This window comes from Adiantum capillus-veneris, chromosome 14, assembly GCF_014529385.1.
Source record: "Adiantum capillus-veneris isolate H3 chromosome 14, ASM1452938v2, whole genome shotgun sequence".
NCBI lineage: Eukaryota > Viridiplantae > Streptophyta > Polypodiopsida > Polypodiales > Pteridaceae > Adiantum > Adiantum capillus-veneris.
Genome location: NC_140944.1, coordinates 69,584,646 through 69,656,734, shown reverse-complemented (window position 1 = coordinate 69,656,734; position 72,089 = coordinate 69,584,646). Strand labels below are relative to the sequence as shown.

At 43.7% G+C, this 72,089-nt stretch overlaps 1 protein-coding gene across 1 annotated transcript; it reads left to right on the top strand.

Annotated features, from left to right (window-relative positions):
• Positions 1-16,666: 16,666 nt before the first annotated feature.
• Positions 16,667-69,329, top strand: LOC147442579 (uncharacterized). Its single transcript, XM_086528720.1, has 4 exons — positions 16,667-16,982; positions 17,146-17,433; positions 67,329-68,145; positions 69,003-69,329. The coding sequence occupies exons 1-4, from the start codon at positions 16,832-16,834 to the stop codon at positions 69,166-69,168; spliced, it is 1,422 nt and encodes a 473-aa protein (XP_086384846.1). The 5' UTR covers positions 16,667-16,831; the 3' UTR covers positions 69,169-69,329.
• Positions 69,330-72,089: the final 2,760 nt, after the last annotated feature.

The following is a 72,089-nucleotide window of genomic DNA, read 5'->3' as shown; positions in this document are numbered from 1 at the left end:
GCGAAAGACTCCTCATATGTGAAATAATTGTCGAATAAACCGGGATGTAAGCCCCTTAAAACCTTTGAAGTTCTATAGTATTGTTGCGCCCTTTATCACTGCAGTACAACATGTTGCTAAGTTGCTGAAAACCCGCGAAGATGAGGACTGCAGTGAAGGCGGGGAAATGTCGAGATGCCGATGCTACGAAGGGGGTTGGCCCATGGGCAGCCTCCCTTAATTAACTTTAATTGCCCAAGGCCAAAGGCATTAGGGCGTCTGTGTATGAAAACGAGCTCCAAAACGTCTGTGTAGTGTTGCCGAGTGCTACAGAGGAAGGCGAGAAATCGGGCGCCCTCAGATCCTTCCCAAAAGCCTGATACACACAAAGAAGAACGATCCTAAGGGGTGGGCGCTGCTCTCAAGCCAAGCCACGCTCCAATTCATGCATCAGAGAGCTCGTTGTCCGATTTGGAAAACTCCGCCTGCTACTTTTGGAAAAGTACCAAAAAAACCACGATTCACACTATTTTGAGAGCGTCTTGCCCACTGAGGCAAGCTTTCCATGAAAGCTTCAAAGCTACACATAATCCACCTTCCATGCTCGTTTATCTTCTTCCTCCTCTTGCCGATAGCGCTTCTTCCTTCCTTGCATGCACTCGAAGCTTTCCATAAAAGCTCGCTCCTTCTTCATCCAGGCCTGAGAGAGAGAAAACTCGCATGAGAGAAGAGAGGCCTTGCTCTCGCATGAGAGAAAGAGAGAAGCTATGCAAATCTCCTTCCCCTCCTCTCCATGGCTGCTCTCCCCTATGCTCTGATACCAGTGAAAGGACAAGGGAACTGGAACATGCTCATCACCACCCAGCCATGCCCTATATAGGCCCTTGGCCTTCTAAATATAGGGACCCCCTTGACTGCATGTCCGTCCTGGCCCTTGGCCGTGCCCGGTCCTACCCTTGGCATGACACAACAACTCTCACTTCATGCACGTTGTCCTATGCTATCTGCTAGCTGCTATAACTTTGCCCGTTTGTTTATTTCTACCAAGTACCACCCGCAATCCCACATATGTGCTATTGTGCAATAGGTCAATAGCCTCCATATCGTGCTCTCAATGTTGATCCTACCATATAACTCTTGCAACCTTTATTATTGTTGATGCCTGCTCACCCACGTTGTTCAAGCCTTGCCATCATCCTCTATCCATGCCAACGCCCGCCTGATTTCCCTAACCCACATGTTGAGACACATATGGAGCTAACCTATTCTCCCACTCAACGCTCTTGCTTTTGGCTTGAGTATAGCAATTATATTTACAAGAGGTCATTCCTATTGCCACACACAAGAGGCCATTCCCACGATGACAATAAAGCTCCCACATGCTACTTCTAGTGGCACGTGGGAGCGTTACACTACAATGGTAACTTCCTCTCGATTTTCAAGGTAGCTTTTGTTACCTTATATATGTAATAGTAGAAGTGGAGGTTTCCACTACAATGGTAACTTCCTCTCAATTTTCAAGGTAGCTTTTGTTACCATATATATGTGATAGTAATGTGTGTGAATATACTTAGGACCGTCAGGGCATTTTTTTCGTCACTAGGAGCTTTCCTCCCCCGTGCATTGTATATACCCATCACTCTAGGGCTAACTTATCATTCCAATGTGCACTAAGAAATATACTCTCTGTTGTGTGCCTTGAGCTTCCTCATCTTCTCCAACCTGTGTGTGTTTCCCTCCTGCAACCCTATTTCCATCAGAGCAGGTTGCATCCTCTCGGGCATAGTTTTCTGTGTCATCAACACCTGCTCGCTCACTTTCTCCGATTTGGGTGAGCTTTCGTGAGCATCAACAGGTCAACAAATCTTTCAGGAGATCTCAAAGAGCTCAATCTACTCAAAATTTTCATTCGGGCTAGTTTCGACCTCTGTTTCCATTATAAATAGTACTATGGAAGCAATTTCATCCTTTTGTGCAAAATTTTTGTGAATGCAATTTTTTACCAAAATAGGTTCCTTAAAACCTTCTTTGAGTTGTTCTATATAGCACGTGTTTTCCTACTTTGTTTTACCTCTTTCCAAACAGTTTTCACATTAAGTGCAGTCACTCGCCATGGCTGACAACAACACATATGTTTTCAAGATGTTTGTTGTTGAGCATAAATTGGATGGGAACAGCTACCCAATATGGGTTTAAATGATACAACACGTTCTTGGGAGTTTGGATTGTTGTGCAGGGCATTGATGCATGTTCGCCTTCTGTGGATACTGGCTCTGTTGAGGATGTTGCAAGTTTTGGTGGCAGGACTATTGTTGCTAGAGATGTTTTGCCTAAGGCTGAGCAATCTTATTGGGATGTTAGAGATACACAAGCTCATGCATTAATTGCATTATCTATGAAGTTCACTATTACTCCTCACATTCGCTCAACTAAGTTAGCAAAACAAGCTTGGGATATTCTGGCTGGTCTTTATGCAAGTCACAATAAGGCTAAAATTGTATTGCTATGTAAAGAGATAGAGTCAAATATTATGCATGAAGAAGATGACATGGACACTTTCCTTGCTTGTATCGAGGATATGTGCAGACTATTCTTGATGCATTGCCAGATTCTTACCAGACTTTTGATAGTACTTGGAGACTTATGACCCAATGAAAGTCATGATGTTGTCAAGTTTGATGCATTATGAAACTTCTTGTTGCAAGAGTCACTTTCAAGAAAGAACATGGCTAAACAACATGCAATTGAATAGGCTTTTGTTGATGTTCAAAGAAAAGGTGGTAACAACAATGTAGCCACTTCTCATGGTTCTTCACCGAGTGGCAAATCACCCTAATGCTTCTATTGACAACACCTCATCTGGGAATTCTGATGAAAAAGGCAAAAAGAAGATGTGTTGCCATTATTGCAAGTCTAACGATCACCTGATAAAGCAATGTCCTAAATTGAAGGCAAAAGAGGCCAAGAAGAAAGAGGTTGGCTCCACTACAAGTGCAACTATTGTAGAATCTTCTGTGAAAGGAGATTGTGATGTTGATGTAGATGCAGAGTGGGCATTTAGTGCAAAATGCACTTAGGGTCCTTTTGTCCATGATGCATGTATGCCATTTATTGCAGATTCACATGTGTGGTACTTTTGATAGTGGTGCTACAAAGCAATTACCTCACATCATGACTAGTTTACATCTCTCGAGTTTGTCCCTCATGGGAATATGGTCACTTGAGTCAACAATGCCTCTGATCCGATCAAGAGAGTTGGGAAGATTGTGATACCTGTTGTGAATGGAAATTCTTTCACACTTATTGATGTGCTTTATGTACCTGGGATAAAAAAGAACCTTTTTTATATATCTACACTTGCTAGACTTGGGCTTGTTGTGATATTTATGGGTGACAGATGTACACTTGATGATCTCAATTTTGGTGATAAAATTGTTGCATCTAGCATTTCGTGCCATGGGATGTATTAGCTCATTTTGTATGACAAGTGTGGGCAGAATTTTGCAAATGCAGTTGTGGATTCAAAGGTTGTGTTCGATGCAAAAAATTGGCACGCATGTTTTGAGCATCTGAATTTTTTCAGTTTGCGGCATTTGTAGAATTCTGATATAGTTGCATCTTTGTCACCTCTTGAAGGACCTTCGAAGCATGTTTGTGAAGACTGTAGTTTGGTAAGATGCAACATTCAAAGTTTTGAAAGGATTGTTTAGTAAGGGCTACATGTAGATTGCAACTTGCTTAGCCATGTTTGTGGGCCTATGCAAACTCTGTCCTTAGGAAATTACCTATACTTCGTGACTTTCATTGATGATTACTCGAGGCATGCACGGGAGTATCTACTTAAAGCTAAGTCTGAAGTGTTCATGTGCTTCAAGAAATTGCTGGCTATGACTGAAAATGTCTCTAAATGTACTATGGACACCCTCCGTTTAGATCAAGGGGGGGAGTATCTGTCTCATGAGTTTAATTCATTTCAGGCTGATCGTGGGATAAACACCAATGTAAAGTGTCGTATGTACCTCAACAAAATGGTGTTACTGAAAGAAAAAACAGGTCACTTATGGAGATGGCACAATGTATGGTCAAGAGCCAAGCTTTGCCACATTTGTTTTGGCTTAAGTCTATCATGTGTGCTACTTATATACTTAACAGGTGTCCTACAAAAGCTTTGATTTCTATGACTCCTTATGAAGCATGGCATGATAAGAAGCCATCTATTGATCACATGTGCATTTTTGGTTGTTTAGCTTATGCTTTGGTGCCACAAACATAGTGCAAAAAATTGGATGATAAGGTTGGTGAATGCAATTTTGTTGGTTACAATGCTGAAAGCAAAGGTTACAAGTTATACCATCAGCAAACAAAATGTATCTTAGTTTCACGAGATATTGTGTTTGAGGAAGATTTTGTTCCACCTTGGTTATCATGTACCAGAGACAGCAATGTGAGCTCACATGACATTTATGACACTTTGTTGCCTCTTTTTAATGGTGAAAACTTGAACGTAAATGCCAATGAGGCAAATGTAGAGAATATGGGGGTTTCAAAAAATGCTACGGATCAACCTATTACTGATGCAAATGTACATGATGTAGAAAGGGATGAGAATGAGGAGGATAGAGGTATGCTAAACTGGATGGTGCATACTTTGTGTGACAATAGATTGGATGCACCTATGTCTAGTCATACTCGTTCAGGTTCTCAAATGTATCTTATGCGTCAGATTGTTATGGTTTGGCTATTTCTAGTTTATGTGATGTGGAGGAACCTCTTTCTTTTGATGAAGCACACAATTTTCGAAATTGAATGGTTGCCATGCAATCAAAATATGATGCACTTATAGAAAATGATACATGGACTCTATGTGATTTTCCTCCTTACAAAAAGGCCATTGGTACGAAGTGGGTTTACAAGTTGAAAGGTAAGCCAGATGGTGAGATTGATCACTACAAGGCTCGACTTGTTGCAAAAGGTTGTGCACAACAAAATGGCATAGAGTATGAAGAGAGTTTTGCTCCCACTTGTCATACGACTACTATTTGTTTCTATGTGCATTGGCAGCTCATTTTGGGTGGGACGTATACCAATCAGAAATTGTTATTGCTTTCTTGAATGGTGATATATTTGAGGAAGTTTATGTAACGCAGCCTCGCGGTTTTGTCGAGAAAGGATAAGAAAATAAAGTGTGCAAATGTAAGAAAGATTTGTATGGATTAAAGTAGCCTTCTCGTGCTTGGTATGAGAAAGCTGACACTCATTTGGTTAAAAGAAAATTTTTGTAACAATCCAATAGAAAGCACTTTGTATGTAAAGCATGAGGGTGATGTATTTCTCATCATTGTTCTATATATAGATCATTTGCTGATTATTGATCCAAATGAGACACACATTGCTGAATTCAAGGCTGATTTGAATGCTACTTTCAAGATGAAAGATTTGGGGCTATTGCATCATTACTTGGGCATGTAGTTTAAGTAGTGTGATGGTGGTATTGCCTTGTGTCAAACAAGCTACATAGAGACATTACTATGTAAGTTTGAACTTGAGGATTGCAACCCTATTGCAACTTTCATCGAAACAGGTTTGAAATTCAGTCTTTATGATGCTGGTGATCCTGTTGATGTCACTCTTATTTATGTATGCAATACAAGGCCGGATATTCAATTTGCACTCTCATAGGTTAGCAAATTTATGTGTAGCCTAGGGTCTAAGCATTAATAGGCTGTCAAGAGGATTTTCAATACTTGAGTGGAACTTTATATCTTGGCTTGTTTTATCCCTGGGGGGGATCCTTGCTGCCAGATTTACATGCTTTTTTGGACTCAGTTTAGGCTGGTTGTTATGGCACGTGAGTGTCCAAAAGTGGTTTTTGTTTCACGCTCGATAGTTCATGCATATCATGGTTGAGCAAGAAGCAACCTATTGTGGCCACCTGCAGTTGTGAGGCTGAGTGCAGGGTAGTCTTCACATCTATAGTTGAGTGTGTATGGCTCAGACACCTTATGGCTGATTTTGGTGTTGGACATGATACTGCCAACATCATCTACACTGACAGTCAGAGTGCATTGGCAATTGCAAGGAACCTAATTTTTCATGCTCGCACAAAGCACATTGAGGTCCATTATCACTATGTCAAAGAGAGACTCTCGATAGGAGAGATCAGCTTGGCCTGTGTGCCAACATAGGACAACCTTGAAAATCTTTTCACGAAGGCATTGCCACATTAGAAATTCGAAGCTTTCCGCAAAGCTTTTGGCTTACTCTCCTTTGTGAATTGATCATGTCCTCAGGGAATGGCACTTCTCTATACACTATGTGCTAGCTCTTGTTCATCGCATCACTCCCAAGGGGAATTTGTTATCGTATATATGTGGTAGTGATGTGTGTGAACACACTTAGGATTGTTGGGGCATTTTTCCCCTCAGGAGGAGGTTTTGCCCCCCATGCATTGTATATACACCCATCACTCTAGTGATAACTTATCTTTCCACTGTGCACTAGCATTATACTCTCTATTGTGTGCCTTGAGCTTCTTCATCTTCTCCAAGTTGTGTGCGTTTCCCTGCAACCCTATTTCCGACATCTTTGCATCATTTTCCAAAGGATTGTGAGCTTCTTACAACTTTGGACTACATAGTTTCAAACATGATCTACAACCATTTTGTGGGCGCACTAGTGCGACCATGTTTGAGCATTTGGCTCACCCCTTGTAGAGGATTAGACATCGCTCTCCGAGTAATACTTTCCTCATCCTATCCATGTTACCATATACATGTGGTAGTGATGTGTGTGAACACATTAGGACCGCCAGGGCATTTTTTCCCTCTTTAGGAGGTTTTTCCCCCCGTGCATTGTATATACGCCCATCACTCTAGGGCTATCCATCTTTCCATTGCACACTAAGTAACACACTCTCTATTGTGTGCCTTGAGCTTCCTTCGTCTTCTCCAAGCTGTGTGTGTTTCTCTGCAACCCTAATTCCAACAATTGGTATCAGAGCAGGTCACGTCCTCCCGGGCTTAGTCGCCAACTGCTCCAGCACACACCTACTCACTTTCTCCAATTTCAGTGAGCTTTGGCAAGCGTTCGCAGGTCGAAAAATATTTTGGAATTTTGATTTGGGCTCATTTCGGCCTCCGTTTCCACTACAGGCAATACTGCACAGGCTATTTCGTCATTTTGTGCAGGATTTTTGTTGGTGTCGTTTTCTGCATAACAGGTGCCTTATAGTCTTCTACGGTTTGTGCTATATAGCACAGGTTGTTCCCGCTCCATTTCTTGTATTTTCGGGCAGTTTTCACATCAGGTGCAGCATTTACCCATGGCTGACAACAACAACACAGATGTCTTCAAGATGTTTGCTGCGGAGGACGGGTTGGATGGAGACAACTACCCTATGTGGGCTTATATGATGCAACATGTTCTTGTGTCAAAGGGCGTCTGGAATATTGTGCAGGGCATTGATGTACGTCCTGGTTCTAAGGATGTAGGCGATGTTGAGGATGTTGCAGGTCTTGCTGCAAGGATTGCAGTTGTTAGAGTTGTTTTGCCTACGGCAGAACAAGCTCGTTGGGATGTTAAGGATGCGCAGGTTCCTACATTGATTGCGTTTTCTGTGAAGCGCACCATTGTTCCTCACATCCGTTCAGCAAAATCTGCAAAACAGGCTTGGGATATTCTGGCAGGTCTTTATGCAAGCCGCAATGAGGCTAAAATTGCTTTGCTCCGTAAAGAGTTGGAGTCGAAGATTATGCATGAGGAAGATGATATGGACACTTTCCTTGCTAGTGTCAAAGATATCAATGAGCAAATTATTTCTGCAGGTGAAGTTATTTCAGACAGTTCCCTTGTGCAGACTGTTCTTGATGCCTTACCAGATTCTTACCAGACTTTTGCTAGTACTTGGAGACTTATGACCCAAGGAAATCCAGAAGTTGTCAAGCTTGATGTATTATGCACATTGCTGGTGCAAGAGTCACTTTCCAGAAAAAACAGGACTAGACAGCGTGCAGTTGAACAGGCTTTTATTGCTTCTCAAAGAAAGGGTGGTAACAACAATGCAACCACTTCTTATGCTTCTGCTGCAAGTGGCAAAAATTATGTTCCTAATGCTTCTGCTGGCAGAAATTCGTCTGGAAATTCTGATGATAAGGGCAAAAAGAAGATGCGTTGCCATTATTGTAAAGCCAATGATCACTTGATCAAGTCGTGTCCTAAGTTGAAGGCCAAAGAGGCTAAGAAGAAAGAGGGTGGTTCCACTGCAAATGCTGGTTCCACTACAAATGCAGCCATTGTTGAGTCTTCTGTGAAAGGAGACTGTAATGCTGATGTTGATGCAGAATGGGCTTTTAGTGCAGAGTGCACTTACAATCCTGCTGTCCATGATGCATGCTTGTCAGTTGCTGCAGATTCACATGTGTGGTATTTTGACAGTGGTGCTACAAAGCACATTACCTCACATCGTGAATTGTTTACCTCTCTCGACTTTGTCCCTGATGGGAATTCAGTCACTTGTGCCAACAATGCCTCTTATCCAGTTCAGGGAGTTGGAAAGATTGTGCTCACTGCTGCTAATGGCAGCTCCTTCACCCTCGTTGATGCACTTTATATACCTGGGATCAAGAAGAATCTCTTGTCTGTATCCGCACTTGCTAGACTTGGACTTGTAGTCAAATTTGTGGATGACAGATGTACAGTTCATGATCTCAGTTTTGGTGATGAAATTGTTGCATTTGGGCTTTTGTGCCGTGGGCTGTATAAGCTCACTTTGTATGACAAGTGTGGACAAAATTTTGCAAATGCTATTGCAGATTCAAGGGCTATTTCAGATGCAAAACTTTGGCATGCACGTTTTGGTCATCTGAATTTTTCCAGTTGGCTGTGTTTGCAGAAATCTGATATGGTTGCTTCTCTGCCGCCTCTTGAAGCACCTGTCAAACATGTTTGTGAAGGCTGTATTTTGGGTAAAATGCAGTGTTCTAAATTTCCAAAGGATGGTTCAGTTCGGGCCACATGTAGGTTGCAGCTTGTGCATAGTGATGTTTGTGGGCCCATGCAAACTCCGTCCTTGGGGCAATTACCTGTACTTCGTGACTTTCATTAATGATTACTCCAGGCATGCATGGGTATTTCCGCTTAAAGCGAAGTCCGAAGTTTTTATGTGCTTCAAACAATTTCTGGCTATGGCTGAAAATTTCTCGAAATGTACTATGGGCACCCTCCATTCCGATCGAGGGGGGGAGTATATGTCTCATGAATTTAATGCATTTCTGGCTAGTCGTGGGATAAAACACCAATGTACAGTGCCTTATACACCTCAGCAAAATGGTGTTGCTGAGAGGAAAAACAGGTCACTGACGGAAATGGCACGATGTATGGTCCAAAGTCAAGCTTTGCCGCATTCTTTTTGGCTTGAGGCCATCATGTGTGCCACTTATGTACTTAACAGGTGTCCTACGAAAGCTTTGCAGTCTATTACTCCATATGAAGCATGGCTTGATAGAAAGCCTTCTATTGAGCACATGCGTGTTTTTGGCTGTTTGGCATATGCTTTGGTGCCACAAGTGCAGCGTAGAAAATTGGATGATAAGGCTGTCAAATGTATTTTTGTTGGTTATAGTGCTGAAATCAAAGGTTACAGGTTGTATCATCCGCAAACAAAACGTATTTTGGTTTCACGGGATGTAGTGTTTGTGGAAGATTCTGTTCAGCCCTTGCTGTCATGTACTAGAGACAATAATGTAAGCTCACAGGACATTTATGACACTTTGTTGCCTCTTTTCAGTGGTGGAAATACGAATGTAAGTTCCAATGAGGCAAATGTACAGCCTATGGGGGTTTCTAAAAATGTTTTCGATCAGCCTATTATTGATGCAGATGTACATGATGTACTTGATGAGGAAAGGGTTGAAAATGAGCAGGCTAGAGGTATGCCAAAATGGCTGGTGCACACTTTGCGTGACAGCAAATTGGATGCACCTTTGTCTAGTCATACTCGTTCATGCTCTCGCCATGCATCTTATGCATCAGATTGTTATGTTTTGGCTGTGTCTAGCTTACATGATGTTGAGGAGCCTCTGTCTTTTGATGAAGCACATAATTCAAAAAATTGGATGGCTGCCATGCAATCAGAATATGATGCACTTATAGAAAATGACACATGGACTTTATGTGATTTGCCTCCCGACAAAAAGGCCATTGGAACGAAGTGGGTTACAAGTTGAAACGCAAGCCGGATGGTGAGATCGATCGCCATAAGGCTCGACTTGTTGCAAAAGGTTATGCACATCAAAAAAGGCATAGATTATGAAGAGACTTTTGCTCCCACTTGTGGTATGACTACTGTACGTTTTCTATGTGCATTGGCATCTCATTTTGGTTGGGATGTACATCAATCAGACATTGTTACTGCTTTCTTGAATGGTGACATATTTGAGGAAGTTTATGTAACGCAGCCTCGCGGTTTTGTCATAAAAGGACAAGAGGACAAAGTGTGCAGATGTAAGAAGGCTTTGTATGGGTTGAAGCAATCTCGTCGTGCTTGGTATGAGAAAGCTGACACTCATTTGGTTAAACGAGGCTTTCATAACAGTCCAACAGAAAGCACATTGTATGTAAAGCGTGAGGGTGATGTACTTCTCATTGTGGTTCTTTATGTTGATGATTTGCTGATCACTGGACCAAATGAGAGACAGATTGCTGAATTTAAGGCTGATTTGAATGCTACTTTCAAGATGAAAGATTTGGGGCTGTTGCATCATTACTTGGGTATACAGTTTAAGCAGTGTGATGGTGGTATTGCCTTGTGTCAGAAAAGTTACATAGAGACATTGCTATGTAAGTTTGGACTTGAGGATTGCAAACCTATTGCCACTCCCATGGAAACAGGTTTGAAGTTGAGTCTACATGATGCTGGCAATCCTGCTGATGTCACTCTTTATCAAACTGCTGTTGGCTGCCTCATTTATGTATGCAACACGAGGCCGGATATTCAGTTTGCAGTCTCACAGGTCACCAGATTTATGCATAGCCCAGGGTCTAAGCATTGGCAGGCTGTCAAGAGGATTTTCCACTACCTTAGTGGCACTTTACATCTTGGTTTGTTTTATCCCAAGGGGGGATCATTGCCGCCAGACTTACATGCTTTTTCGGACTCAGATTAGGCTGGTTGTTTTGACACGCGAGTGTCCATAAGTGGTTTTTGTTTCATGCTTGGCAGTTCATGTATATCATGGTTGAGCAAGAAGCAACCTAATGTGGCCACTTCAAGTTGTGAGGCTGAGTACAGGGCAGTCTTCACAGCTACGGTTGAGTGTGTATGGCCCAGACGCCTTATGGTTGATTTGGGTGTTGGACAGGACACTGCCAACACTATCTACACTGACAGTCAGAGCGCATTGGCAGTTGCGAGGAACCCAGATTTTCATGCTCGCACAAAGCACATTGAGGTGCATTACCATTATGTCAGGGAGAGGCTCTCAGCAGGAGAGATCAGCTTGGCTTATGTGCCAACAAAGGACAACCTTGCTGATCTTTTCACAAAGGCATTGTCTCATGAGAAGCTTGAAGCTTTCCGCAAAGCTTTGGGCTTACTCCCCTTTGTGGACTGATCATGTCCTCACGGCATGGCAATTCCCTTTACTCATGTGCTAGCTCTCGTTCACCGCATCACTCCAGGGGGGATTTGTTACCATATACATGTGGTAGTGATGTGTGTGAACACATTAGGACCGCCGGGGCATTTTTTCCCTCTTTAGGAGGTTTTTTCCCCCGTGCATTGTATATACGCCCATCACTCTAGGGCTATCCATCTTTCCATTGCACACTAAGTAACACACTCTCTATTGTGTGCCTTGAGCTTCCTTCGTCTTCTCCAAGCTGTGTGTGTTTCTCTGCAACCCTAATTCCAACAATCCACACGCTATGGTGAACTCAAGCACAACACCCAATGAAGGGTCAATCGCATCAATGGCAAAATCTCTCGCAAGGAGATATTATTATCGGAATGATATGAGAAAGAAATCGAAAAAAATGCTACTATGGGATCCAAGAAAGCCCCGTGCATCTTCTTCTATTGGGATACCTTGGAACCACATGCCCAAGTATAATCATATAGCAAGAGAACTTGGTCTTTTTGATAAAGAAGATTTGATGGCCTCCTACCTTTGAACCAATGCCAAGATCAATTGGAGAAAACTAAAAAAGAACTTTAGTCTTGTGTTCCTCACCCCTTTGTGTTGTAGGGAAGGATTTTTGTGTATCCCACCTTGTGTCATGGGGATTTTGTGCATTCTTTCCCTATTTTGTGGTCAAGGGAAGGATTGTGTCCTATGTACCTACCCCTTGTGTGTTTTGAGGGGACGTAGTGTGAGTGATTTAGTGTGACAAAATCCACAAGGGGCAGGTTATTAAGGTGCGGGTTTTGTAGCACCTAGTATGTGTGAGCACCCTTTTATAAGTGAATGCCTAGTCAACACATGACATGTGATAGACCATGTGATCTAGTGTATGTGGAACCTAGTGTGAAGCCTAATTGGAAAAATCACTTATGTGTCCAGAATTGCCTAGCTCCATGATATAAATTGAGCATATATCTAGTCTTTTCATATAATCCAATAATCATTGTGTGCCTGTGCTATGTCCTTGTGTGTTTTCATTATCTAAGCGTGTTTCACATCCTTATCCTCTTAATTATGTTATTATAGCATGAATGCTACATTGGATTATCCCACCATAGTCCAACATGTTGCATACCATATTGAAGATTGTGAGATTTTTTTTTTAAAGGTTGGAAAAAGTCAACCTTATCCTGTTAGGAAAAAAGTTTGTATTTGGATTCAAGATAGTGTTGATTGTGGGGCATATGTGTGGTCCTTGTGGAAGAAGGCCTTGTCCAACAAAAGTGGATACAATTGAAAACATGAAAGAAACATGAACAACTATAATTGAAGTTCATAGAGGTGCATGTGTCTTCTATCTTATTTGAATACCAATGCACATGTAGTAGATCCTCCTTATTAATCATTGAGAAAAAGTTACAATGGGAAGAAGAGCATACAAAAAGCCATGAAAAATTAAAGAAGCTAATTCTTTCATCACCAACCTTGAGGAATGTAGACTATGCTTGTGTAAGACCAATAATTATTACAATGAATACAAATCCTACAGGGGGTGGATGGACAATAAGGAAAAATGATGAAAAAGGAAACAAGTATGAAGTGAGATTTGGTACTAAGATTTTGAGTTCTTTATAGCAAGACTATGCACAGGTAAAGAGGGAATTATGGGGAGTTGTCAAAGCATTGAAGTGTGACAAGGAGTACTTGATACGAGCATCCACCATTTGTGGATGCTGGTTGTTAACCTCTTCTTGGATTGATCACAAAATTTCCAACTCTTGACATTGTTATGTTGCGATGTATTGCCTACATTAACTCTTTGAATCAATATTCTAAGCATATTTCAAGGAAGGACAATCTAGTAGGATATATTGTATCAAAAGTTTTACACTAATGCTCTTGCTAAGGGTGATCAAATATTTTAAGCATATTTCAAAGAAGGACAATCAATAACATATATGGTGTCAAAAGTTTTACACTAATGGTCATGCTAAGGGTGATCAAATGTGTTTGGCTAATTCAATTGAGCCATTCAAAGAAGAATTTAGGAAGGTGACTAGTTGATCATTGGGTGCTACTTCAGTAATTTAGAAAGACAAGAATTTTATACATGAATTCAAGAGGATTAGAAGGAAGGCATATGGGTACCTTTTGAAGTATGGGTTTCTGTGAAAGTATCCATAACAAAGAGCAGGATTTCCGCAAAGGGCAGTATGCAATAAGGACACTCAAATGAAAGCTTAAAAAGGAGTTTCATGAGAGTGCGTGGGCTGGTCATCGGGTGTGAGAGTGACAAACGTTAGTGTTGAGTTGTTTTTGACCTTGTGTGTGCCTGGAGCTTCAATGACTAAATTGAAGGTTTTTTTTCTTGTTTTTCTCTCTTGAATAATTGGTGTTTGTGATTGATTAAGCCATGAGATCTCACAATTAGAGGCATGGTGCCTTCTCAGCTTTACCTTGAACATCTCAACACTAGGATATCATAGGAAAATCACATAACTTCCGACAATGCAAAATGCACAATAAATATATGCAATGCTTGCACAATGTTTGGGTGGCACACAAACCACCTTTGCAAGTGATAGATTTGTTGTATTGTTCAAACAAACTATTACATTTTATGTTTGGCATCTTCATGTTTAACTTCCACCAACTCACCGCTTTGACTAGGTCTTTAACTTTCCTGCAACAACACCTTGAAAATAGGTCCAACAAGTCTTCAATTGATGCATTTAGACTTCACATTGCCAAATTAGGCCATGATATTCCACTTTTATGATCCCTATCCCCATTTACCATGGTTTTGACCGAGGTTGATCGAACACCAATTGGCACGTCTGCCCTTTTAAACACACAGATTCATAGTAATAGCTATCAAAGATAACATATGCATGCTTCGTGCATGCTCAAAAGCATCATATATGATATACGAGACATCACATTCCTTACAGAGTATTCGTTGTAGTGCTCATAAAAACACACCACAACATTTCATTTACTATGTAAAAGGGAAGTCTTTGTGTTTGAACTTGAGTAGCTCTGAAATAAGAATACACACTTCATTTGTTATGTAGATTTACCTTTGGCTTACCTCATCTCTGGTTAGGATTGTTATGGGAGGTTGCTCTCCCATGAGCTAGTAAGGGACGATCAATACATTTAGTTTCTACTTTGGTTCATACCATTTTTTCACACAAGGTTATACATTAAGGTGCTTGGAGACACAATTACTTGGGCCTATTGGTTGTCGATAGAGGGTCATTATCCACCCTTCCACAAAGAAGCATGGCCTTCCACCTACCTAGTCCCATGAAGAGAGCAGATCGTTAAAGCTAGTATAGCAAGGGTTGAGATTTAGTTTACATTAGGCATAGGGTGTGTAGTCCATTTTGTCATGGAGGGTGTTCAAGTTAGCCACATGGGGTGAAAAGGGGGGGGGGGGGGGGGGATAGGGTAAAGACATATCAACTTCTCACATTGGAGCTCATGTCCACAACATGGCCATATGAATTCGAACCTTCCAGACACGAAACCATGAGGACATTTAGCTCCTACCATCCTTATCCTACTAGACTGCTATCATGCTTTTGAACATACTCTAGGTACAAATGCCCCCAAGGTAGGATAGGGCTATCCTGTTCTGTGATACAAGAGAGTAAGAAAGGGTTTCACTACATATGCTGCACTCATTGCATATACTCACACACTCACCCATACTGGTAACTGTCGTTATTTTACTATAGCGAATCTCGCAAGATGGGCCATCACCAAGGTTTGGAAGCGCATCTGCAAAAGTCGAGATGTAGGCACCAACAGGAATCGAGCTCGGCAGGGCACGCTCAAAATGTGTCGCCCACCTACATCACTTCGCTCAGCGAGATGAAGTGACCACCGCTGGAGACCTTATACAGAAAAAAAATTGCGTCTGGCCTTCCGGACTTGACATCTGCTCCCTCACTATTCTCGGCCTTGCTCATGCTACCTGATCTAAGTTGCCTCGTGCTCCTGCCTGCAGTTTGCCCCGTCTTCTGCTCGTGTCGCCTCCACGGCCACAAGGCGAACTGAGCATGCGCTTCTATTTCCCTTTTACTTAGGGTGGGTTCAGTAGGCGACGGAAGAAAAATGCAAAGGGGCGTCGATCCTCCATGGCAAAATTTGATTGGTTGGAGTTGAGGCACTCTTCCGCCGGGCCCTCCATTTTTCTTCCGACCCCCCGCCCCCCGGGAGAGTTGATGGCCTCTCTCAGCCCCCTTCACTTTTTCACTTTTCGTCCTCCACATTGTTCACACTAGGCGGCGGCAGATTTGCGAAGGCTTGTTTCTTCCGCCGATTCAGTCTGAACCCAGCCTTAATTATCAGAGATTCGTATTAATGGACATTTTTTTAAGTTGCTTTAGATTTACAATTGACATACTGGGTCTAACTTCACTTTCATTAATTAATTAACGAAGAAGACTCTCAGCTCGTCGCCTTCAGGGAAGCAAAAGTGGCTCCGTCCACTGTTCCCACGCCATGTCCGCCGACTGCATCAGCACAGCGCAAGGCAGACCCTTCCCCATCTGCTGTGTACCCTCCATCTCCTGCTATTGCCATGAATTTGGTTTCGCAGCCTCCTGCCCGCCCCAAGCCTAGATCTTTCTCTCAGTTTGCTAGCGATGGTGATAACTTGCTTGTCCTGTGCTACGACTTGAGCTCAAGCCATCCATCTACCTGCTCCTTGCGTTTCTGTGTCACCCCCTTCGCCCTCACCCATGGCCTCCCCTGCAGATCACGAACCAGAGAGAAATGTCTTCTCTATCACCCCCTTTGCCCTCACTCATAGCCTCCTCGGGCAGATCACGAACGAGAGAGAGAGAGAGAGAGAGAGAGAGAGAGATGGAGAGAGGCACAAAAATATCGTAGGTCGCTCTCTCTCAACACCTAGTGACACTCGCCCTCTCTCCCCCTCTCTTTCTCCACGTCACTCCACTTTCCTTTTACTTATCTTTTTGGAGGGTATCTATAGTTTGACCTGCTTACAAAAGATTAGAGGCACATCGGAGGCGCATACTCATGGATCATATACGATCCATTCCGGATAAATGGGCCAATGCTGATTCCTGGGTCAATTTTTGTTAGCAAAATGCTAGACGTCCTCTTGCAGCAGGAACGCGCGTGCTGAGAACGGAGTGATCGCGGGAGCCTGGTCGCTGCCTGGAGAGAGAGAGAGAGAGAGAGAGAGAGAGAGAAAACAGATGTACCGAAGGTTTGGGCTCACCCTTGCACGATCGCGCTGGAGGCCATGTGTGCGCACCCTCGGCATATTATCAAGCTCGAGCTCCTCCCCCGATTTCATACCCATTTTCGCCAGTTCCCGCATGCAATATGCTTCTCGTGGTAGAGGAGGTCAGTACCTTCTTCATCCCTACCAGCCCCTTCTAAAAGGCGCTGCTTTGGAGCTTTTGTTCTCTGTCTTCTTCGCTAACAGTCCCTTTGTAAACCCTAGACTGTTGTGCATCTTACCCCCTGTAATATATTCATTCATTCTAATGCTCCGATTTTACCCCAGGCAGTCGAGGTCGAGGTCGAGGTCGAGGTGGCGCTTCCAAAAGAGATGACAGTGAGGATGACGATGACGATGACGATTCTGAGGACGATGACGATGAGGATGAGGAGTTTCAGGAGGAACCGGACACTCCTGGTTATGAATTTGATTATGAAACATGGAACTTGCTTCATCAGGGGAAAAAAGAGGGACAAATAAGCAGAAAAGAGCCTCTCCCAATGTATAAGGCTCGTGAGATGGTGGATTATCACATGATGAAAAAACGCATTGATGGTCTTAAAGTAATTACAGGTATGCCCATATAATAGTTGCAGCTTTGATGAGCCAAGGGAAAGGTCAGAGAAACCATTTTAAATCTTCATTATTGAGTGTTGGATTCATTAACAACTTGCCAAACATTTGAGCTGAAACATAGAATGTGCATAAACAAGTGGATAGTGCTATTCTAAATTTGTTATGTTTACGATTGACTTTGACTGTCTAGCTGTTGCATTAGCTTCTTTGGATGCAGCTGATAGTGGAGACAATTTTGGCAGGATTGAAGGATTTAGCCAAGGGACCTCAGTAGTTAAAGAAGACGCTTTCCCAAGTGAGGGGTTTGCGCGCGCGAGAGAGAGAGAGAGAGAGAGAGAGAGAGAGAGAGAGAGAGAGAGAGAGAGATAGATAGATTTTATTATCGTCCTCGAAGGTCAAATATGACCTATGGGACCAAAGTTACATGTGATGTAGTATGTGTATGGCTGATGAGTGACTCGATGCTCCAAAATTGTAGTGATGAGAGTCGCAATGGAGAGCCCACACTTTGGCTGGGAGAGGAAAGTGTGTAGGTCTAAGTTATGGCTGAAAATGTGAGAGAAGCAAGTTCGGATGTGATCAAAAGCTGAGCACTCTAGTAGTGTGTGGTACTCAGATTCTCAAACTTGCAGTGAGCATAATGTGCACAATCGATTTGACTCTTCTCCATTGCCCCAACGCCCTATCTCGCATCGAAGGAAATGGGAGCTAAGCCGAATTGTTGCGATAGTGCGTATCGCGGACAAGGGAATAGGCTCAAGCATGTAAGTGTGAGTACGGTTTCCTCTCTCAGCGAAGAACATGGTTTTGTAGTTGGGGGCAATATAGGTGGTGTAATGTATGAAGCGTGACCCACCGGATTTCTCCCAAGCCGTAATACATTGGCGTTGTAGAAAAGCTTCATTCACTTGAGAGTCAATTGAAGCATCATGTAGCAAGTGTAATGCATCCCATCTCCCAAACCACTTCTTTATGTCTTGCATCCATCCCGTGCTCAAGATCTTGCTTTTATGCGTCTTTTGAACTTTTTTGCTTGCTTCCCATGCAATTGTAGGAAGTCGATGTGAGGGGTTTTAACGCATCTTTATCATGTACTCCACAACCCTTTCCATGCCCATAACCTCAATTGGAAGAGATCCCGACTCAAGAAGTAAGAGCATATATGGTGTTTGTGTCTTAACTTGGAGAAAGTTTGTAAGAAAACGCTTTTGGACATTCTCAAACTCTTTCCAAGTAGACTTTGAGATGCTCCCGCCCCACACTTCAACTCCATAAAGAAGAACCGGTGTCACCAATGCATCAAAAAGATACTTCTTGAGAACCCAACACTTGATGTTTCCCGCATTACACATGTTCTCAAATGCATAATATGCTCTCTTTCCCGCTTCCAAACGACGCATAGCACATTCATGCCACTTGTGATTGGATGGAACCTCAAGGCCAAGGTACTTAAAGCTCTCAACAACTTCAAGTGTCTCGTTGTTGTACACAATGCATGGCTTCTCCTTATGGTTGGTTTTCACAAGCATAACCTTTGTTTTGGATTCATTTACAATCAGCCCACTATGCAAGCAAAAGTTCTCAAGGACAACCATAAGCTTTTGTGCATCTTCTAAAGTGTGTGCTAAAGCACTACATCATCCACATACAACAAAAGCATGATTACCGCATTGCAAATAGTGACCTCTTCAATGCCTTCTTCTTGCATAAAGTCAAGTACCATTTGTTCCAATTGATCGATGCATAGACCAAAGAGAGTTGGTGACAATGGACATCCTTGTTTAACCCCAATAGTGCTTACAAAATTTTTTGAAATTTCTCTTCCCATGTGCAATTGACAAATCACCTTCTCATAGATTCGAGAAACCGCAAGCATAAACTCACGTGGCACTTGGAGTTCTTCCATCCTTCTCCACAAATTGTTACGTGGAATCATATCAAAGGCTTTCTTAAAGTCCACAAAACAACAATACAATCGCTTGCCTTTCAACCGACTTTAAGAAGGACAAGGACAAGCTCTGCGGGGAAATCCGCTAAACAAGAGAATACAAGGCTCTGCACAAGTATAATGCAAAAATGGGGTGTCCTCCCTTTCCCTATAGAAGGAAGTAACTAAAATATTCGATCCCCACATATCAATAATCCATGTCAAATAAACAGGAATATGAATAGTCAAAATACATAAAATAGGGTGTCCACCATAAAGGCCACAATTGACACACTGAGCAAAGTCTGGGACCCCCCCCCCCCCTTTTCCAATGATACTTAGACTCTAGAAAAGCCTCGCAAGGCCAGGCACAACCATAAAGTAGCCCTCACTTGCAAGATCTAGATGGAAACACCAAGGAAATGACCTTAAAAACTCTTAACACCCCCTCTCAGATCCCGGGTATACAACAAGACCAGGAATCTGGGGCTCCAAGAGTGAAGAAGGAATTTTTAAGTCTAGTCCACCATTGCATCAAGTACACCTCTCTATAGAATACCATAGGGCTCAAGATAGGTGATTCTATTCTCCAATGGCAATAAGTCCACGCACAATTGCTATCATAATCCGCTAGGCTGTGGAAACCTATGTTCGCCATACAAGCTATGTATGGCTAGAGCTCCATTGTTTGTACACCATGCTGTGTGTACATAGTCATCAATAGCTATAGTTTACAGGAAAATTCGGAGATTGGGCGTGGCTCCTTTGGGAACTAGTCTAGCCATCTTGTTTCAAAGTCTGGCTAACAATGCTAGAAGCCAACATACAACTGTTCTATGCTCGAGTGTCACAAAGATTTATAACCTGACTTGTCTGCCACGACATCCTTCAAAGATTGAATAGGTCCTATAGGCTGCCATTGCTTGAGCCTGGTGCTAAGAAAGAAATTCGACAAGAGTGCTATCCATCTGCAAGTCTTTGTGAGTCCCTGCTAAAGATGAAGGTAGGTGAATTAGGAATAGGTGCAACAAGAGGGACCTCATTAGACTTCGAATCTGAACCCGACTTCTTTGAACAATTCCTCTGAATATGCCCCAATTCTCCACACCTATGACATATCACCTCCTTGGATCTCTCACTAGTATTAGGAGTATCATCCTTCCTGTGTCTTTTGGTTCGGCTTCTGCATCTAGACGTGCAAGAGGTACCACCCCTTGTCTCTAAAGCTCGCATCACGAAGTAGTAGCAATATTCCTATCCAAATGTTTTATACAAGCATAGGTAACACAATGACCTTCCTTTCTAAACAAGAATTCAGGACCACCATCCAAGGGTAAACAAGGGGATATGTAGAAAACTGGGGCTAGATGACAAGCTCCTCCAAGATCCATCACACATCACCACCTTTGGCGAAGAGAAACTCCACCTAACACCAAGAGGCCACATATGGCAGGATAGAACATAAATCATCATCTTCCCACGAGAATAGACCACATCCAACACTCTCCAACAACACATCGGCCTAAGAAGACTAGGCTAGGTTGAAGAAAACGAAGCATTACTTACTCTCATCACTTACTCTAGGATTAAGTTTTTAAGATGTCTTATCCTTTTTTGCTTAAAGTTGAGTACTTATTTTAAGCCAAGTAAGTCGCGTCAACTTATTTTACACATGCCTTTTCTAAAAATGTTTTGTTTTATCTAGTTTTGTTTCGTAGCAAACAAAGTGATTTTGTTTGTTTGTTCGTTCGTTTTTGTTTTTCTTTCTTTTCTTGTGTCCCTTGCTTTTATAGTTTTATGAGTGCTTTAGTCCCTCTTATAATTCGCGAGTTCAGACTATTCTGAACTTATGAAGGTATATATATTCTTTGTTAAGCTGATAATCTACTAGATTATTTGGACCTTACTAAGATAGAGCGTACAATCAACTGCATCATGTTGTTTTTGCTACCCGCGAGTACTAGTTGTGCAAGCATGCAATCCAATGTACCAAGGTGCTCTTGAGTCTTAACAGCCTCACTGTCACGGGAGACGGGCACCACGTGCCAACGGAAAAGAAACAGACTGAACAATTTAAGCACTTCAAATAACAACTGAACTGAAAGAGATGCACGACACGAGACGGGGAGTGGCGGAGTTCCACCCCAAGCGAGCACTGGCCCCCAACCTTGGCGTCCCTTTCAGTATTTCTTTATATTACTTGAACTCTGTACAACGCCGATGCTCCATCCTCTGCACCTTATGTGGAGCATGCCAGAGAACGAGCCCTTGGCTCATATTTAAAGGCCCTTGGCCATGAAAAGCAGTTACGTGAAAAGCATCAAACTCAAAAGCATCTGGCCTCAAAAGCTGCCGTCCAAAGCTGCTCAACGTAAATCACGGAAATCCGTATAGTTGCTACGTCATCATGTCAACGCAAATTTGAGAATCCATATAATTGCCACGTCATCAGTTCTCTGCGTGTTTGTGTGTTGGCTTGCTTTATTTAAATGCCTTTATGTCACTTGGGTCCCATCGGATGGGGTCCCATAAGTTGGTGGGAACTCTTCTTTAAAAATAGGCCACTCGGCAAGACTTGTAAGTCGGTAAAACTTCTTCTACTGCTTCGGCTTCTTTTGCTTCTTTTTCTTAGGGTTTGGGCCCCTTGGCCGGGATCTGCAGGTTGGCTCCGTTCTTCAGTGGCTTGACACGTCAGCAATTTGTGACACACAGCGCTCCTTGCAAGTGCTGCCCTATTAGAGTCCTACACTACTGGGTCTTGCAGTGGTGTACCGGCTCCATCTTATGTGGGATTACAACAAAGGCTTTGTTACTCCTAGCACACGAGAGAGAGAGAGAGAGAGAGAGAGAGAGAGAGAGAGAGAGAGAGAGAGAGAGAGAGAGAGAGATGAACTGAAATCAAATGATATATTAACGTCTTCAAAAGGCCAAGTGACCTATGAGACAAAAGAGTTTACAAATGGTGAATTTGATACAATGTCTGTGTAAAAGAGTGAAAACTGAAGCTGAACTGACTAAAGTGAAATGAAATGGAATGAATGAAAGGGTGAAATGCTGGAATCAGGATTTTATCCTATGGTATCCAGCATTGGTCGCTGGCAAAGCTCATCAATGTCCTCCTCAGTGAGTACTGTGACTGGGCGTCTCCCATGTCGTGCTAGAACAGTCTGGACCCTCTGATGCAGCCTCCATTGATGTCTCGATGACCCTCGCAGTCGTGGGCGTCTGGATCTCCCAAACTCAGTGGCCCTCTCAGTCAGTGCACCCGTGGTACAGGTGGACTCTGAAGTCTGCTGTGATGCCTGCTCATCTGAATGTCACGTATGTAGTCTGAAGAAATCAGTGATCTCCCTCTGTGAGTGTCTCCTGCTGTCTGGTCTCCTCAAGAGGCTCTCCTTATGTCTGCGCAACTCCAATAAAAATAGCCCAAGGCATCTTGGATCCTGATGTCTCTCCAAAACCCTCTTTGAATAGGCAGTGGAAACAGCCTTGTATCTCATAGTAGACTGGGCAGTCACATGTGATGTAACTCTATTTCTGGCTCTATATGGCATAACTGACAAATCCTGGCCTTGTTGGTACGCTGGTACTCCTCTAAATTTGCCAGCCTCAATCTCTAACTGATGTGATGATGTGCGCATCTGTCCAATAACACATGGTCATCCATGGGATAGATGAGTATCGATGTAGGCGGGTTTGGTCACAAAACCATCCTCTGTAAGCTCAAGGAGATGCTTTCTGTAGAAAGCCATCTTCGATTCTTCGTGCCAAGCACACGCATAGGCTGTATCCATGTCCTCCTAGTGTCTAACTGAATCAAGTCGTGTCTCCCATTGTTGTTTTGTCTCGTACCGCGGAGTCTCTCTCTATGGCATGCACGATTTGGACATCTATGCTATCAGCAGCTCCATCAGGTTGCTAGGACCTCTCTCGTTTAGGGTTTACTTGCGATACGCTCTTCACTAGGCGTGTGCGAGGCTTGCCAGTTGGGCAAGCAACATATTGCTGCCTTTCCGAAGCAAGCATCCAACAGAGCTTCGACACCACTCGCACTTATTCACATTGATCTATGTGGCTCGATGAGCACTTCTTCATTTTCTGGCTCAGTATATTCTTGTGCTTGTGGATGATTGTAGTAGGTACACTTGGGCTTTGTTCTTAAAGCTCAAGTCGGAGGCTTTCAATTTCATTCGGAATTGGAAGATGATGGTCGAAAAGGAGGACTTGCACGTCAAATGTTTTCTCTCCAACAGAGGGGGTGAGTTCACTTTAAAGGACTTTGCAGAATGGTGCAAGTCAGAGGGCATCCAGGGCCAGCTGACTACTCCTTACACTCCTTCCCAGAATGGAGTTGTTAAGTGGAAGAATTGGACTATTATGGAGATGGCTAGTGCGATGCTAGCACATGCTTCTTTACCTCGAATTTACTGGGCAGAGGCATGTAACACGGCGGTTTACATCCAGAAGGGTTCTCCTACTCATGCTTTGCAGGACACAACTCCCTATCAGGCTTACTACGGGCGCAAGCCCTCGGTCTCACTTTCGAGTTTTTGGGTGTCTTGCCTGTGTGTGCCAAAGGAGAAGTGATAGGAGTTGGGACTTTAAGTCGAAGAAGCTGATCTTGGGCTTCTTCACTATTTTCTTGGATCCAAGATCTATCAGACACCAAATGACATCTTCTTTTCTCAGTGGAAGTATGCGAAGGCTATCGTGGAGAGATTCCAGTTGACAAGCTGCAGACCTATCGACACTCCTCTTGAGTCCGGCGAGAACATATCGCTTCACGATCCTTCCCCATGGATTGACCTAGAGCAGTATCGTAATGTTGTTGGCTGCCTCGTATCGCTGATTTATTCCAGACCAGACATCTGTTACATAGTATCTGTCCTCAGTTCTTTCAACACTTGACCTCGTCAGCGACATTGGCAGTGTGCCCAGCGTACTTTGTGATACATCAGCGGCACTTTGGACCATGTTGTGTTCTGCGGTCGCTCCGAGGGTTGCACCCTACTTGGTTGGTGTGATTCAGATTGAGCAGGAAATCTAGACACTTGGCGCTCTACTATAGAAGTAGTTTTCACACTCGGCTCGAGACCCATTTCATGGAGCAGTAAGCGGCAACCCATCGTTGCGCTATCTTCTACAGAGGCGGAGTACAGAGCAGCTTGCTATGCTGCTTGTGAGGCCATATGGCTACGAAGATTACTGGGAGAGTTGTGTTTTCCCCAGACTGCTACGACACGTCTTTTGTGCGACAATCAGAGTTGCATAGCTATTGCCAAGAACCCTATCTTCCATGCTCGGACAAAGCACATTGAGGTGCAATATCACTATGTTCTTTTGGTTGGAGATCTTCATTTGGAGTATGTCCCTACAACAGATAATGCAACAGACATCTTCACGAAGGCTGTACCTCAGCGGACCTTGGCTTCTCACCTTCGACTCATTTGTGTTGTCTCAGCATCCAGTGCTGAGAGGTAGTGTTAGAGCTACACCACCGTTGCTTCGTCATTTTGTACAACTAGTGATTTTCCCGGGCTGGCCACCCATTGCACATCACGTAGGTTGCACGGACGAGCACTTTAGCACGTCTCTGGCTTGTCATTTTTGAGCTTGGCTGGGTGCACACATTTTTAGCCATTTATGATTTTTGGGCTTTTATGTTTTTTGCACCAGTTATACAATTTTGCCCTACCTTAACCCAACATCCTATAAAAGGAGTGCTTGGGGTTTTGTATTTAAGCATTGTGTATTGAGAGCATTGTTTGCAGAGATCTGTGCCTCTCTCTCTCTCTCTCTCTCTCTCTCTCTCTCTCCAGCGTTTCCGGCTCGCGTGGCTCTCACCCTCTCTGTTGCTCACTCTCACAAGAATAAATAAAGTTGGATCTACACACACTCACGGATAGCGTAAAAGCTGATGACGTGGCAATTGTACGGACATTACAAAATTCACGTTGCATTGTTGACGTAGTAGTCTGTACGAAATTCCGCAATTTGCGTTGACTCTACTGACGTGGCATATTGTACGGATTTTCGCGTTTTGCGTTGCATGCTGACGTGGCAGGTGTACGGATTTCCTAAAATTGCGTTGGCTGATTTTCAGCATGTGCTTTTGGGCCAAATGCTTTTGAGTTTAAAAGCTTTTCATGTAACTGTCACAAACCGATGACGTGCCAGTGTCCAAACACACACACACACACGTTGATTGGTTGCTGTACGAAAGCCTGTGATTCGCGCTGATTGGCTGACGTGGCAGCTGTACGAAATCCTGCAATATGCGTTGACGGTTGACGTGGTTGTACGGATTTCCGCAGATCGTGCTGACAGTGCTGACATGGCAATGCGTACGGATTTCCTGCTTTTACGTTGACGACAGTTGTACGGAATTCCACTTTTAGCGCTGACAGCTTTTGGGACAGTTTGCTTTTGATTTTAATGCTTTTGGGGCTCTGCTTTTAGCAACTCTTGTAATGTTTATAAGGACCCAAGGGGGGGGGGGGGGGGGCTCACTCTGCAGAGCATATGGACGTAGAGTCTGAGAGCGAGCACCTGTGGGTCGATTGTACTTTGCTCAAAGATTAATAAAAAAGAAATATCGAAAGGGGCGCCGGTCTTTGGGGCTAGTATCTCTTGGCACGGAACTACGCCGAGTTGAGTCGACTCTTTTGATCTGTGAAGTATTTTGAAGTGAATCTTTGCTGTGTCGCGGTAGAATCTTGACTTGGGGTGTCCAAGTTTGTTACAGTGGTATCAGAGCACGACCGATTTCTCTTCTACCGGGAAATCCGATCCCTTTTCTCGCAACACTGACGGATTTCGACAAGAATCATTTGACCTCTTCTGCAACCCTTGAGGTGGGCGGAGACAACACAGAAGATTTAAACGATTAACAAAAGATGAGCATGAGCCACCTCAGCCTATAAGTACGGACTCCAAGAGATGCAACCTTGACAATAGGTTGACGAGTGCACAAAGCAGATGCTTCAGTTTGCTAAAGATCGTCAGTTTGCAAAAATTTTGTCTCAGCAATCCATGGCTAAAGTGCACACTCAGTGGCAGAAAGCCACCAAACCACTAATCAAACCGGCGATCAAGAAACCTCCTGCTCCAAGGATGTTTACAGAACAAGAACTTCAAGAGGTGGTTCAGTGTCACGTGACATATCCCAACCCTATGTGTCCGTGGACAAGCTACACCACTGCAGGGTTCATTCAGTCCAGTCAGGTTAGATTAGCAGTGATCTGGCACTTTTGTGAGTCTATTCGTAGACCGTGCATGCCCAGTCACTTAGCATAGATGCATATCCTCCGGTTGCACACAGCATGATCATCGGAATTCCCATCAGAATCCATTTGCATCAGTTAGGGGAATTTTCCAGTGCATTTAGCCTATTTTCCTATTTATTGGGATTTTCACTTACTATTTTTAAGTGACTTTCCTACAAAAGTAGGTAGGGCAATTTTGCTAAGTTAATATATAAGCAAACCCAAGTTAGCACTTTCTGGCAGAAGAGGCAGCAGGAGCACCTTGCTCAATAGGCAACTTCTCAGCAAGACCAATCCCCGCGACTACTTTGGCGTTTTCTCCACAGAAGACCTAGCGTTTTTGCATCAGATCAGCCCTGACGTTTTGTGCACAGCAGATCAGCCCCGGCGTCATCACGACACAGTAGATCAGCCTAGCGTTTTTGCATTTGCAGAACCCCGGCGACAGAAGGACCAATTTCAGCCCCTGGCGTTTTTGGATTTCAGCAGCAAATTAAGACCGGCATCATTCACCTAAAGTGTAGCAGATTCAGCCCGTAAAGACCATCAGTTTTCAGCCCTAAGAAACCTCATTTTTCAGCCAAGAAAACGCAACCAAAGCAGTCATTTTCAGCCACCGAAACAGTCCCGAAATTCTGCGATTCGAAGATCTCAGATTTCAGCCATCGTCGTCGTCATCGTCATCGGCATAGACCAAGTTGCATAGTCCATTGCATACGCATTGTACACCTTGTGCAATCAAAGAATAGACCACTCTCGCCGACGAGAGTGGGGCCTTCTCTCTCCTTCTCTCAGTCTCACTCACTTGCACGCACAATCCACTCACTTTGTTCGTGACCACAACACTCTACAAGACGGAAAGCTCTCTCTTTCCCTAAAGAACTAAAAAGGAACCTTGAGCAGTAAAGATCACTAATCTTGAGAAAATACAACATTCATTCTGCTGCACCTAACATTAGTATCAGAGCTTTGGAAGTGTTCTGCGGAAAGAACCACAAGAACCACAAGAATTTTTTTTGCTTGTTGCAATCGCACGAACGCAAGTTCGCTTGGGCGTGGCGATTCCTAATCGTGTTTTGTTGAAGAGTGACAGGAATCCCAAGAAAGAAGGGCTCGTCCAGCCTCCCCTTGTGTCACTTTTCACTCATTGAGAGCGGACCGTGCACTTAGCGGCCGGCCAATCGACGTGAGGTGGGAAAAAGCAACCTTGGTGTGAGCGCAAGGCCGCCAAGGGGTGCGCCCGCAGAATGGAGTAGAACTCGGGTGAAGAGAAGATCCTTCTCCAACGCGATTTGCAAGCGAAAGAAAACCTCAAGAACCCAAGGTTCTCATGAGTCAAGGACCTCAAGAACCCAAGTTCCTCGTGAACTTAAGAACCCAAGTCCCCCAAGAACCCAAGTTTCTCGTGAACTTAAGAACCCAAGACCCGCAAGAACCCAAGTCCCTCGTGGACTTCAGAACACAAGAACCCACAAGAACCCACGATTGCAGAATGATCATCACTCGAAGCGGATTGGATACTTCGCTTGGAAGTGATGAGCATGAGAGAGGCGAAGAAGAATTTTCCTCACCAGGAGGTTTTTCCGACCCTTCCCCATCTATGACAAAGATTGCACTAACTCCTATGGAGGAGTTCGACCAAGAAAGAGAAGCAGAAAGAAAAGCTTACGAAGAAGTGGCAGCCATTGAGCTTAAGTACCATGAAAGAAGGGCAGCCATAGAAGCAGATTTTTATCGCGAGAACAAAGCACAAATGCAAGAGTTATTGCGACTCTTTTCTCAAGTGTCGACACCGATGCAAGAAATTCGGGAAAAGGAGACTCTCTCAGTCTCTTCTTCTCCAAAGCATGATACACAGGATTTGCATGATTGTGTGAAGCATGATGATGATTTGATTGACAATGACTTGCATGATGATTTGAAGCACAATGATAAGCATGATGATTTGGATGCCAAGGATTTGCATGATCAAGATGTGATTTCTCACAAGCATGATGAGTTGCATGAAGATGATGTGATTGTTCACAAGGATGATGTGTTAATTGATGCTGTTCCTAGCGAAGCTAACCTCGTTGTAGATTCGATCAATCACCAAGAATCGATCTTGGCTTTCGAGTCGAGGTCAACAGACCCCCCACAAGAAGATTCGATAGATCCCGAAGAAGAGATCTTGGCTCTCGAGCCTAGGTCCACAGAACCCCTTCAGGAAGAACCGACTTGGCTCTCGAGCCTTGGTCCAAAGAACCCTCACAGGAAGATTGTGTGTTCGCATGATTCATACGCACGCATTGTTCGAGTGTTTCATTCGTGAAGGTTTCTTGTATTTTAGTCAGCATCGTTATGTGATCCCTTTTACTAGGCATGACATATTGTATGTTGAGCACGTTTCTCTCATGGATGAGCACGAATGTATGCGGATTGTTCATGAAAAGTTGAAAAGTTTGTATGTAAGGAAGTTGCATTCTATGTCTCTTCCTTGGCACGACACAGTTGTAGAAAGAGCACATGACAGTATAAGCACCAAGCATGGGCATGTCCATTGTGATTTGCCACAATTGATTGTTTTCGATCAAACAAAAAAGATTCGATCGCATTGTTTGCATGTGTTTGATGAACGGGTTGTCACTCCGTTTCTATGTTCATCTACATTGCATACACAGTCTTTAGAGCCGACACGATTTTTTTCCTTCACTTTACATGAAATGGGTATGTTCATGGTTTTGTGTTGGAGATGGTTTCAGGAATTTTCAGCCATGGAGATTCTTGAAGACGAAAGAAGCACGACTCTAGACGAAGTTGAAGCAAGAAAGGAGATTCAGAAGACTTTGAGTCGCTCTCGGCGCGGCCCAAAGTCTCAAGCGTTGCAGACCTTTATGAAGTTCAAGTACCCGTGCCGATCCACACATCAAAGTGGGCCGGCAAAGAGTCCCTTCCAGGATTCCGGATGCTGTTGGCGATCTCCCTCGACGCCATATAGTTCGGTACCTGTACCTCACTTTGAAAAGGAGGGGATGTCACGTGACACATCCCAACCAACCCTATGTGTCCGTGGACAAGCTACACCACAGCATGGTCCAGTCAGTCCAGTCAAGTTAGATTAGCAGTGATCTGGCACTTTTGTGAGTCTATACGTAGACTGTGCATGCCCAGTTACTTAGCATAGATGCATATCCTCCGGTTGCACACAACATGATCATCGGAATTCCCACCAGAATCCATTCGCATCAGTTAGGGGAATTTTCCAGTGCATTTAGCCTATTTTCCTATTTATTGGGATTTTCACTTACTATTTTTAAGTGACTTTTCTACAAAAGTAGGTAGGGCAATTTTGTTAAGTTAATATATAAGCAAACCCAAGTTAGCGCTTTCTGGCAGAAGAGGCAGCAGGAGCACCTTGCTCAACAGGCAACTTCTCATCAAGACCCACCCCCGCGACTACTTTGGCGTTTTCTCCACAGAAGACCTAGCGTTTTTGCATCAGATCAGCCCTGGCGTTTTGTGCACAGCAGATCAGCCCCGGCGTCATCACGACACAGCAGATCAGCCCTGGCGTTTTTGCATTTGCAGAACCCCGGTGACAGAAGGACCAATTTCAGCCCCTGGCGTTTTTGGATTTCAGCAGCAAATTAAGATCGGCATCATTCACCTAAAGTGTAGCAGATTCAGCCCGTAAAGACCATCATTTTTCAGCCCTAAGAAACCTCATTTTTCAGCCAAGAAAACACAGCCAAAACAGTCATTTTCAGCCTCCGAAACAGTCCCGAAATTCAGCGATTAGAAGATCTCAGATTTCAGCCATCGTCGTCACTGTTGTCGTCGTCGTCGTCGTCATCGTCATCGGCATAGACCAAGTTGCATAGTCCATTGCATACGCATTGTACACCTTGTGCAATCAAAGAATAGACCACTCTCGCCGACGAGAGTGGGGCCTTCGGAGGAGGGTTTTACAACCTCTCGGGTGTCGTATCTCTTCTCTCTCCTTCTCTCAGTCTCATTCACTTGCACGCACAATCCACTCACTTTGTTCGTGACCACAACACTCTACAAGACGGAAAGCTCTCTCTTTCCCTAAAGAACTAGAAAGGAACCTTGAGCAGTAAAGATCACTAATCTTGAGAAAATACAACATTCATTCCGCTGCACCTAACATTCAAACTCAGATCAGTCAGCTTTTGGACACGAAGAATCAATCCAAAAAGCAATTGAAGAAGCGCAAGAAGGGGACTGACTACCCTGGTTACTTAGGCCGTCAATCTTCTTTTGCATCTGCAAGAAAGCAGAAGAAGTGTGTACGCTTTGAAGGACTACCCAGTTCTTCTTCTGACAATTCTTCTAGCTCTTCCGACTCATGTGAGGAGGACAGAAAGGGCAAAAAGCGAATCAAAATTCAGAGCTTTGGAAAGAGCAAGAAAAAGGCAAAGAAACTCAGATTTCGACCAGTTTCTGATAGCTCTACGGAGGAGTCATCCTCTGACAGTTCGGACTCCAATGACCACATGTTTTATGCGAAGAAAAAGCACCTCTACAGAGCCAACCAATATGACTTTCTCGAAGACAAGAGCAAGAAAACAAAGGAATTTAAAGAAGGTGGACAATCGATAAAATTTGAATCCTTTTCTGGATTCCGAGATGCTCCGAGGGCTTTGGCCTTCATCCAGCAGTTTGACATAGCCTTCTCTGGAGGGCATCACTCAGAACACTCCAAGATCAGGAGGGGTGCATCTTTTCTAAAAGGAAATGCTCGAACATGTTGGTCCACTCTCTTCTGGGGAAAGAAGCTCGAGTCAAGTGGTTGAAATTCAAACGGCTGTTTATTTCTGCTTGGCTGTCCCGGGAGTACGAACGGGATGTAAGAACCGCTTGGAACCCTCTTCAGATGGCCAAGAGAGATTCTTTGGACGCTTATTGCGAGAGGTTTTGGAACTCTTTTCTACCAACCTCTTCATTTAAGAAGGTCACCTTTAAGGAACAGATTGAGCGGTTTTGCCGCGGACTCCCAAGATTATTGCCTTGAACAAAAGTAAAATTCTATCCAAGAATTAATGGGTCATGCGAAACGGGGTTTCTCTATTCATTTGGGGAATTTGACTTACCCCACTGATGAGATCTTGACTCAGAGGACCAGACAGACCTCCAACAATGAAAGTAGAAAGAAAAAAAGTTCCCAAGAAAAGGATACACGCCTGTGATTGACTCTTCGAGAAAGGGCTAACTATCTCAAAGAGGGGAAGTGTTTTAGCTGCGGAGAACAAGGGCACATCTCCGCAAAGTGCCCTAAAAAGGCACAACAAGGACATATTGAAGACAGGCCAGAGAGTTCTAGAGCAACCAAGGAACGTGGCAGAAAAGGCAAGATGAAAGCAAGACTTGTACTAGATTGCATGGGTAATGACCCAAGCCAGATAGACGAAAGTACAGAACTTTGCCGAGCTTGGGGCAAAGTGAAAGATCAAGAAGCCCTTATCTTTTTTGATGGAGGAGCCAAGGCCAACTTCATTTCAATTGAATTGGTGGTGCGGCTCGAGATTACACTCGATAGGATGGGATATAACCATTACGCTTGTCATTGGCAAACTTCGTTTGCATTGTCAGGGGCACAAGGACGTTTACATCATGCCTTTGGAAGGGTGTGACGCCCTCCTAGAAGTCCCTTGATAACATAAGAACAACGCTGATGTCGACTATCGGGCCAAGAAAGCAACCTTGACAAATGAAAAGGGCAGAAAAATTGTACTTGATGTAAAACTGAAGGGTGAGTCCGTCCCTATTGTATTGGCCATTTCCATATTAATGAAATCCAGTCTTTTTGTTTACTCGATCTATTTGAAAGAGTTGAATGATGAAAACAGAACGATCATGTCTGAACTTGACAAAGAATGCCAAGATTTTCTCAACACACATGTTGATTGTTTCTCTGAAGGCCTGCCAGGCGAGTTACCCCCATCTCGTCCTAAGGATCACGCTATTGATCTGATTCCTGGAAGCACACCATCGAATCGGCCATCTTACCGTGTTAGCCGAGCCCAGAATGAAGAGATCATGAACCCAAATAAGACATTGAAAAGGGTCTTATCCAACCGAGTACTTCACCAAAGCCAAAAAGCTGCCAACGTAATTTACAGAAACCCGTACAGCCTGCCACGTCATCAACTAGTGCAAAACGTGAAAATCCGTACAGCCTGCCACGTCATCATGCCAACGCAATTTTCAGAAATCTGCAAGCTTTTTCCTCTGTGTGTGGGTCTTGCTTTATTTCAATTCTTTATGTCACTCGAGGCCCCATCGGACGGGGTCCCCATAAGTTGGTAGGACTTCTTTTTCTGTTACTTGTTCTTCATAGGGTTTAGGCCCCTCGGCCCACATCTGCAAGTTGGCTCCATTCTTTAGGCTTTGACACGTCAGCAGTTTGTTATAGTAGGTAATGGAATGGTCTGACGCATAGCCTAGTCATTACTCCCTTGACCATTTACAAATGGTTCCTGTCTAGGTAAAGCAATTTGCCTTGGATCAATGGACACCGCTTGTTGCTCAACCACATGGTCTTTCCCTCGAGCATCACGAGTCCTCTGTGCATTGGAAATCTCCTTTTCTTGCAACGGCTCAGTCATGCCCTGTGTTGGAGCCTGAAACCTTGTGTCGGAGCCTGTAAATCTTGTGTAGGAGCCTGCAAAAACTTCTGCATCCTTGGGTTGTTAGCCAACTGCTGAAACATTTCCATGCAACTACACAATTGAGCTCTGAACAACCTGTCCTCTTCTTGAAGAGTTGAAGGAACTATCTCTGTGCCATGAGAGGAAGATCCCTCTTCAGGAACTTGATTTCTCTTTTCTGCCATAACGACAAGCTTTGTGTTGCTTTCACCCACAACACTCCACGCTGCACTTTTTGAAAAAAAAAGTGAATATCCCGTCGATTGAACCATATAACCGGCCTGTACACCGTAGAGGGTAGTACTAAATCAATTACCTGTTAACTTTACACAGAGCACTGTGAAGAAAAGAGAGCACAGATGCGTCCAACGACTAGGATGTCAATGTGCACACGAGACCAAACCTGTAGAACCCAAAGACTGGCGCCCCTTTCGGTATTTCTTTATTCAATTGGAAGTAGACGATCCAAACACTTAGATCAAACTCTCACAAAGATGTTCGAACCTGGCGAAGACTGAAAACTCAGGTTTCCGACCTGATTTCGGCAACATAACGGCGCCAGAACCCCTATAGGTCAAAAATACTTGTCTAGGACGGATTCCCTCGCAATTTTAGAAGCTTTCTGGTGCTGTAATAAAAATTCAGTGTGCTGTAATTCCCTGTTTTGCCATTGCTAGGTGCCCAAACCCCTGTCTAAGCATGCCAAGGCCTTCCCGAGGCTCCCCTGGTCTTCCTTTGCAGTTTAGGTGCGAACCCTAAACCTACAGAAAAACACAGCAGGCTGTAATTCTCTGTTTTGGATCGTTTTTAGCGGAGCGAACACTTCTACGCGTGTCCTAAGGGCTCCCGCACGCAATGGGACAGTTTCCTGTAAGTTGTACGAGTTTTCACGCTAGAAAACTCTCCAAATTCGCAATCTTTCGCGATGGAATTGTATGTACCTGTGGGGGATTAGCAATTAGCTCATCCGGTTCTTGTTCAGAAGGCTCTTGCCTCGGCAAACGCGCATAAAACCCTCAGGACTGTACATTATCATCTGAGTAGCCCAACTAGTGGGGCATTACTATATGTGCAAAGGGGAGAGAGAGATGTGCAAGAGCAGATCATCGCGCTACATGAGACAAAGGAGAAGGCAAGCTTTCCATTAAAGAGGTGAACGTGCACCCACCACTCACACACACACACACACACACACTGTAGGTCACAATGAAGTTCAAATCACCCTCAACCCTCATTTGGGCCCCCTCTTGCTGATGTGTCCTGTAGGTTGCTCTCCTTCTGCCAAGTGTCTAGTTAGCCCCTTTGGTTTAATTCCCTAGTTCCCACCAACTTATAAAGTTGTAAGTGACTTGTCGAGTGGCTGAGATTTCATTTGGCGCGCACAGGCTTCCATACTCATCAGAATTCAGCGCTAACTGGTTGGAGCAGTCCTAGACTGACCGCTCTACACTCCCGATGTGAGAAACCTGTTCGGCCGCAGTCGTTCACAGTGGCCATGCAATGTCCACTTCCACCTTTTCAAGGGTTTCGGGGAAAACAAGTAAAAAAAATAAAAATAAAAATGTAGTACATATTTAAAGAAGGCAACAAGAAAAATACACCTCCTGGTGACACCCCTCTCTTGAAAGAATTGTAATCGCCCTCGATTACTTTTGCGAAATCAGACATAAGCCATAAACCAGTTCAATAGACACTGACTCTAAGTACCGACGCACTAGACGACACAAATCTAGCACTTGCACAAAGACGACAATCAGTGCACATTCACATCACATTCAAATCAGATCACATAAAATCCATCCAGATCTAGGACCATGATTCCTGGCAACCTGTTTAGCAATCGCATCTAGATCCACACTGGACCTCATTGATGTCGGATTAACTACTTCTTATTGTGATCATGTCCATAGAATCTCTGGACCGAAATGCTGCAGTCATTTCGTCTTCAATTCTGCACTCAAACACAACACATGAGTGAGCACACAAAAATCAGTTTATTTTTGGGAATTCTCATTTCCAAAGTTCTTCGTTTATAAAGTCATATGGCAGAATATTGTCAGCACATTAGTATCCCTAAAATCCAAAAGGAAATTAGTGACTGTATTCCATCTGGGTAATCTGTGACGAAGGAGCGGAGTAACTCCCTCTTGTGTAGTTCCGTCTGTACCAGATTTAACCCTACCGATGTGCGTCATCTCTCGGAATGGACCCAGCTAGACCGAAAGCCTCAAGGTAAAGCTCCAATATTTGAGGAGTATCTGCTAGGTTCTCCTCCATCCACTTCGCATCCAATGTCGGATAGTTCTTGAATTTCACTAAGAACCATCGTATCACTTTACCTTTCACTTTCCTTTCTTTGTGATCCAGTATCTATTTTGGAACAAGTATCTTCTTGCTTTCTTCCACTTCAGGTTGCTCATCAGGCTCCCTGTCGACTGGCACCTCACCCTTGAAAGGTTTCAAGAGACTCACATGAAAAGCATTGTGAATCTTCCAAGTGTGTGGCAACTTCAATCTGAAGGATACATCAGTTATCTTCTCTTGAATCTGGAAAGGGCCATAATATCTCATACTGAGCTTTGGAAAAAGCAACACCTTTTCCTTTCTTTTCCTGAGGTGTGCCTTCTCAAATCGTAAGAGCACCCAATCATCTTCCTTCAACTGCAAGTCGCGTCGATGTTTATTAGCTGCCTTCTTATGCCGTGCTTCATTTAGTTCTTTCAAGAAGATCGAGTAAATAAAAAGACTGGATTCATTAATTTAGAAATGTTTGAAGCCGATACAAGTGGGACAGACTCGCCCTTCAGCTTACATCGAGTACAATTTCTCTACCCTTCTCATTCTTCAAAGTCGCTTTCCTGGCCCTATAATCGACCTCGGCATTGTTCTTGTGGAACCAAGGGATTCCTAGGAGGACGTGTAACAAGACGAGCACCACGTGCCAATAGGAAATAACAGATTGAACAGACTTTTAGCACTTTATTAACGCGACACGGAGTGGCGGAATTCCACCCCAGAGAGTATTGGCCCCAAACCTTGGCGCCCCTTTCGGTATTTCTTTATATTGCATCAACACAGTACAAGACGGTACTCTAGACTCTGCACCTTCTCCAGGAAGCATGCCAAAGAATGAGCCCTTTGCACATATTTAAAGGCCCTTGGCCTATAAAAAGCAGTTTACATGAAAAGCCTTCAAACTCAAAAGCTTTTGGTCCAAAAGCAATGCCAAAAAGCTGCAAGCGTAAATCACAGAATTTCGCACAACTGCCACGTCAGCACTGTCAGTGCGTTTTGCAAAAATCTGCCACATCAGCACTGTTAGCGAAAAGTCCAAAAACTGCCACGTCATCAACTGCCCCGCATGTGTGCGGGGCGTGCTTTATTTTAATCCTTTTATGTCACTTGGGGCCCCATCGGACGGGGTCCCCATAAGTTGGTAGGACTTCATCTTCTGTTACTTGTTCTTCTTAGGGTTTAGGCCCCTCGGTTGGCATTTGCAAGTTGGCTCCATTCTTCAGGGCTTTGATACGTCAACAGTTTGTGACAGGACGTCACACCCTTCCAAAGGCACGGTGTAAAAGTTCTCGTGCCCTAAATACCCCCAACAATGCAAACTTCGGTTTGCCAATGATAGGTGAAATGAAGTTGGCCTTGGCTCCTCTGTCAAAGAAGATGAGGGCTTCTTGATCTTGTACTTTGCCCCATGCGCGACAAAGTTCTGTGCTTCATCCATCTGATCTGGGTCGGTTCCCACACAATCTGGTACCAATCCTTGGACCTGCTTTCATCTTTTCTTTTCTTCCACATTCTTTGGTTGCTCTAGAACTCTCCTTTCCTATCTTGTGATTGTCCACTGGGTGCCTTTTTGGGGCACCTTGCGGTTCCGTACAATCAAAACACTTCCCCGCTTTGGGGTACCCAACTTTGTGTTCCTCTGTCGGTAGTATCTTGCTTTTTCTGAAACTTCCCTTTTCTTCAATTGTCATTTGTCGAATTTTGTCCAGTCCTTGGTGTCGATAGTTGATCCGTCGGATAAGTCAGATTACCCGAATGCATAGCAAACCCTTGCTTAGCATGTCCCATCAGTTGCTGTATGGACTTGGACTTTTGTAATAAGCAATAATCTTGAATCTCTTTGGGAAGGCCACAACAAAATCGTTGAATTTGCTGCTTAAAGCTCCTCTTTTTAAAAGAAGAGGCAGGTAGAAAAGCATCCCAAAATCTCTCGCAATATAGATTCAAAGTGTCTCCCTTGGTCATCCAAAGATGATTCCAAGCTGTAATCACATCACATACTCTTGAGTGAGCCAAGAGGAAATAAAAAGTTCTTTCAATTTTAGCCACTTTGTCGGTGCTTCTTTTCGTAAGATGAGTGAACCACCATATCCGTGCATTTCCTTTCAAATAAGATGCTACTCTCCTGATCTTTGAGTGCTCTGAATAGCTCCCGCTAGAAAAAGCTATGTCAAATTGTTGAATAAAAGCGAGGGCCCTGTGGGTATCTCTAAATCCTGAAAAGGTATCAAATTTAACTGCTTGTCCACCCTCCTTGATTTCTTTGGTTTTCTTGTTCTTATCTTCGAGAAAGTCATATTGATTGGCTCTATGAAAGTGCTTCCTCTTTGAATAAAACATTGGTCCTCAGAGTCCGAACTCTCAAAAGAGGATGAATCCTCCTCATAACTGTCAGAAAATTGCCGGGATCTTTGGTGGGATCTGCTTTTCTCGGCCTTCTTGTTCTTTCCATGTCTTTGGTTCTTTCGTCGTTTCTTACTCTTTCTGTCCTCATCACTGGTATTCGAAGAGGAAGAGCCGTCAAAACTATCAGAAGAAGACGAGGACGAACTGGACACACCCTCGAGGTGTACATGCTTCTTTTGTTTTCGTGCATTTGCAAACGAAGACTGACGACCCAAGTAACCAGGGTAGTGTGCTCCCTTGTGTCTCGAATGCTTCGTGGCCCCCAGAAGTTGGTTGACTCGTCTCTCGACAATGTCGTCGAGTTCATCTTCGATGAACATCCATGGAACAGGGGGTTCTTCAGAGTTGACTTCAATGGTGAGTTGATGGCCGTACGCCATTGGAAATGCATCTCATCAAAATTTTCGCGTATTGGGGATCCTTCGAATACTGGAGCATTCTCTTTGCATAAGCATCAACTTGTTGACGCTGCATCTTCATTTGTTCGTACCCCGTAGGTCGAGGTGGCCTGCACTCTTTGTTTGGTGTTCCATTAGAATCGTCCGTGCTTTCACGCGATCCAGAATTATTGGGTGGGTTCGTCTGATTCTTGCGGAAGTCATCACCTGAATCCATGTGTGTCGCGGTCAAAGGGATCAATTTCGCGATCTCTCTTTCTCTTTATTTTCTCTAATGTCCCCAAGGCCCCATCGAACGGGACGCTATAAGTCGGAACAACTTATCACTTTAGATTCTTGTCCAGCGAACATGCCACATTATTATTTTTGTGACATTATTGCTTGTTATAGAAGTCTTGAGTCCATCCAACAATTGATGGGACATGCTAGCAAGGGTTTGCTATGCTTTCGATAATCTGACTTATGCAACTGACCAACTTTTGACAGCAAGGACCGGACAAATTCGACAAATGATAAGAGAAGAAGAGGGAAGTTTCAAAAAAAGAAGGATACTTGTCCCCGACTGACAGAGGAACAAAAATTTGAGCACCTCATAGGGGGGAAGTGCTTTGATTGCGGAGAACAAGGATATCCGCATGGTGCCCCAATAGGGCACCCAGAGAACAATCAGATGATAGTGCGTCTTAGAGTTTCGATGATTGAGATTGACGGATTGACGTACCAATGGACAGGCATAGGTCCCACGACACAAGGAAAGAACGAAAAAAAAAAAAGAATCAACTGATAGATCAGAGAATTCCCAAGACCAGGATAAGATTTTTGAAAAGATCATCTAGATCTGGGTACGGCTTTTGCCAAGAAAGGAAAGAGAAAGGTAAAGTGAACGGCGGTTCTTAGTCAAGAACTATCTCGCATTGGATGCGAAGTGAATGGAGAGAGCAAGAGGACCTAGCAGATACTCCTGAGATATTGGAACTTTACCTTGAGGCTTTCGGTCTAGCAGCGACTATTCCGAGAGATCCCGAGATCTGGGTACGGCTTTTGCCAAGAAAGGAAAGAGAAAGGTAAAGTGAACGGCGGTTCTTAGTCAAGAACTATCTTGCATTGGATGCGAAGTGAATGGAGAGAGCAAGAGGACCTAGCAGATACTCCTGAGACATTGGAACTTTACCTTGAGGCTTTCGGTCTAGCAGCGACTATTCCGAGAGATCCCGAGATCTGGGTACGGCTTTTGCCAAGAAAGGAAAGAGAAAGGTAAAGTGAACGGCGGTTCTTAGTCAAGAACTATCTCGCATTGGATGCGAAGTGAATGGAGAGAGCAGGAGGACCTAGCAGATACTCCTGAGATATTGGAACTTTACCTTGAGGCTTTCGGTCTAGCAGCGACTATTCCGAGAGATCCCGCAGATCAGCAGGTTGAATCTGGTGCAAACGGGACTGCACAAGAGGAGAGTTACTCCTCTCCTTTGTCACAGGTTACACAGTCACTGATTTTCCTTTTGGATTTTAGGGATACTGATGTGCTGACAGTATTCTGCTATATGACTTTATGAATGAAGAACTTTGGAAATGGGAATTCCCAGAAATGAATCTGATTTTTGTGTGCTCACTCAGGTTATTGTGTTTGAGTGTAGTCAAAGTCGCTTTTCTCGCCCGATAATCGACCACGGCGTTGTTCTTGTGGTACCAGGGAATCCCTAAGAGAACATCACAACCCTCCAAAGGCATTATGAAGAAGTCCTCATGCCCCAAATACCCCTGACAATGCAACCAAAGTTTGCCAATGACAGGTGTAATGGCTACGTCCTTGCCGGATGCCGCTAGAACTGCCTCTGCAAGTGGTCCCATCCGAATGGGAGTAATCTTGAGCTGCGCCGCCAATTCTGGTGAAATGAAGTTGGCCTTGGCTCCTCCATCAAAGAAAATCAGGGCCTCTTGATCTTTCACTTTGCCCCAAGCTCGGCAAAGTTCTGTACTTTCATCCATGGTGTCGGGATTGGTACCCACACAATCTGGAACTAGTCCTGTTTTCATCTTGCCTTTTCGTCCACGTTCCTCAGCTGCTCTCGAACTCTCAAGCCTGTCGTCGTCCTTATCATTCTGTTCTTTCTGTGCCTTGTTAGGGCACTTTGCGGAGATGTGTCCTTGTTCCCTGCATCCAAAGCACTTCCCCTCTTTGATGAATTGAGCTCACTCCTGAGGAGTAAACTTGGGTCGTGCATCCCTTTTCTCTGGGTTGCTCTTTTTCTTTCTACTTTCATTCCCAGAAGTCTGTTCGGCTCGTTGTGTCATGTTCTCATCTGTGGGGTAAGTCAGATTGCCAGAGTGAATGGCAAAGCCCCGCTTCGCATGACTCATCAACTCCTGAATAGAAGCTGACTTTTGCTCCAAGCAGTGATCTCGGATCTCTGTAGGTAGACCCAAGGTGAACCGCTCAATCTGTTCTCTGAACGTGATCTTCTTGAATGAAGAGGCGGGTAGAAAAGAGCTCCAGAATCTTTCACAATAAGCATTGATTGTATCTTTCTTGGTCATCCGAAGATGGTTCCAAGCAGCTCGTATATCTCGTTCATATTCTTGCATCAACCAAGAAGAAATAAAAAGCTTTTTGAATTTCAGCCATTTAACTTGCGCAGTCTTAAAAGAAGCGTGGACCACCAAGTACGAGCATTCCCCTTAAGGTAAGAGGTAGCTCTCTGAATCTTGGAGTGCTCTGAATAGCGTCCTCCCACGAAAGCAATGTCAAACTGCTGTATAAAAGACAAAGCCTTCGAAGCATCTGAGTATCCTGAAAAAGTATCAAACTTGATCGAGTGGCCACCTTCCTTAAACTCTCAGACTTTCTTGCTTTTATCTTCGACAAAGTCATACTGGTTGGCTTTGTAAAAAATCTTCTTGTTCGCATAGAAGTTTCCATCATCAGAATCTGAGCTGTCTGTAGACGAGTCCTTAGTAGAACTGTCAGGCTCTGGGCGATATTTAGCCTTCTTTGCCTTTTTCTTGCCCTTTCCGAAGCTTTGTTTCTTGCTTCGCTTTTTACCTTTTCTGTCTTCTTCGCTCGAATCTGAAGAGCTAGAAGAACTGTCAGAAGAAGAAGAAGAAGAAGAAGAAGAAGAAGAAGAAGAAGAACTGGGTACTCCTTCAAATCGAACACGCTTCTTCTGTTTCTTTGCCTTGTCAAAATTCGACTGACGACCCAAATATCCCTGTAAGTCAGTGCTTTTCTTTTGCTTTTTTCCTTGCTTTTTGGCTTTCTTTTGTGCGTCAAAAAGCTGAGCAATCCATGCATCAACCACCTCTTGTAATTCCTTCTCTGAATACTGTTTGTGATCAGAAGGTTTCTTGGGAGCGGGTTTCAGTGGTAGTGTAGTGGTTTTCTGCCACTGTGCATGCACTTCCTGAAAAGAAGTCTCGCTCATATATTTTGCCAATTTTGGATCCTTCGTAAAACTGAGCATCATCTTTGTTGCATCGCCGATCAATTGACGACGCTTCATCTCTCTTTGCTCCGCCTGAGTAGGCCGAGGCAGGCCATACTCTGTCTAAATCTTTGTTGTGATCCCTGCCCGCATCTCCAGATGCAGAGGGAGTCGACTGATCCTTGCGTGAAGCCATAGGTGCCGCGGAAAAAAAAATTGGGGATCGGATTTTTCGTAGAAGAGAAATCGGCCGTGCTCTGATACCATTGTAACAGACTTGGACACTCCCAAGTCAAGAATCAACCGCGACAACACCAAATAACCACTTTAAACAATTCACAGATTGCAATAGATTTGCACTGGCCTGACGGAGTTCCGTGCCTAGAGATATTGGCCCCAAAGACTGGCGTCCCTTTCGGTATTTCTTTTTGTATTAATCAATTCAAAGTACAAGAGAGTCGGTCGGGATTCCCTCTTAGACTTTGCGTCCAGATGCTCTGAGAAGTGAGGCCCTCACCACTAATTTAAAGGTTACAAGGGATGCCCAAAAGCAGAGCCCCAAAAGCTTGAAAGCAAAAGCAGATTCTCTCTCTCTCTCTCTCTCTCTCTCTCTCTCTCTCTCTCTCTCTCTCTCAATGAGAGTCAGTAAAAAGCAAGTTCTGTTTTTCTCTCTCTTTCTCCCAAAGCATAGCCAGAAAAAGAATCAACTAGCATCACTTGGCGGCTGGCTGCTTTTTTTCTCCGCAAATCCCGGAAATCCGTATTGCTGCTGCCACGTGGCACCGGCGCTAGATTTAGGGTTTTCAGCCAGCAGTTAGGGTTTCCAGAAATTAGGGTTTCTGAAAATTAGGGTTTCTGGCAGATTTTAGGGTTTGCAGGAAATCAGGATTTTCTGGCAGAAATTAGGGTTTTTGTTGTCCGTAGCCACGTCATCACTTTGTGACATATCCCCTCTTGAAAGCATTGTAATCGACCGCGATTACGCCTGCAAAACTGACAGAAGCCATAAACCGTCTTAGCAGACACTGACTGTTAGTACCTACGTACTAGGAACACACATCTAGCACCTGTACCAAATCGACAGTCACATCACACGACATCATCAGACATCACAGGACATCACATGAGATTCAACATTCATTCGGATCTTAGAGCATGATTTATCGGCAATGTAGCTAGCAATCACATCTAGGTCCAATCGGGACCTCATCGATGTCCGATTGACTAACCCCTATTGCAACCATGTCTATTCGAGATCAATCAGACCAAAATGCTGCAGTCATTTCGTCTATCAGTTCCTGCACTCAAAAGAAGTGAAGAACAAATCAGTATCATAATCAGGAATTCCATTTCATTAAAGTCATACAGCAGAGTACTGTCAGCTTTCAGTATCCTTGAAGCTCAAAGAGACATCAGTGACTCTAGTATCTAAATCAAGGCATCTGTTGACAAAGGAGCGGAGCGACTCCCCTCTTGTGCATCCCACTGCACCAGATCTGCGGCCAAGCTAAATTCTGGGTTTCGTTTGGAATAGACTATGCTAATCCAAAAGCATCGAGGTAAAGTTTCACAATCTGAGGGGTATCTGCTAGGTCCTCCTCCTCCATCCACTTCGCATCCAATGCAGGATAGTTCTTGAACTTAACCAAGAACCGCCTTCGAACTTTACCTTTAGTCTTCGTATCCTTATATGCCAAAATCTGTTCAGGAACAAGGATCTCCTCGTTTTCTTCCACTTCGGGTTGCTCATCAGGCTCCCCATCATCAGGCACGTCACCTTTTAAAAAAAAAATTGCCGTGGAAAAAAAAAATGGGGATCGGATTTTCCGTAGAAGAGAAATCGGCCGTGCTTTGATACCACTGTAACAGACTTGGACACTCCTAGTCAAGAATCAACAGCGACAGCACCAAATAACCACTTTAAACAATTCACAGATTACAATAGATTTACACTGGCCTGATGGAGTTCCGTGCCTAGAGATATTGGCCCCAAAGAGTGGCGCCCCTTTCGGTATTTCTTTTTGTATTAATCAGTTCAAAGTACAAGAGAGTCGGTCGGGATTCACTCTCAGACTCTACGTCCAGATGCTCTGAGAAGTGAGGCCCTCCCCACTAATTTAAAGGTTACAAGGGATGCCCAAAAGCAGAGCCCCAAAAGCTTGAAAGCAAAAGCAGATTCTCTCTCTCTCTCTCTCTCTCTCTCTCTCTCTCTCTCTCTCTCAATGAGAGCCAATAAAAAGCAAGTTCTCTTTTTCTCTCTCTTTCTCCCAAAGCATAGCCAGAAAAAGCATCAACTAGCGTCGCTTGGCTGGTTGCTTTTTTTCTCCGCAAATTGCGCCGCAAATCTCGGAAATCGGTACTGTTGCTGCTACATGGCATTGGCGCCAGATTTAGGGTTTTTCAGCCACTTAGGGTTGCAGGCAGCAGTTAGGGTTTTTGCAAAATTAGGGTTTCTAGAAATTAGGGTTTTTGGCAGATTTGAGGGTTTGCAGGAAATCAGGGTTTTCTGGCAGAAATTAGGGTTTCTGCTGTCCGTAGCCACATCATCACTTTGTGACATGATTTTATTTGAATATGATTTGATATTCAGCGACTGTCGTCTTTGTGCAAGTGCTGGATTTGTGTCATCTAGTGCGTGGTACTTAGAGTCCGTGTCTACTGACTAGTTTGTGGCTTTTGTCTTGTTTTGCAGGCGTAATCGAGGGCGATTACAATTCTTTCAAGAGGGCAGTATGTCACAAACTGATGACGTGTCAGTCTCGGAAACGGTGATATGGCAGAACAGTACAGAACCCCGCGTTTTACGTTGATGTGGCAGGTTGTACGGATTTCTGCGAAATGGGTTGACAGGTGATGATGTGCGTACAGATGTTTTCGTTTTTCGTTGGCAGCTTTTTGGCCAAGAATCTTTTCAGTTTGAATCTTTTCATGTATTGCTTTTGAGAGGCCATGGGCCTTTTAAGTATGTACCTAGCACATCTCTTTCTCTCAGACTTGTCGAGGAGAAGCTGAGCAAAGAGGATTCTCGGGCTTTGTACTTTGCTCAAGCATTAATATAAAAATAAATACCGAAAGGGGCGCCAGATTTTGGGGCCAATACCTTTGGGCACGGAACTACGCCGGGCCGTGTCGACTCTAGTTGAATTGTGATAAAGTTTTGTGAAGTGTTTTAAGTGATTCTCTCGTGTGTCGTGCCAGATTTCCGACTTGGGGGTGTCCAAGTCTGTTACAGGGCTTCGTTCCAAAACGTTAGCAGGAGCAGTTGGGGGAGGGGGGGGGGGGGATGTCACAAATTGCTGACGTATCAAGTCATTGAAGAATGGAGCCACCGGCCGAGGGGCCTAAACCCTAAGTGAAGAAGCAGAAGCAGCAGATTTTTGCAATGTACGAATTTCCGGATTTCGCGTTGCCATGTTGACGTGGCAGCCTGTATGGATTCCGCGATTTGCGCTGCTGACGTGGAGTTATACGGATTTCCGTAAATCACGCTGACAACTTTTGGGCATTTGCTTTTGGACCAGATGCTTTTGAGCTTGAAGGCTTTTTATGTAAACTGCTTTTAATGGCCAAGGGCCTAAAAATATGAGGCTAGGGCTCATTCTCTGACATGCTTCCTGGAGAAAGTGCAGAGCGTGAAGTATTGGCTTGTACTGTGTTGATGCAATATAAAGAAATACCGAAAGGGGTGCCAAGGTTTGGGGCCAATACTCTCTGGGGTGGAATTTCACCACTCCGTGTTGCGTGTCGTCTCTCTCTCTCTCTCTCTCTCAGTTCAATTGTTATTGAAGTGCTAAAAGTCTGTTCAGTCTATTCTTTTCTATTGGCCCGTGGTGCTCGTCTTGTGATAGTGGCATCAGAGCATGAGGCGTGTGCTTTTCCGAAAGCATACCGGTCCTACAAAAGAGCAAATAGAGCAAACCAGAGACTATTGGCATTTTATTTGAAGTATCGTCGGGTCTTGACCCCCAAACTTATTAGCCGCTCCCACCCTTACTTCATCGCGCATCGGGCGCGTTCCCGTCTTCACCGCTCATGTCTTACAGGGCATGAGCGATAAAGATCACTTGCAAGAGAAGGATCCAAGATTTGTTTTGAGCTGATGTTTTTTTTTCTTAGAGGCAGTGCCATGCAATGGTGAAAGTCTATAGCTACCAAGCCGCACACTCCAAGGACTTGGCAAGCTTTCATTTTGACCAGCCTCACCATGAAACACGTTTCGGCAGGTAAGGACAGGTGAAACATTTCGGGCCTTGAGAAACGTTTTGCTCACCAAGTGAAATACAAGCCATTTCACTAACAACAAGTTACCATAGTTTTAGTTTCAAAGTCGCTAAATGCACGTTTCGGTCTCACGTTTCATTGTGCTCTCATTTTGGACTGAAACGTTTCGTGATGAAACACCGTGTTTTAGGGTGAAACGTTTCGGCCTTGAAACGTTTTGCGGTTACGTTGTTTCTGACATCCTCCTTCGGAGTGCACAGAGCGGGGTATCCTGAAATGCTTGCCACGGAAACCCCGAGCAGATTATAACCTGAAATTTCTCGTCATCTCTCAATAGGTCTCTTGTTGATAACCTTAGAGGTCCAGTGTGACTGCCAGGTCTTGGGACTACTATCATCGCCACGGGAACATTGCTTGTCGAGGCTTGTTTTGACTATTCAAGAGTTTGTGGACCATGCTGCGGTCGGCTACGACCTTGTGGAAGGAACCCAACCCTAATTTTTGGTGCAGGTTTGAGGATGGAAAGTCAGTCAACTTTTCGAGCTCGACTGATGTCGAGATTGCCTTTTAAGTTTGAATTTTGTCTGAGAATTTGTTTGAAAACTTTGTTTGGTGATCGTGTTTGGAATTTGTTTGAAATGGATGGAAGCCGTTTTAAACCTGTCTTGGTGCCGATTTGAATTGTTTGACTCTGGTTTTAATACTAGTTTCATTGATTGGTGATTTTACTCCCGGGTGGAGTAGTGAGAAATGTTGTTTTGGTATTGTTTGAACCTCGGAACGACGCAAATGGGATGTTTGGGAGCGTTGCATTGTATGTTTGAAAACCTTGGAACAACGCAAGCCGATGTCTGGGGAGCATTCCATTGTATGCTAGAAAACCTCCGAACGACGTAGGCCGATGTCTGGGGACCGTTTGGTTGTATGCTTGAACCTCCAAGCGACGCAGACTGTGGTCTGGGGGGGGAGTGTTTGGTTGTATAGTCCTTTGAGCTCATGGCCCAGACATTTTTAGGTTCTTTGTGGGGGAGTGACGAGGTAGTCGTTGAGTAGCTTTATACCGCAGACCGTTTGTCTCGGGAGAGTGCTTTGCGGCGGCGTTCGTTGTGTCTTGTAACCTGCATATGTGAGCATTTGTGTTGCATTATGATGTGCCAACCATTGAATATTCCTAATTGGATGAGATTGCCTGGTTATGTAATTTTAGTGCATCAAGACACCCGTGGAAGATCAGTGCGTTCTAGGTGAGATGACTAATTTTACTACGCCGGAATATCAGGAGTTCTGATCTGGATGAAAGGAGAAGCCAACTCCTTGATCAAAAGAGTCGAAAGGAGAAATCAGCTCCTTGATCAAAAGAGCCAAAAAGAGAAGCCAACTCCTTAACAAAAAAAAAAGAGCAAACTGATTGTCCCTCGGAAATTTTTGAGCTAACTTGAGTTGTTTTGCAAATATGTTGTAATCGCGGACGATTACTTTCTTTCAAGAAGGGGGGATGTCACAAATTGTTGACGTGTCAAGTCACTGAAGAACGGAGCCACCGGCCGAGGGACGTAAACCCTAAGTGAAGAAGCAGAAGTAGCAGATTTCGCAATTCACGATGGCATGCTGACGTGGCGGATTGTACAGATTTTTGGATTTCGCATTGGGACGTTGCAGCCTGTACGGATTTTCGCGATTTGCGTTGCTGACGTGGCAGTTGTACGGATTTTCGTCAATCACGCTGGTAGTTTTGGGCATCTGCTTTTGGACCAGATGCTTTTGAGTCTGAATGCTTTTCATGTAAACTGCTTTTAATGGCCAAGGGCCTTTAAATATGAGGCTAGGGCTCATTCTCTGACATGCTTCTTGTAGAAGGTGCAGAGCGTGGAGTACCGGCTTGTACTGTGTTGATGCAATATAAAGAAATACCGAAAGGGGTGCCAAGGTTTGGGGCCAATACTCTCTAGGGTGGAATTCCGCCACTCCGTGTCACGTGTCGTCTCTCTCTCTCTCTCTCTCTCTCTCTCTCTCAATTCAGTTGTTATTGAAGTGCTAAATTCTGTTCAGTCTGTTCTTTTCTATTGACACGTGGCGTCCATCTTGTGACAGGGGAAACCGATGCCGACAAAGGGCTGCGTTTTAAAATGCAGGTAGCTGGAGGGTGGGGAAGTAGGACGCCGGCGATGAGGTGGTGTTTCTTCTTCTTCTCCACTTGCCCTTCTCCGCCAAGGCTCTTCAACGACACGGCTCTAATACCATGTCAAAGTCGACGATACGAAAATGTAGAGAAATGAAATGAAATGTTATATTAACGTCTTCAAAAGGCCAAAGTGACCTATGAGACCAGAAAGTTACAATGTGGTGGATCTGATACAAAGTCAAAGTAGTAAGATGAGAGAGAGAGAGAGAGAGAGAGAGAGAGAGAGAGAGAGAGAGAGAGAGAGAGAGAGAGAGTCTATCAATCAACCTTGGCAATGAATAATTGAGTGTGTGATACAACGGAGGCAAGGGTTTGCATATATACCAACCTCCGTAAATTGTCCTACCCAGACTTTGACAAATAAGTAAAATAAAGACCTAAAAGCCAAAATAAATAATGGGGACCACATTAGGCAGTTCACTCGAGATGCCAAAACTCTAACACGGCAAGTCTCCATAAGTTGGTGGGACATTGTCTGTAAAAATAGGCCACTCGGCAAGACTTTGCATGTTGGTAAAACTTCTTCTGCTGCTTGTACTCTTTCGCTGTTGCTTCTCTTAGAGTTTAGGCGCCCTCGACCGAGATCTACAGGTCGGCTAGGGTTTGTTTTGGGAAACCCCGACCCACCAGGTCTTGAATGGACATGTTAGCAGGTCGTGACGTCCCCCTTCTTGAAATTAGAGTAATCGTCTGCGATTACCGTATATCTGCAAAACAACTCAATTTAGCTCAAGAATTTCCGAGGGTCATTTCGAGGGGCAATTTGTTTTCTCATTCTAGATCGGAGCTCTTGATATTCCGGCGTAGCAAAAATAGCGATTACACCAATACCGCATTGATCGATAGCCTTAATAATGCATTTGAGTAAGCCACTGATGAGTGGTCACAGGTTATGGTGAACCCATGTAGTGGATTAGAATATAGATAATGCACACTCCCACCTAGCCAGCCGAAACGGGGCGCTTGTTGTCACGATTGTGACTATGTTGTAGTATTACACCTACTCCTGGTTGCAGATATGCGAAGTGCCATGCAAAGGAGAACCCCTACGCTTGGATGGTCACGACCTTCGATGACTAGTCACACCCCTTCGCTCTACGGGTGGTTGCAGCTCTTCGCCGAAAGGATGTGTCTTTACGTCTAAAGTCATGTCTCTTCTCCAGGAGACGTGTCTTTTCATTTGTGTCTCTTTGTCTCCTATATAAGGAGCCTATCGTACTCAGTTTTCAACAAGCATTCAATCAATCAACACAAAGTCTTCTGAGTCTTGTTTCTGAGTACGGTTCAAGTTTCTTAAGTCTTAATCATGAGTTAAAGTAATTAATGAAGGATTAGCAACTAGAACCCTTACAGTGGTATCAGAGCAAATTGTTTCCCGGGACCCGAAGGTTGTGAGCCTCTCACCCTCGCCACTACCCTCTCCCTGCCTTCTCGGAGTTACATGGAAGCAAAAGAAAGATGGTGCCCAATCGCCTACGTGTATGAGGTAACTTAAATGTATTATGTTCCAATCAAATACATATTGAACAAAGGACATAGATGCAGATGTGGGTGTGTGGGAGTGCCACGTACCCGGCCTCTTCATCGGGTGGTGTCCCTGCGGGATTGCGCTCGCAGCTCTTCATATGAAAGGACGGCACCTCTTCACCTTGCTGGCACCCCTTTCGCATAGGGGTGCGCCTTTCCGCCTATGTACCCCTCTGCTGCAAATTTCCGAAACGCTGGCTGCGTGTACCTTTTCGCTGGAGATTTCTAGCATCGCATCCTCTCCCAAGCGTCGCAAATTTCCCCAAGCGTTGCTTCACCAAGCAGCAACAAGTCCCAAACGCTACACTTTATTTTACGCTGGGCTGCAGTGCTGAAACGCTGGCTGAAAACATCCCACGCTGGCACCTTTTTGCTCTTCGCTGGTGTTTTGCGTCAAAAAAATCCAGGCAGCGTACGTTTTCAAAACCAGCTGCAAGGTTTTAATTAATTACACAAGCCCATGCTCTTGATTTTAGTTGGCCGCCCAGATCCAAATTTTTTAAAGCCCATGTGAACTCACTCGATCAAAATAAACTCAAGCGAATGGCAATCCTTCACGCTCAGCCAGCCAACCGGCATGTGCTACTTCGTTTCTCCAGTGCTGAACTTTCTGGAACTCTCCCTTTATGCGCAAGATGGTTGATGACGGACTTTCTGTACCCGCTCTCTACATCAAGTACATAAAGCCTATTTCGGAAGAAATCTTACCTGAAAACCCTCCTGCACGTAAGGTGATTGTGATTCCGGATACTCTAGAACCGGAGATTATTACCCAACCCCAGCCGAAACCCGTACCAGACGTAGTTTACGCTCCCGAAGTACAGTTCTTAAGCTTATTCGGAGAAACAGTTACTTTCGCTAAGCAGTCAGCATGATTGGATCACAAGATGACGACGACTATATTTTACGTGAGGATCTGATAGCAGTTCTCAAAAAGCAGATGGAAGCAATTTCAACAAGCCTCGCATCGATTCACATTCGCTTGGATCAGATGCAAATGCAAACCTCTTCTCGAAGTCACCCAACTGCTTCTTGGACTATACATGCATCTTCTTTCAATGCTTCAGTGGTCGACCAGGGAGAACCACTCAAACAAAAGCCTTCGGAACTCAAATTTTCTCACCCAAAGCATGGTTTCTCAGAGACAACCAGACACAAAGTACCTTCGTGCGAGAAGCAAAAGTCTCAACATGAAAATGTTTCAATTCTTAGCAACCAGCTTCTTATTCGAATCATTAGCAACAAAAGCAGCAATATGAAGCTTCCAACAGATCATCAGCGATATTCGACCCAAGTCGAGTACTTGGTCGTGAATGCTGCGACGTTGGACAAGTTCCCCCTTGCGAGCCATGCCCTACATTTAAGTCTTTCTTATATGATAATGATAAAGTTGAAGATTTATTAATCTTTTCTTTGTGCAAGAGGATCTTCCAGAGGTCTAAGAGGCAACAGCTCCGTCGACCTCCCCCTTCTCAATTGGAAACCTTAATACCCGTTGAGAAAGCTGAAGATTTAGAAGATTCCAGTTCTTATGTGACAACCAACAAGCACATAACCCCTTCTTTGGCCGTGATCCAAGCAGGAAAATTCGCCTCGTCACCGCCCTTGCAGCTGTGAAGGTTGCCCTATACTTAGCCTCACAACTGGAAGTGGCCGCAGTAGGTTGCTTCTTGATCAACCATGATATGCATGAGTTACCGAGCATGAAACAAAAACCAATTGTGGAGACTCACGTGTCATAACAAGCATCCCAATCTGAGTCCGAAAAAGCATGTAAATATGGTGGCAATGATCCCCCCTTGGGATAAAACAACCCAACATGTAAAGTGTCACTCAAGTAGCAAAAACTCCTCTTGACAGCCTGCCAATGTTGGACCTTGGGCTATGCATAAATTTGTTGACCTGTGAGACTGCAAACTGAATATCGGGCCACGTATTGCATACATAAATAAGGAATCCAAGAGTGACATCAGTAGGATCACCAACATCATGAAGACTCAATTTCAAACTTGTTTCCATGGGAGTAGCAATATGTTTGCAGTCCTCAAATCCATATGTAGCTTGTTTTACACAAAGCAATCCCACCATCACACTGCTTAAATTGTATGCCCAAGTAATGATGCAAGAGCCCCAAGTCCTTCATCTTGAAATTTACATTCAAATAAGCCAAGACACTATGGTGAATGATAATTCTCCAAACTCGAAGACTCCAGTCCTTACCTTCAGTGGTGCATAGGACAAAACAGATGCAGACTCTTGCAGCATGACTTCAGTCGCTGCAAATGAATCCTTGGACACAACTTGTTTCACAGATAAATCTTTACAGATGGATATACCTCCAAACACTACTCTGTCTCAGTCTACGACATCCCTTCAGGAGGATTTTACTGTTCCATATAAACCAATGGAATACCTTACAGATTTCCAACCAGTGGTCATCACTCAACAGAAAACTCAAGTCAGTTTATCAATAGTTTTACTCGAAGCAGATAAAAATTCAATCTTTTATTAGACAAAGCTCGAAGTTACAAATGACTTTGACAAAGGCACTTATCAAGTTGCAGATATGATCAGTTTTCAGTTTGGCAAAATAGTCATGGTCAATAATAGTGCCATGACATGGGACTTAATAGAAAGAGCTTTGGATGCAGAAGCACTACAAAAATATATTTCCTTCGCTCGGAGTTTTCTTCAACTACCCTGGGTTTTATTTAAAGAGGGAGGGAATGTCACGATTGTGACTATGTTGCAGTATTACACCTACTCCTAGTTGCAGATATGCGAAGTGCCATGCCAAGGAGAACCCCTACGCTTGGATGGTCACGACCCTTCGCTCAAGAGACATGTCTCTTCGCTAAAAGCCACACTCCTTCAACGATTGATCACACCCCTTCTCTCTACGGGGGCGACTCTTTGCCCAATGGTTGCAGTATTAATACCGCATTGATCGATAGCCTTAATAATGCATTTGAGTAAGCCACTGATGAGTGGTCACAGGTTATGGTGAACCCATGTAGTGGATTAGAATATAGATAATGCACACTCCCACCTAGCCAGCCGAAACGGGGCGCTTGTTGTCACGATTGTGACTATGTTGCAGTATTACACCTACTCCTAGTTGCAGATACGCGAAGTGCCATGCAAAGGAGAACCCCTACGCTTGGATGGTCACGACCTTCGATGACTGGTCACACCCCTTCGCTCTACGGGTGGTTGCAGCTCTTCGCCGAAAGGATGTGTCTTTACGTCTAAAGTCATGTCTCTTCGCCAGGAGACGTGTCTTTTCATTTGTGTCTCTTCGTCTCCTATATAAGGAGCCTATTGTACTCAGTTTTCAACAAGCATTCAATCAATCAACACAGAGTCTTGTTTCTGAGTACGGTTCAAGTTTCTTAAGTCTTAATCATGAGTTGAAGTAATTAATGAAGGATTAGCAACTAGAATCCTTACACCTTTGGCTTGTAACTCTTGCATATCAGGTTCATACTCGCACACAGAAAGGATTAATGCCTTGGAGTGTGGGCTAGATCCTTCAAAAAAGACAATTACAATCAATAAGATGACATGATCATGAAAGATTTCTCATTGTGCATATGTGGGCTGAATGATTTGAATGTTTATATATTTTTTACAAGCATCTTGGATTTATATTCTGAAGCTAGAATCCTGATCTACATGACAAGAGTCTTCATTTGATACCCATATTGATATTTCTTTTTGTGAACAGTTTTCCAAGGAAGAAAGGTTCTAGAAACTTCCAGAAGCTTCTAGAAAATTCTAGAAGGTTCTAGAAGATTCTAGGAGGAGGCCTTAAATTTCAAAGGAGGCCTCAGATTTCAAAGAATGCCTTGAATTTCAACCAAGACCTTAAATTTCAAAGAAGACCTTGAATTTCAAAGGAGACCACTTTACTTATAAAGACAAACATTTCTCTTCACTTGAGCATCATATATACTTGCCGAATTTTCACTCTATCATAAGCCCAAGAAGCCTTTACGCTACCACCGTCATCTCCCTCTACAACTATCCTCAAATTCTCTCTAAGTAGACAATTCTCTCTCTCTCTCTCTCTCTCTCTCTCTCTCTCTCTCTCTCTCTCTCTCTCTCTCTCTCTCTCTAGCTTGCTAACTTTCACGGCAGCAAACCTACAAATCAGAAAATTCAGCTTTACTCTTGAAACTTCGAGTTCTTTCTCTCACCTTCATGCAACCAAGAAGATGGACTACTCTTCTATCGCAAGAAAAAACTAAATTTTCTCTTTGTAAATATGTTGAAATTATCTTTTATGTTGTTTGTTTTTATGCATGTGCACATGACATCTTGCATGATATACGAGTGAGAATCTAATTAAACTCACTCTTAGATTGATTATAACTGAACTCAATCCTAAGGTACTTGGATTCAACAAAAAATTATTTCCTTCGGGGGGGGGGGGGTTTACCCATCCTCAACGCTCAATCTGTCTCTTTTCTTTTTCTTGTGTTGTGATTTATATTTTGTTAAGTTCTTTAAGTATTGAACCACGAAGGACTCTTAGTTGCACGGGGTACTGACACTCCCGCAAATAACCATCCCGGTCTGGGCCATGAGATATTGAGGCCTTTTGCAACCAAACGCTTCCCATACCGTAGCTTGCGGCGCTTGGAGGTGCTGAGAGTAACCACTACCTATACTTCTTAATACTCCTCCGGTAAATAACTATCTAGGTCCGAGCCATGAGTAAAAACAATACTTTTCAAACATTCAATGCTCCCCCCGCAAATAACGACAAGGGTCCGGGCCATAAGTATGGGCAAGCATTGACAAACATCAATTCTCGTCAATACTCCTCTCAGGAGTAAATCACCAATTATTGAAACAAGTATAAAAACCAGAGTTAAACAATTTAAATCGGCACCTGAAAGAGGAGGTTCGCAAACCCAAATTGGGTGAGTTTGGGGAACGCAATGTGCACGTGCAGGTGGAGTGCAGAGAAGGGGCTACGATATGTTGAAGTCCTCAAAAACTCAAGTGATGAGCTTTTTGGGATCTTTTTATTAAAATGGGCCATTTGGCCACTTGGACAATGTGAAACCTTAAAAAATAGTCCAAGTGGCCCAAAGGCCAATAAATGGAGTATAATGCATGTATAGGCCCAAAATGGTGGGCTAAAAATATACAAAAATTATATATGTGAAGCTCTCAATCAGAGCTACACGGTGGAAAGAGTCCGGAGGTGACGTCTGGGCATTTGCCCCACAACCTCCCTCTTATACGTCTATAGAGTCGCCTGTAAGCTATGTAACTCCCACCATCTGTCACAAACTGCTGACGTGTCAAGCTACTGAAGAATAGAGCCAACCTACTGATCTCGATCAAGGGGTCTAAACCCTAGAAGCAGCAAAAGAAGCGAAACCAGCAGAAGAAGTTTTACCAACTTGCAAAGTCTTGCCGAGTCGCCTATTTTTAAAGAAGAGTTTCCACCAACTTATGGGACCCCGTCCGATGGGGCCCACGAGACCTACATGCAATAAAGGAGGACCGCACACACACTTAATCTCTTGCGAACAGCTGTTGATGTGGCACTGTTGTACAGACAACCTGAAAATTACGATGACAGTGTTGACGTGGCATACTGTACGGATTTTCGTGTTTTACGTTGATGACACGGCAACTGTACGGATTTCCGTGAAATGTGCTGATAGCTTTCGGCGCCAGTGCTTTTTGGAGGCTTGATGCTTTTAAAGCTTCAAGCTTTTCATGGCCAAGGGCCAATATGAGCCAAGGGCTCATTCTTTGGCACGCTCCCGCATAGAGGTGCAGAGGACGGAGTATGGGCGTTGTATTGGGTTCAAGCAATATGAAGAAATGCCGAAAGGGGCGCCAAGGTTTGGAGTGAGTTCTCTCTCGGGGTGGAACTTCGCCACTCCTCGTCTCGTATGTCGTACATCTCTTTCAGTTCAGTTGTTATTTGAAGTGCTTAAAGTTGTTTCATCTGTTCTTTTCCGTTGGCACGTGGTGGCGTCCCCATTATAGTGGTATCAGAGCTTGAGGCGTGTGCTTTTTTGAAAGCATAACGGTCCTACGAAAGAGCAGACAGATCAAGATGAGGCTTCCAAGGTTTACAGGAAACTTTATCAAAGAATCTTCGTGTCCCGACCCTAGACTTATAGGTCACTCCCACCTTTAGTCCATCGTGCATCGGGCGTGCTCCCATTTTCATCGCTCTATCTTACGAGGCATAACCCATAAAGATCACTTGTTTTGCAAGAGAAGGCTCAAAGATTTTTCGAGCCACTGTTTTTCTCAGAGGCAGTGCATGAAGTGGTGGATGTCTATAGCTACCAAGCTGCCCACTCCAAGGACTTGGCAAGCTTTCAAGAAAATTTTTCTACCCGAAGTTACATGCCTTCAGACATCTTCCTTCAAAGTGCAACTTCTGGCAGAGAGGGGTATCTTGAAACGTTTGCCATGGAAACTCTAGCAGATTACAAACTGCAGTCTTTGGACATCTCTCAGCAGGTGTCTCTTCTCAAGCTGATAACCTTGGAGGCTCGGTGTGATCGTTATATCTTGGGGCTACCATCACCGCCACAGGAACATTGTCTCTCGAGGCGTATTTCGACTATTCAAGAGCTTAAGGACCATGTTGAGGTCGGCTACAACCTTATGGAAGAAATCTAACCCTACTTTTGGTGCAAGTTTTAGGACGGAAGCCCAATCGACTTTTGAGCGCGATCGACGTCGAGAATGCTTTTTCAGTTCGAATTAGCAGTTTTCTGAATTTTGTTTGGGAACTTGTTTGGTGATCCTGTTTGGAATTTGTTTGAAATGGATGGTATCTATTTCAAACTTGTCTTGGTGTCCATTTGACCTATTTGACTCTGGTTTTAATATTGATTTCATTGCTTGGTGATTTACTCCCGGGTGGAGTAGTGAGAAATGTTGTTTTGGTATTGTTTGAACCTCGGAACGACGCAGACGAGATGTCTGGGGTGCATTTCGTTGTATGCTAGAAGACCTCTGAACGACGCAAATGGGATGTTTGGGGAGCGTTTGGTTGTATGCTTGAAACCTCCAAGCGACGTAAACTGCAATCTGAGGAGTGTTTGGTTGTATCAGTCCTCTGAGCTCATAGCCTAGACCTTTTTAGGTTATTTGCCTGGGGAGTGACGAGGTAGTTTTTGGGACCCTCTTGTTGAAATCACAAATGCCCGGACATGGCATGGTCAATGTGAAACAGTCGTTGGTTGAGAGTTTCACCCACAAAAGTCAAGGCCAGGCAACCACGAGATAGTTGGGCTGATCGGCACTAGAATCCGACTAGTAAAGAAGTGGCTAGGCTCTATTAAAGTCATTTAGGCCCCTCGACAAGACTTATAGGTTGGTAGTACTAGGAATTAAACCAAAAGGAGCAAACTTAACACATGGAAGTAGGAGATCAACCTACAGGTCAACTCTCAAGTTCCAAAAGTCTCATTCAAGAGGGGGCGCCAAAAAACTGAGAGGGAGGTTGATTTCATCAGTGTGCTACACAGTGTATGTGTGAGTAGTGGGCAGGTGATCACAACTCTAATGGAAAGCTTGCCTTCTCCCTCGTCTCATGTAGCGCAATGATTTGCTCTCGTGCATCTCTCTCTCCCCTTTGCACATATGGAAATGCCCCACTAGTTGGGCTTCTCAGATGACCATGTACAGTTCTGGGGGTTTTATGCGCGTTTTCCAAGGCAAGAGCCTTCTGTAAAGGAACCGGATTAGCTAATTGCTAATCCCCCACAGGTACGCACAGTTTCATCGCGAAGAATTGAGAAAATGAAGAGTTTCCTCGCTTGAAAACTTGTCAAGGGGCGCCAACCTTTAGGTCCAACGCGGTGTCACTGTCTGCTTGGAAGCACTTTGGCTGCCAAGCCATGGTTTGTTTGAAGTGTTACATTCCAATCACAAGTTTATTTGTGACGTTTCTTTGTGTCATAAAGTTAACAGTGTAAAGATCAGGTGAAAGCTAAAGTCTACCGTCCTTTAGCGAGCCTACGAGACAGTTTCATGGTTTCATCACTGGGACAGAATCACTTTGGTTCCTCTTCACAGTATAGGGAGGCTGTTCCTTCAGTGTTTAAGGTTGGCGAGAGTTCACGGCTACACTGTGTACCTTTTGACGAGGATGCGTTCAGGACACAGTTGGTTGCCGCTGTGAATGTGTTTTCTCGGTTGGTGCAAAATCCTAGGTTTATGGAATTTTTGCAAGCTCCACCAGTGTCACAGCACACAAGGAAACTTTTTCATGCAGTAGAGCCCGTTAAGGCTCAAGCCCAGGTCCCTTATGCGTCTCCACCAATGTCACAACAGACAAGGCAACTTTCTCATGCAGTAGAGCCCGTTAAGGTTCAAGCCCAGTTCCCTAATGCATTTCAACAGGGCATGGAGCACTCACATGTGGCGGAGCCAGTTGGGGCTTCTAGAAAAATTCCTTTTGTTCACGAACAGGTGGTTAAGACGCCAGTTCAACAGGCTTTACCAATTCAGCCAGCCACCTTTCAGAGCCCAAAGGTCATATTAAATGGACAGGGAGCTAATTTCGAGGCTATGCATTAGGTTTTTCCACCACCCACGGTAAATCTTGAGTATTTCGGGGGTGGATCTGTGTTTCAAAGCATGGCTAGCCGGTTTTGCGCGTGGAAACGAGCAGTACATGCGAGGAACAGTCTTTGGGGGTATGCCAAGCATGATCTGAAACGTGATGTATGGCAACATTGGCCTCTAGCAAGGGTTTCCGTGCAATTAGGGCCAGTTTGGGGTGCCGTAGGCCGCTTTTGGTATGGCTGGCTTTTCCAACCAGCAGGCACATATGGCACAAAAGAACCAGAATGTCAATGGCCAAGGGGCTCAGATGATCCCCACCACTGTACCCATGTTGTAGACAATTCCCTATGATAATTTAGGAGTGCTGAAAAAGCCAAAACCATACAACGCAGGTGGTGTAGCTGTGAAGTTTGATACTTTCAGTGGATTCGAGGACAAGAGGAAGGCTCTTACTTTCCTCCAACAATTTGATAGTGCTTATGCTGAGGGGAATTTTATTGAGGCCTCCAAGGTCAGGAAAGCTGCCACCTTTTTGAAAGGAAATGCGTGTTCATGGTGGACGACACTATTGATGCAAAGAGTTTACTTCAAGCAATTGTTTGCATCTACATGGCTGTCAAATGAATTTGAAGCCAATGTCATGACAGATTGGCACCAACTTAATGCAGCTTCTTGCAAAAGCTTAGAGGAGTACAATCGGAAGTTCTGTAAAGCACTACTCTTAGTAACTTCCTACAAGTTCGTGCCATTGATAGAGCAAATAGAGAAGTATTGTTGTGGGCTGTCTAGAGGGCTCAAGAACTACTATAGAGAACAGAGTGGCCACCCTTACTCAACTTATGGAAGTTGCGATCACTGATCATGCCTTGTTGAAGGGAAAAAACAATGGATTCGAGGGCAACGTGAAAGGGGCTCAGTCAAAGAAAAATTCAGCAAAGAGGTCCTTTTGCAAAAGCGATTCCGGAAGCTTCCCAGGGGTCAGGAAATGCAAGGAAGGCCAAAGACTTAGCCGAGTCTTCTGGGGGACACAAGTCAAAAGAAAGAAAAGTTAAGGGAAAAGTTGCAAGACAGTTATTTGGTGAAGTTCAAAAACTATCCACCTATGGATGCAAAGTGGATGGAAGAAAGTGAATTGATAGAATCAACACATGTATTGTAGCTCTACCTTGAAGTTTTTTTTATTACAACCTACGTATTCCTCAACTCAGATCACTTCAGTAGAGGAAAGGAAAAGGGCTTGACACATGCTCAAAAGAGGGGTAATGATGGAGCTAACACTTCACATGTACTTTAGGGTTCAATGCAATAACAATGTACATTGCTTGATAAAAGGTTGATTGTCTCATTGAGTCATTTGTACACATGTTTGACAGTCTTTCTTTCCGATACATACGATGATAAAAGGGTGCTAACCACCTTAAATCATCTGTGGCATGTGTAGAATGCATGCAATCAAGGACATTTGCCATTTCAAGAGAGTGGTATGTCACGAGACTATGGCAACCACTATATATATTTGCTAGTTTGTTTCCCTTGGTTTTTATTTATTTTTTGGGACCCAATTGTTGAAATCACAAATGCCCGGACATTGCATGGCAGTGTGAAACAACCGAAGGCCGAGAGTTTCACCAGTAGGATTCAAGGCCAAGCAACCACGAGATGGTTTGGCCCATCTTCACTGGAATCCGACTATTTAAGAAGTGGCTAGGCTCAATTAAAGTCATCGAGGCCCCTCGGCATGACTTATTAGTTGGTGGGTACTAGGAATTAAACCAAAAGGAGCAGATTGGACACATGGAAGTAGAAGAGCAACTTGTAGGCCAATTCTCAAGTTCTAGAAGTCTCATGCAAGAGGGGGCGCCCAAAAACTAAGAGGGAGGCTGATTTTGATCACAGTGTGTGTGTGTGAGTAGTGGGTGCAGGTGATCACAGCTTTAGTGGAAAGCTTGCCTTCCTCCTCGTCTCATGTAGCGCGATGATTTGTTCTTGTGCATCTCTCTCCCTTTGCACATATGGTAATGCCCCACTAGTTGGGCTTGTCAAATGACCATGTATAGTTCTGGGGGTTTTATGCGCGTTTGGCAAGGCAAGAGTCTTTGTACAAGAACCGGATTAGCTAATTGCTAATCCCCCACATGTACGCACAGTTCCATCGCAAAGAATTGCGAAAATAAAGAGTTTTCTCACGTGAAAACTTGTCCAATTCACAAGGGAACTGACCCATTGCACGCGGGAGCTTCTGAGACACGCGTAGACATGTTTGCTCTGCTCAAAATAATGAGAAAGAGAAAATTGCAGCCTGCTGTGTTTATTGCAGGTTTAGGGTTTCACATCTAAACTGCAAGGTAATGCCAGGGGATCCTTGGGTGCTTATACATGACAATTTAGAGAGATTTCTTGCCTGGAATCTTGTTTAAATCAAAGGGCAAGTAACCCTACAGGTGCGGGAGCTCCAGGGCTACCCACAGAAATGTTCATCATGCGAATCAGAGCGCAAAACAAGGAATTACAGCTTGCTGCAATTTTTTGCAGGTTTAGGGTTCTTGCCAGTTTTGATGCCTACAGGTCCCAGTAGCTTCCAAACAGTTGTTTTGGTGCAAATTGGAGGTCATAAATAGAGAATTCAGCATGGTGTAATTTCTCGCCAGGTTTTGTGAAGTGCTCTAAGTGTATGAGAAATCACTGTTTACTTGGGGGTTTGTCCGTGGAGACTTCTATTGTGGTTATGTTAGCGAAATTGGGCAAGAGTAGGGGAATTTCAGCTCAAAAAAAGTAGGACAGCTTGTAGAAGTTAACAAGTTTTACACGAGTGCAATAAGAATAAAGAAATACCAAAGGGGTGCCAACCTTTGGGTCCAACGCAGTGTCACTATCTGCTTGAAAGCACTCTAGCTGCCAAGCTGCGGTTTGTTTGAAGTGTTAAATTTCAATCACATGTTTATTTGTGAAGTTCTTTTGTGTCATAAAGTTAATAGTGTAAAGATCGGGTGAAAGCTAAAGTCTACCGTCCTTTAGTGGGCCGGTTTCATGGTTTCGTCGTCGGGATAGAATCACTTTTTCCTTAATAAGTGAGCCTTGGTTGGTTTTCGGTGAAGACACAAGCACGGAAACTTGGAATTACACCATGACTGAGAGGACGAATGACACCAGGGAAGAGGGTTCCTCTTCAAAGGACAGACAGGCTGTTCCTCCAATGTTTGAGGTTGGCAAGGGTTCACGGCCACCACTGTTTGTACCTTTTGTTGATGTGAATGCTTGACAAGTTCAAGGGTTTATGGTGGGCAATTTGACGAGGATGCGTTCAGGACACAGTTGGTTGCTGTTATGAATGTGTTTTCTTGGTTGGTGCAAAAACCTAGGTTTATGGAATATCTGCAAGCTCCACCAGTGTCATAGCAAACAAGACAACTTTCTCATGCAGTAGAGCCCGTTAAGGCTCAAGCGCAGGTCCCTTATGCCTCTCAGCAGGGCACGGAGCACTCACATGTTGCGGAGCCAATTGGGGCTCCAAGAAAAATTCCTTCTGTCCACGAACAAGTGGTTTAGACGCCAGTTCCACAAGCTTTACCAATTCAGCTTGCCACCTTTCAAAGCCCAAAGGTCGGATTAAATGGATAGGGAGTTTACTCATGAAGTTCCTTTGTGTCATAAAGTTAACAGTGTAAAGATCGGGTGAAAGCTAAAGTCTGTTGCTCTTAGGCGAGTCGACGGGCCGGTTTCATGGTTCCGTCGTCGGGACATAATTATTTTTTCCTTAATAAGTGAGCCTTGGTTGGTTTTCTGTGAAGACACAAGCACAAGAACTTGGAATTACACCATGGCTGATAGGAAGAATGACACCGGGGAAGAGGGTTCCTCTTCACGGGAAAGACATGTTCTTCTTCCAGTGTTTTGAGGTTGGCGAGAGTTCACGGGTACCACTGTCTGTACCTTTTGTTGATGTGAATTCTTCACAATTTCAAGGGTTTATGATTGGGCAATTTGACGAGGAGGGGTTTAGGACATAGTTGGTTGCTGTTGTAAATGTGTTTTCTTGGTTGGTGCAGAATCCTAGCTTTATGGAATTTTTGCATGCTCCACCAGCGTCACAACAGACAAGGCAACTTTCTCATGCAGTAGAGGCGGTTAAGGCTCAAGCCTAGGTCCCTTATGCGTCTCGGCAGGGCAGGGAGCACTGGCATGTTGCGGAGCCAGTTGGGGCTCCAAGGCAAATTCCTTCTGTCCACGAACAAGTGGTTAAGATGCTAGTTCCACATGCTTTACTATTTCAGCCTGCCACCTTGCCAGTGTGACATGAAACGTTTCGTGGTTTCAGTTGTTTCGGGGTTTCGATGTTTTGAAACGTTTCGTTTCATAGCGTCAAAAACATGAAACAGGTTTCATAAACGACATTATTTTATATATTAATAAAATATGATAAATATGTATACAAAGTAGCACACATGACTCTAGACTTTAATGAGAGAGAGAGAGAGAGAGAGAGAGAGAGAGAGAGAGAGAGAGAGAGAGAGAGAGAGAGAGAGAGAGAGAGAGACGTGCTCATTGCTTAGAAGCGACTTCAAGCGAGCACGATCAAAGAGATGTTCAATATTGATGAAAGTTGAAACACAGCCACTAGTTTCATGAATCATAACTGATGCATCATTGATTCATTTACCGAAGTACTACTATTGAACAAAGTTTCTGGGAAAAAAGCCCCAATTTTAAACGTTTCATAAAAAATGCCTGTCCGTTTCATGCGTTTCGACAAAACGTTTCATAGGTTTGGGGGTTTCGGGGTTTCATCTGCATGAAACGCGTTTTTATGTCACACTGCACCTTGCAGAGCCCAAAGGTCGGAGTAAATGGATAGGGAGTTAATTTCGAGGCTATGCAGCAGGTTTTTCCACCACCCAAGGTACATCCTGGGTATTTCGGGGGTGGATCTGTGTTTGAAAGCATGGCTGGTTATCCGCATGGAAAGCAACAATAAATGCGAGGAACTGTCTTTGGGGGTATGCAAGGCATGACGCCAATCCCTATGTATGGCAACATTGGCCTCTAGCAAGGGTTTCAATGCAATCAGAGCCCCAGGCCGCTTTTGGTATGGCTGGTTTTTCCGACCAGAAGGCACATATGGCACAAGGGAACCAAAATGTCAATGGCTAAGGGACACATATGATCCCCACCATTGTGCCCATATTCCAGACAATTCCCTATAATAATTTGGTAGTGCTGAAAAAGTCAAAACCATACAAGGAAGGTGTTGCAGCGCAAAATACGAAATTACAGCTTGCTGTAATTTTCTGCAGGTTTAGGGTTTTGGCCAAATTTGATGCCTTTAGGTCCCAGGAGCTTCAGGGAAGTTAGGGAATCACCGAACATGTGTTTTGGTGCAAATTGGAGGCCAAAAAGAGAGAATTCAGTGTGCTGTAATTTCTCGCCAGGTTTTGTAAAGTGCTCTAAAGTGCGTGAGAAATCGTTGTTTACTTGGGATTTTGTCCGTGGAGACTTCTACTGTGGGTATGCTACCGAAATCGAGCGAGAGTAGGGGAATTTCGGCCTGATAAAAGTGGGACAGCTTGTAGAAGTTTTACAGGTTTTTCTCAAGTGCAATAAGAATAATGCAATATTGAAAGGGGGGTGCCAACCTTTGGGGCCAACGTGGTGTCACTCACTGTCTGCGTGGAAGCACTCTAGCTGCCAAGCTATGGTTTGTTTGAAGTGTTAAATTCCAATCACAGGTTGATCCTTGAAGTTCCTTTGTGTCATAAAGTTAATAGTGTAAAGATCGGGTGAAAGCTAAAGTCTACCGCCCTTTAGCGAGTCTACGGGCCGGTTTCAAGGGAGGTGGATTTTTTTTTTTCGAAAAAGAAGGTCTTTCTATTAAAATCACCTCAAGGGCACATACCCCAAGGTAGAATTACATCAGAATAATAAAGAGAACATAGATGGTATCACCAAAAGATAAAAATCCTAGGGCAATCTAAGATACAAGATTGCCTCAAATCAAGGCTAATCATGGGGATTAAGTCTAGAAGACCTCCTAGGCGTCTTCAGAGACTTCTCCTCAGCGGACTTCTTAGCAATTTCTACCAAAGAAGGGAAATGCCGCTCATAAGCTGAATTTATGCCTTCAGAACTGTTGCTGATATCCAAATCTGTGCCCTGAGAAATAGGTGGCGGATCATGAAGAGCTGGTGAAGAGGTATCCGAGGAGAGAGACGAAGCATTTGTTGTGCGTCTATACACAAGCTTTGGAGCCTCTGTCCTCCTAGCTCGTCGTTTTCTTTTCTTTGCTTCCTTCCTTCTAGATTTCTCTGCTTCACTCTTTCTTCTTATCATACGAGCTTCCAATCCCCCATTCGCATGAAGTGCCTCTTGTTTTGAAGCTTGTTGCCTTTGATCAGGAGATATCCTGCGGCGGGTACAAGCTGCAGCAACATGGCCTTTTCAAGGGGGGTGGATTTTTTGAAAGGGCACTTTCATAAAAGGGGCTCCCAAGTTTTGGGCTGCACTCTTTTATCAGTGAAGTGGGCAGCTGGTCACTTTTAAATACCTTCGAATTTTACGTACAAAAGTTAGGTGGAAAAATGTTTGTATAAACTTATACTTGCGGACACACTTCCCAAGCGTCCTAGGCTTCAATGTTATGCATGGATGCAATGCTAACATAGACTCCTTCGCGGAAGAGCGCTTGGTTTGGTTTTTCGGTAAGCAATCAAGAAACAACTTGCTTTTTTGTCAAAGCTATTGAGAACCCATCCTCATTGAAGTTCTCGTGCTCAACTCTTACTCAATTTAGAATCGACTTAGACTATGGAATATTCCTCGCTCAGTGCAGCCATCATGTGACGCACTGGGAATGTCCATAACTTAGTTTCTCACTCACATAACTTACGGAACAAATACTTAGTGGTGCTCTATGTCATACAAATAAAAGATTTTTTAACCTTACAAAATTGCAGACTGGAGATTTTCTTTTCACATGCGAGATCTTAGGTGTAAATTTGAGTTGAACTTCAACAATTTTTGTCAAAATCAGTAAATCATAGCTAACTTCTTGATAAGAACTCAATTGGAGCATCTATAATTTTATTTGCATGGTTGTTTGGCAAAAGTCTATATTTGTGACAAATGCATGTCAAAATTGTACCATGCAAGTTGCAACTTGAGTTATGAGATTTATGCTAAATTCGAAATTGAACTTTCGTTTGAATTACCAACACATTACTTCTTTTGAATTAGAGCTTTGAAAGGCCAAATTTTACCTCTTATGTAGCATGATGAAAATTGTATTTTTCTGCTAACTATTTACAATTAGCATGAAAACTAGGCTTTAGAGGACAAATTTTTCTTTTTAAATGCTATCGTCTATTAACAACGATTTAAATTATTTTTAAAAAGTTAATGATATTTTAGGAAAATTTTTAGAGAAAACAATGTAAAATCTTGGATTTGGAGCTTATCATGAATTTTTCGATATGGTGTTCATTTTGACATTGAAAAAAGAAAACTGGACAAGTGCCTCAGCACATATGAGCATCAAATGACAAAACTAGAGTTAAGCTGAATGACATAAAGATTGGATGCACATTGACATCGGAGGAAGAGCTCTCTTATTGGCAATGGAGCCTATGTCCTTTGCAATCAGAGAAAACCACAAAATCTTGCCAAAAGCTTTTAATGCTTTTTTGTTTGCACAGTGTTGGTGCATGAAGGTTAGCATATTTAGTAACACACTCTCGAGCTGTTCTGCACTAGCCTTGGCCGGTTCTAGCATTTCTTGTATGTCTTACACAACTGAATGGCTTATTTGGATCCATTGTATGTAACGTAGATGTGGTAATCATTGATTGTTTAAATGCCTTCAAGCTCTCATTGGAATGTTCATTCCAGACAACACGATGATGAGCCTCATGGCAAGAACTTAAATTTGTCGGGCCTTGCACCTCTCCTGTCAAATCTTCCATGAGTGGAGCAGCAACTTTCGAGAAATCCTCGAAGAACTTGCAAAAGTATTCGCTGACTTGTTGAAACGACTTGGTGCACATCGTTTGGAATTGGCCAATGGTGCACCTTGTCGAGCTTGCTAGTTCAGTTCTGAAAACCCACACTTAAGAAGCTGTAGCGTAAAGCTTCTCGCTTCTCGATACTTTGAAGAAAAGTGCATGTAATCGCTATAACATAAGGAAAAATGTAGCTTTGGATCAAGATCTCATTGAGAAATAATGCAATGGAGTTTCTCAGAAAGGTCTATGTTTGTTGTCGTTTGAAAGGCAGCGGGATCATTAATCAGACCAAACTGTAGGAAAGAAAAGGGGTCGGTGACATCTTAAAAAACTTGTACCGACTGTAACAAGAATAAAAAGGTGTTTTAGGATTATTTTCAGTCTGATTGGAATTCAAAATAGCCAAATCACACGTCCATCTTCAAAAAGTACAGCTCTTCTTGGAGTAGACCTATGAAATTGTCCACGCCAAGAAGCAGGTATCTATGGACAAGCTGTTTGTGTTGGGCTTTCTAATCAATGCACAAGTCATAGCCCTATCTTTCTATCAACAAGTAAACAATTGCATCCTATGGGGGCTTCAGCTGTTGCTGAATCTTGTCCTCCTTGGTTTTGGTTGTTTAGAAACTGTGACTCCTCGCTGTCACTATTCTTCATGAAGATGGTAAGCCAAGAAGTAATTCGTCAGAAACGGATATCCTTGAAATCAATCACGATTTCTTGGACAGTCCTGAATTCTTGAGAATCATGAACGAGAGAAACGATGTGGAGGGCCATTCAAGATACTTGATACTGAAAGAAATGTATGGTTTTGTCGATTATATCATTAGAAAAGACGTTTGCAACTAACGTGTTTGAAAGGTAAACATTTTTAAATATCTAATGTTTTGCAGTACCATAATTTGCATGCTGGTTAGCCCTTATTTTTTACGCATTGGCACTGAAAAAAGCAGTTCAAACTAGGGGGCTGTTGTGAGGGGTTACAAATTACATCAAAGTGTTTTTTTGGTCCCTTCTTAGGACTGTTTTACTTAAGTTTTCTATTTTGATAGATCCAAAGATGGAGTATGACCTGAGGAAGCAGTTCCATGAAGGTATGGTGGACTTCTTCAAAAAGTTGCAGGGTGCGTATGATGAGATAGAAGCACGTGTACAAGAAAAGAAGAAGCTGGAGGATACAAAGGAAGTTTTGCAAGTTACAGAAGGGGACACCAAAAGGGAAGATTCAGAAAATCTAAGCAGTGGTGAGGGAGCAAGTGATAAAGTTGAAGCCACAACGGTAGAATTGTCGGAGAATGTGGCGGCAATCAACAAAGTTGAAACCGCAGCGGTAGAAGAGTCGAAGGATGTTGCAGCAATCGATGAAGTTGAAACCACAGTGGTAGAAGAGTCAAAGGATGTTGGGGCTAGTATGCTAAATGCAGGACAGGAGGCATCTCAAGAAGATGGCAGTGCTGAGGAGAGGGACCTTTCTGTAATCAACACTGCTGTAAGTGAGGTAATTAAGGATGTCATGAGTACGCCAGAGGTTACTACTCTGGCATTAGTGAAGGATATGGCGGTGGAGACCAAAGTTGAGGATGATGATGGTGTAAATGTTTTCGACTACGACAAATGGGTTGCTTACAGGGAGCAGCAAGTAGCCAAAAGATATGCAGAGGAGGAGGAGAAGAAGCATGCCACTTTGAGGTGGAAGATTCAGTTGGTCTTGGGCCCAGGAGATGTTGTGCACCCAGCCAACAGGAAGGCCTCAGTTTCAGTAAATGTCGGAGAATTGTGTCTATCGAAGTACGCGAAGCAGCGCCTGGTGGCACTTGTTGGAAAAAGATACAAGGCTCCGAAGGACGAGTTGACAATAGTGAGCGAGAGGTGAGTGGACCTGTCATGAAAGCGTTTGTTATACATGTGGATTTATGTTGTGCAGCTTGCTTTCCTTCAATAAACTGTCTTATACAGTCAATACCAAATTGAAACTACTGAAAACAAGAAAAATGTATCTAACTTATTTTGCGTAAGCCTCCTCTAAAAGCATTGTCAAGTAAATAGTTGGTTTTTTTCATCTATTTTTTGTCAAGAAACATATACGCTCTTTTTTCGTCATCCGTTTTCTTGTCTGCCTTGCTTTTATGTTTTTGTGAGTGTTTTAGCCTCTCTCATAATTTGTAAGTTCAGACTTTTCTGACCTTATGAAGATGCCTCTCTCTCTCTCTCTCTCTCTCTATATATATATATATATATAATATTATATATATATATATATAATATTATATATATATATATATGTATGTGTGTGTGTATTTTATATATATATATATATGTGTGTGTGTGTGTGTGTGTGTGTGTGTGTGTGTGCGCGCGCGCGCGCCTTCATAAGGTCAGCAAAATTTGATGGGGAAAACCTCATCCAAAGTACCTGAAGGTGTATCATTCAAATCAATTGCTTATGCATGGGAAGAAACTTAGATGAACCAAGATGGGATATGTTTTTACTGTATTGAAATTTAAATGTGTAGTAATTGGTCTCTCTTGACCCACCTTAAGTGTGGAAAATTTGAAGGTAAATATTGTGAGAGACTTTAGTCTATTACTCCAAAGGTTTTTCGCTCAATTCTTCTGCTGTAAAGTGCTTCAGGCTTACACACGAGCTTTTCTTTCTCACATTTTTTTAGCACCCTAAACATCTGCTTTGAATCTATGAACCAATTCGGATGGTTTTTCTTTGTCAGGTTTCCGCACAGATATGAAAATCAAAAGGACGTTTTACGAACATTACTGGCTTTGATTGAAGAGGCTAAGAAGGCAGACCAATTTGTATATGATGCCAGACTCGGGTATTTGAAGTCGAAAAATGCAGAGTTAAAGAAAGCAGCAACTAGTGTCGCAGCCATCTAGAGGGACACCATTGAAAGGATGCCCCATTCCTGCAGTTTGAAAGGGTGGTAACTGAGAATGGATTCAATGTCTACAGTTTGAGTCATTGATGTCAAGAGGGTAATCAACAGTTCATTTTTTGAGTGGAGTGCAGGGATGTTATAAGAAATTTAATTGTGACCTCTCCATCTCTCTCTCTCTCACCCACCCAAAAATCTCAGGGCCAACAGACATACCATAACATATCAATTGTTTTTTCTTCGGGGTTTTCTTTTTCTTTTTGTTTTGTTTTGTTTTGTTTTTTTTTTTGGGGGGGGGGCTTTAATGTTATGTCATCTTTAGGAGCTGGAGCACAGATGGCATGCATAGATAGGGTACATAGAGCACACTGTGGGTGCCTTAGTTCAAGGGTGGAGTCCATAAGGGACGTGAGGCCACCTAGACGGCCTAAGGGGTCTATAACCCTGCACACCATGGACTTGGGCATGTTGGGTTGTGTTTGTCCAAGTGTTGGGTAGTGTCCATCCAATCTTTCCTGTTGTTGTGTGCCCTGCTTTTGCTAGATATTGTGTGACGAGTTTCTTCAGTCACAACTAAAGTTTCGCTCTCATGGACTGCTCTAATCAGCTCATTTTTCCATTGTATTTATCTTGGCGATTGTCATGCTCTCTGTGAGTGCTTCGATCACCATTGTGGCTAGTCCCTCCTATATTCATCCTCTCTGTCATGGTCTCTTGGTCTTGCATACCTTCTGTCATGTCGATCATGTCCACCACGATCTCCATCATCGTGTCGATCATGTGTAATGTGATCTCCACCATCTCCTTCTGCAACTTCTACCATCGTGTCAACTCTCTAATGCTCTCTATGAGTCCTTGGATCACCATCCCTGTAGCAATAGTCCCTTCTATATTCATCCTCTCTCTCATGGTCTCTTCATCTTTCATACCTTCTCTCATTTCGATGATGTCAATCATGTCCACCACGATCTCCATCATCTCTTTTGCGACTTCTGCCATTGTGTCAGCTGTTGCGTCTAATTCTGCCATCCTGTCTTCCATCACCACCTCTCCTGTGTTGTTCCTCTTACTTAGCATTATGTTCGGGCTCCTTTTGCAGATATTTGATTCGCCCTCTGTCATTAGGGACAAAAAGTTATTGGAAGGCTTTGTCCACATGCTTGGTTTATAAAGCCTATCCACTACTAGACTAGCTTTTCAAAGCTTTTGATGAGAGAGAGAGAGAGAGAGAGAGAGAGAGAGAGAGAGAGAGAGAGAGCTTGCTTTTAGGGCCAAAAGGAAGAGAGAGGGAGACCTTTTAGGGAAAGAGAAAGAAGTGAAATTCCTTTGAAGCGCTTCGCATAGGCCGGTGCAAGAGGCGTTTTAAAGGAAGTTCACTTCTTTCTCTTCCGTCTTTTTGGTTTGCCTCTCTTCCTTTTGGCCCTAAAATCCCCCCCCCCCCCCCCCCCCCCCCCCCCCCCCCCCCCCCCAAACACACCCCCCCCTCTTAAAAAAGAAAAGAAAGAGAAAAGGGTTTGTGTGTGTGTGTGTCTTTTTTTGGGGGGGGGGGGGAGAGTCTTATCCCCCCCCCCCTTTCTTTTTATATATGTGCATGCATACTCTTGTCCCTTTTATATTGTTACTATCCAACGTTCATGTCTTCTTGAAATGCAGCCTCTTATGTTCAACCATTACTTTGAACTTATGTGTGTGTGCACAAATACGTCCTTCACTTGGTATTTACTTCTTTTAGAGCGAAGTCTAGAGAACAATATTTGCTTTTTATTACAATCTGACCTTTCTCCTTTCTAAACCCAAAGAAGTTTTGTATCGCAGGGTTCACTCTACAGTTTCAAAATGTTGAGGGTCTTCCACATGAGTGGGGGATTGGAGAAGCTTATATCAAATCCAGGTCTGTTCGGGCAATCTCTCTCTCTCTCTCTCTCTCTCTCTCTCTCTCTCTCTCGGTCCGTCCCACGTATCTAGGATCTCACAGTGGGGCCTTGTCCTATAGCGGTGGCAGCCAGCAGATCATGCAATCATCATTTTCGACGGAGTTCCACTACAGTAGCAGCCATACTTAGAGATCTACATGTTTGTTTTCGAGATATACTTTCTATAGAGACACGGACGGAGTCTACACCTCAAAGATATATAGACTTATGAGTATGGAAGATACATGCATTTCACTGAGCCTCTACATGCAGTTGTGGTGAATCTTCCCCCATATCCAGTCCCGGAGCATGTCCCATAAGAGTGCGTATGACAAGGAATGCAAAGAGATGAGAGCTCAATTACATAGAGGTTGTTGTTGGGGTGATTACTCATAGACAATCATATATCCTCTTCCGATGCCTTGTGCTAAAGAAGTGGACATTCTTGCCCCAACTAAAAAGAGACATGTACCAAATGTTCTTGAGTTAAGATTTGGGGGACCGTTCCACACTTGTTTCTGTTACCTCTTTGGAGACTTGGGGGGAGTACGCAACCTCACTATACACCATCATCAGGCCCCTCCATAGCCGTGTCTACCCACTTCTACCTTGTTTACCACAAAAATGGTAAAGAAAGCCATTGACAAGCTGAGTACCATGAGATCACAAGACCATGACTGACTAGTAGCATTGCACTTCATACATGCCAGAGACACGATAGTAGATCTACTAAGTCTCATGTTTAATAGAGCTATGTGTGGGATTTCTTGACACTTGGATTATGTCCATGGTTGTGCCGATAATCAAGTCTACTGTTCCCAATTTGCTGAATAACTAGCATTCACTGGCCAAACTCTATGCATCTACCTTGGAACATGAACATGAGTTGAGCCGATGGGAAGAGAGAGAGGGGAGGGGGGGGGGATACATGCCCTAGGGAAGGTAGGGTTTTGGAGGAGATTTTTCATTGTGGATCATATATATTCACTCTCGGAGCTATCATTGAGGA

Excerpts from the sequence above, each read along its gene's own strand:
- LOC147442579 (XM_086528720.1), top strand. The coding sequence starts at position 16,832 with ATGTACCGAAGGTTTGGGCTCACCCTTGCACGATCGCGCTGGAGGCCA. Across the intron at positions 16,983-17,145 it reads TGCTTCTCGTGGTAGAGGAG|GCAGTCGAGGTCGAGGTCGA; the intron begins GTCAGTACCTTC and ends ATTTTACCCCAG. Across the intron at positions 17,434-67,328 it reads TGGTCTTAAAGTAATTACAG|ATCCAAAGATGGAGTATGAC; the intron begins GTATGCCCATAT and ends CTATTTTGATAG.